General features: G+C 42.3%; 6 protein-coding genes and 1 long non-coding RNA gene across 7 annotated transcripts; 3 read left to right on the plus strand and 4 right to left on the minus strand.

Moving 5' to 3' along the window:
• Nucleotides 1-5,652: 5,652 nt before the first annotated feature.
• LOC147366806 (interferon omega-1-like) lies at nucleotides 5,653-7,212 on the minus strand. The gene is made up of 2 exons (XM_086414638.1): nucleotides 7,201-7,212; nucleotides 5,653-6,018 (listed from the first exon to the last, which is right to left on the minus strand). The coding sequence occupies exons 1-2, from the start codon at nucleotides 7,210-7,212 to the stop codon at nucleotides 5,653-5,655; spliced, it is 378 nt and encodes a 125-aa protein (XP_086270764.1).
• A 1,006-nt stretch (nucleotides 7,213-8,218) lies between these two features.
• LOC147366807 (interferon alpha-2-like) lies at nucleotides 8,219-11,772 on the plus strand. Its single transcript, XM_086414639.1, has 2 exons — nucleotides 8,219-8,228; nucleotides 11,135-11,772. The coding sequence occupies exons 1-2, from the start codon at nucleotides 8,219-8,221 to the stop codon at nucleotides 11,770-11,772; spliced, it is 648 nt and encodes a 215-aa protein (XP_086270765.1).
• Nucleotides 11,773-25,909: 14,137 nt separating this feature from the next.
• Nucleotides 25,910-27,898, minus strand: LOC147366808 (interferon tau-like). The gene is made up of 2 exons (XM_086414640.1): nucleotides 27,588-27,898; nucleotides 25,910-26,027 (listed from the first exon to the last, which is right to left on the minus strand). The coding sequence occupies exons 1-2, from the start codon at nucleotides 27,896-27,898 to the stop codon at nucleotides 25,910-25,912; spliced, it is 429 nt and encodes a 142-aa protein (XP_086270766.1).
• Nucleotides 27,899-31,191: 3,293 nt separating this feature from the next.
• On the plus strand, nucleotides 31,192-32,467 carry LOC147366809 (interferon alpha-14-like). Its single transcript, XM_086414307.1, has one exon. It carries the CDS (start codon nucleotides 31,907-31,909, stop codon nucleotides 32,465-32,467), a length of 561 nt encoding a protein of 186 aa, XP_086270433.1. The 5' UTR covers nucleotides 31,192-31,906.
• A 187-nt stretch (nucleotides 32,468-32,654) lies between these two features.
• Nucleotides 32,655-34,688, minus strand: LOC147366810 (uncharacterized). Its single transcript, XR_015169083.1, has 2 exons — nucleotides 34,299-34,688; nucleotides 32,655-33,427 (listed from the first exon to the last, which is right to left on the minus strand). It is a non-coding gene; the product is annotated as an uncharacterized LOC147366810 (long non-coding RNA).
• Nucleotides 34,689-37,931: 3,243 nt separating this feature from the next.
• LOC147366811 (interferon beta) lies at nucleotides 37,932-45,780 on the plus strand. Its single transcript, XM_086414306.1, has one exon. The coding sequence runs from the start codon at nucleotides 38,670-38,672 to the stop codon at nucleotides 39,228-39,230; it is 561 nt and encodes a 186-aa protein (XP_086270432.1). The 5' UTR covers nucleotides 37,932-38,669; the 3' UTR covers nucleotides 39,231-45,780.
• Nucleotides 45,781-55,163: 9,383 nt separating this feature from the next.
• Nucleotides 55,164-55,617, minus strand: LOC147366812 (interferon omega-1-like). Its single transcript, XM_086414309.1, has one exon. It carries the CDS (start codon nucleotides 55,501-55,503, stop codon nucleotides 55,216-55,218), a length of 288 nt encoding a protein of 95 aa, XP_086270435.1. The 5' UTR covers nucleotides 55,504-55,617; the 3' UTR covers nucleotides 55,164-55,215.
• Between the last annotated feature and the right edge of the window lie 3,247 nt (nucleotides 55,618-58,864).

Raw genomic sequence — 58,864 nt, forward strand, 5'->3', positions numbered from 1 at the left:
TGCCAACATCCACTACATTATCGAAAAAGCAAGAGAGTTCCAGAAAAAGCAAGAGAGTTCCAGAAAAAACATCTATTTCTGTTTTATTGACTATGCCAAAGCCTCTGACTGTGTGGATCACAATAAATATGGAAATTTCTGAAAGAGATGGGAATCCCAGACCACCTGACTGCCTTTTGAGAAATCTGTATACAGGTCAGGAAGCAACAGTTAGAACTGGACATGGAACAACAGACAGGTTCCAAATCGGAAAAGGAGTACGTCAAGGCTGTATATTATCACCCTGCTTGTTTAACTTATATATAGAGTACATCATGAGAAACACTGGGCCAGATGAAGCACAAGCTGGAATCAAGATTGCAAGGAGAAATATCAATAACCTCAGATATGCAGGTAACACCACCCTTAAGGCAGAAAGTGAAGAACTAAAGAGCCTCTTGAGAAAGTGAACGAGGAGAGTGAAAAAGTTGGCTTAAACCTCAACATTCAGAAAACTAAGATCATGGCATCTGGTCTCATCACTTCATGGCACATAGATGGGGAAACAGTGGAAACAGTGGCAGACTTTTTTTGGGGGGGCTCAAAAATCATTGCAGATGGTGACAGCAGCCATGGAATAAAAAGCTTACTCCTTGGAAGGAAAGTTAAGACTGACCTAGATAGTATATTAGAAAGCAGAGACATACTTTGCCAACAATGGTCCATCTAGTCAAAGCTATGGTTTTTCCAGTAGTCATGTATGAACGTGAGAGTTGGACTATAAAGAAAGCTCAGCGCTGAAGAATTGATGCTCTTGAATTGTGGTGTTGGAAAAGATTCTTGAGAGTCCCTTGGACTGCAAGGAGTCCCAACCAGTCCATCCTAAAGGAGATCATTCCTGAATATTCATTGGAAGGACTGATATTGAAGCTGAAACTCCAATACTTAGGCCGCCTGATGCGAAGGGTTGACTCATTTGAAAAGACCTGGATGCTGGGAAAGATTTATGGAGGGAGGAAAAGGGGACAACGGAAGATGAGATGGTTGGATGGCATCACCGACTCAATGGACATGAGTTTGCGTAAACTCTGGGAGTTGGTGATGGAAGGGAAGCCTGGCGTGCTGCAGTCCATGGGGTCGCAAAGAGTAGGATTTGACTGAGCTGAGCCACTGAACTGAACTAAAGCCGGTATTTGACTACAGCCCATAGATGGAAGTGTAACTCCAGTTAATGTTTGTTCATGAATGCATCACTCAGTAGTCAACCAAGACTACAAGGCTGAGGACCTAGAACACAGAGATGGAGGTTGCCTCAGCTCTTCATTCTCTCAGTACTGTAGCTTGCTCCTTGCTCTAGTCCAACCCTGGATAACGGATCCCTGAAGAAAGGCCATCAAAGACTTCCAGGAACAGATGGAGAGCCTGGTGTGATGAAGTAACCCCTGCTGCTTAAACTCTCCTCTCAGATCTCACCTGGTTCACCTGCTTTCTTGGTTAAAGCTTGCGGGGTAGTTTTATGAGAGTCTGTGTGACACTGAACGTAGATTTCCCCGTGGTTTCCTTAGTTGTACATGTACCTGGACGCAGTCTCAAGAGAAGTTTTGAAGAACAGGTCAGGAGACATGATGTCTAATAACGGCAAGAGCATCATCATCGTTCAAAAAGATTTTGACTCCCAGGATGAGAACTGCCTTCAGAGCAAGTTTACAAGCTAGATAAAAAGATGAAACTCATTGCTGTATTCTCATATGCTTCACCTTAAAGTGAGAATTGTTTCATTCAAATTGATTAGGGCCTTAGTAACCAGAAGACTCCCAAAATTTCCAATCATCATATTTGGAATACATGGCACTCATTTTGCAAACTGTATCCAACTTTCCATCATTCTAACAGCATTCAAACTTAATGTGTTTTCATTTTCTTAAGTAAACAATGTGTTTTCCTTTAACTTTTAGACATTCCCCTGGGTTTACACTTGAACATAACTTCACATGCATCTCTAGTCCTATCAAGTCTCTTGTGAGCATTTGCTGTGTTGATTAAAAGCAACAGTCTTAGTAAGAACTACAAGTGAATAGTCACATGAGTGGAAGGTACTTTAAAGAGTTTGTTATTATTTTGGCTGTGCTACGTGGCTTAAGAGGCATTAGTTTCCTGACTGGGGATCGAACCCAGGCCCACAGCAATGAAAACATAGGGTCCTAACCACTGACAGCCAAGGAAGTCTCAATTACTTTAAATTTTGCAGTTTTTGTTCTTCAGTTTTTCATTCAAGGATTCAGAGAAAGTCTAAATTGCTTTAACATTATATATTTACTAAAATAAATGACTGTTGGAGAACTGAATGGAGTATGACAAAAGTAAAAACCATGTAAAAGTCATGTTAAAATAAAGCATAAATCCAACACATTTGAGACACAAAATGATAAAGGTTAAAATAATAAAAAATAGAATCTGCTTAAACATAAAAGATGCTATCGATTGATTTAATACACACCCTCCATTATCACTTGGAAGAGGTAGAAAAACCTAAAATCAAATAATACTAAATACTTAAACCAAAATAGGGGCAACAGAAGGCAGCCAATACAGAGCACGAAAATATAATGTAGGAAATAATTAGAGGTGGCAATGTTAACATCAATGAGATCTTTGTCATTAATATCAATATTCATACACATGAGAATTCCAGAAATAAACACATGAGAAAGAAATTATTCTTTGTTAGAAAGAAGTTCAATATACATAGGAAACACATTGAATCTATAATTAAATTTTAAAAATGCTTGAGCTAAATTTCAAATAGTATAAAACAATGAGTAAAAAATATAACATTATATAGCAATGTGAACAGAAACACCGGAGCACTGAAGTTTTACCTCAATGCTGTGCTTGCAAGCCTAGTTGCTTCAGTCGTGTCTGACTCTCTGTGACTCTGTGGACCATAGGCTGCCAGGCTCTTCTGTCCATGGGATTCTCCAGGCAAGAATACTGGAGTGGGTTGCCATGCCCTCCTCCAGGGGATCTTCCTGACCCAGGCATCAAACTGGTGTCTCCTCTTGTCTCCTGAATTGGCAGGCAGGTTCTCTACCATTAGCTCCACTAGGAAGTCCAGTACAATGCTACTAGTCTGTAAAACACCATATATAAAGTAGTAAAGAGAAGAACTGAAACTATCATTTAGAGGAGGAAATTAGCGATTAACACTCTTGGGCCCTTAACCTACAATAGGAAATATAACTTGTTTCAAATATCTATAAACCATCCATGAAAATTATCATACATTAGACTTCACAGACGGAGAAGGCAATGGCACCCCATTCTAGTATTCTTGCCTGGAAAATCCCATGGACAGAGGAGCCTGGTAGGCTGCAGTCCATGGGGTCGCTAAGAGTCGGACACGACTGAGTGACTTCACTTTCACTTTTCACTTTCATGCATTGGAGAAGGAAATGGCACCCCACTCCAGTGTTCTTGCCTGGAGAATCCCAGGGACTGTGGAGCCTGGTGGGCTGACGTCTATGGAGTCGCACAGAGTCGGACACGACTGAAGTGACTTAGCAGCAGCTTAGCAGCAGCTGACTTCACAAAAAATATCCATGATTCCTCCAGGGGAAAAATATTTGTATAAGTTGTGTGCCCAGATCAAAATGCACGCAATTAATTTTAATATTATTTAAAGCACCATTTAAAGATATAACATCATCCTGATAAATTATGTCAAGTCAAAATTAAACCATAAAATTAGCAATTTTGTAAGTAACGGAAATTAAATCGCTATTCCTCAAATTTTCAGAAGCAAAGATACACATTGAGGTGAATTCATATCCTGGAAACATGAATTGAAAATAGATTAGCCTCATTCATTAAAGTCGACAAGAATATTCATATAACATTAATAGAAATAGTATAAGAAAGTATCTGTCAAATGCGCACTTCTGAGTGACTGTGATTTGACTGTCATTCTGTGGAGTAAAGCTTGCTCTTCTCAAGAGAGTGGTAGTCTAGCTCATAACTCACATAATCATCATCCAAGTGCTTCTCCTCAGAACAATCACCAGGCATGCAGCAGACGTGCCTGTCACACAACATGCTAAAAAGACTACAATGGAGAATATTTTTAAATGTGTACTCCAAAGTTAAGATTTCGTAAAATTCATCATCTTGCTGTTTCACGAAGGATCTTCTTACGTGAAACTGTCCTTTTTTCCAACTTCAAGTATATGATACGTAAAAGCATGACAATGACTAGGCACTGAGGTGCCCCTGCTCAGATCCACACTGCAGCTCTGTAGTCTTGCCCAGCGCTGTATTTGCACCACCAGCAGAAGTTGTTACTGTGGTGGAAAAGACAGATAAGATCTTGATATCACTATAGTAATTATTTTACCTCATGAATCCCTGTAGAGTGTCCTGGGGATCTGCAGGGGCCCACAGACCACACTTTGAGAACTGCTGGTTTCCTGAATTTCCCTGCATCTGCTTTGGTCCGAGTGGCTCTGTAGCTTTAAATTCACAAGTAATTTCCTTGGTTCTTAAGATCAAATCTAACACCATTCAAAAGTCTATCACTGGGCCCTTTTCCATATCTCCAGGGTCATGCTATCCCCTACATGCATGAGTACAGTCTACCGACTCGGTCTTGTTAACGTCTTTAAAAGTACCAGGACCATTCCTGCTGCAGGGACACTCTATATGCTATGCTTTGTTTTGTATTATTAATTTTTTATTTTGGGAAATTTTGCTCTTCATGGGTTACTTCACAAATTCATAGTCATTCTTCAAGTCTCATACTTTGCATTACTTCCCTGGGGAGACTGCTGCTGCTGCTGCTGCTGCTAAGTCATTTAAAGGTAGTCTAAATGAGCTTCCCAGGATACTCACTGCCATCAGCATCTGATACTTCTGTGTAGCCCAGGGCCCAAATGTAAATACCTAATTATCTTATAACTACTTCTTTCGTGGCAATGTCCTTGCACCAGTGTGAGCTCTGTAAGGTCAGGGCCTCTGCCTCTCATACTCAAGACTCTCCACAAGGCCAGCAAATAAAGGAACGAACTGCACAACATCTTTCTGTAAAAATGTAGTTTTACAGCATTAGGCCTCGGGGCAAAGATTCAAAAGGAAGAGGAAGAAACATGTCTTCAAATACATTTCATGAGTAAATAAAAGGTACATTTTTATTAAAGAAAATTCTATATTCATAGGGAATAAACTGGAGAAGGAAATGGCAACCCACTCCAGTATTCTTGCCTCGAGAATCCTGTGGACAGAGGAGCCTGGGGGGCTGCTGTCCTTAGGGTCGCATAGAGTCAGACACGACTGAAGCGACTTAGCATGCATAGCATGCATGCATGTAATAAATAGAACATATAAATGCAAGAACCATAAAAATAAATAAATTAATATAAATAAATGAGTTACATTCATACAAAAACATGTTATTCAGTAACATTCAGCCACAGGGCATCAGATATATTTCCTCTAATTCTAAAAGCAGCTGGATATTGATATTCTCAATATTAATGCCAATATCAAATGTCACTCAAACTATTTCATAGCTGAGGCAGAAATCAGAGTTTTGGAAATGACTGAAAATGAAGAGTCTGAGCTAGGACATGAGTCACTGAGAATCAGGTTCCTTCTTACTTTCTGAGTTTTCTTAGGAACTAGTTAACACAGAAAGCGCCTCGTGATTTCCACTCTGACACTTTCCCAGGCCCAGCCACTGTATTCCTTCTCTTTCAGGTAGACATGGATGCCCTGGAAGTACCATTTCAAGGCCAGTGTGGGGCCCACCCTTCCCAGGGCAGAGTCTTCCTCTCCCGTCACCAGGCCCAGGCAGGTGTCCAGGTCGTCCAGCTGCTGATGGAGTCCAGTGTGGAGCTGCTCCAGGCGGGTAGTGTCCCAGGCAGCAGAGGCACGCTCTGTGTGGAAGAGGTTGAAGCTCTGCTGGAGCATCTCGTGGAGCACAGAGAAGGCCTGGGCCTCTGGAGCTAGCCGCCACTCACTTGCTCCTGAGGGAATCTGAAGTCTTTCCTGTACCCCAGACAGGAAAGAGAGAGGTTGTGTTTATTTGATCCAAATGTGAAGGTCTCCTGCTTTTCCAAGTCAAGGTTCTGAGGAAGTTCATGGACTCTGGAAGAGATGGGGTTAGAGACAAGCATCATCAGTGTCATCATTGAGGAGATGAAGAACCATTGGTCCATTCCACAAGGAAGCATTCCGGTTGAGATGAGCGGTTGTGAGCTTTGCTTCATCTTCATTTCATTTAAGCATCTTCTGTTGTGTGCCTCTTAAATATTAAGTGTTGGGGGCCAGAGTGAGGTACTCTACCCGTGGCAAAGGTCATGAGGAAGGAGGCTCGACATACGCAAAGGCGGGATTGAGCCTCAGGAGTCCCCCTGGAAATCCTCGAGCGTCTACCCCCATAACCACAGCCTGCCTACCTTAATACTTTGTGCTCTCACCTACACCTCTGACTTTACGGGGGGCTGTCCCCCACCACCTCTTTCAGAGAAGGAGTTAACTTAGAGCTCCAGTTAATAAAAACTCCTGGTCGTGACCAGAGTGTTTTAACCTACAAACTCCTCTGAAGATTCTCTGGCCTGCCTGACAGGCTTGTCCGGCCACATGTGATTGCTCACAGCCTCCCAACCGTGAGAGGCACGAGATGCTTTAAACCTTCTAAAAAACAGGTTCTTTAGAGAAGTTAGAAAACTATTAGTATAAGTATAATGGGCTAATTAGAAATTGTATTGGTGAAGGGTTTTTCATTTGTTGAGCCAATGTTTACTGCTAAGTCTTCACATCCCCTGCCCTTACACACATTAATGAATATATAGAAGAAATAAGTATTAACCTTTGATATTAATCATGTTAGACCTTAGGCTAAGTAAATTCTTTCCTAAAACCCACTACACCCTCACCCTATAGGAATGTAACTTTATTTGGGTGGCATCTGTTTTAAGAATAATCACCCTTGGAGAAAAAATGTTCTGGTTGACTGACCACTGTCACAAGGAGAGGGTCATCAATTGTCAGCAGACCCCCTGGCCAGAAGATGATGTAACACCCCTAAGACCTCTGTATACATTTGTATGAAGCACCTGACTTTGATAAAAGTCAGGACTGCTGACCCCGCATGACTTTTGTATAACATCTCAGTGTATAAAAGTAGACCATGGAAAATAAAGAATTGGGATCAGTTTCTCGAAATACTGGTCTCCCCATGTCGCGCTCTCTCTAACTCTGGTTGAGTCTCCCTCTGGAGCGTGGAACCCGCCATGCTTACTAATTATTCCTGGGCTTCTAAGATCCGACCGCGGAGGCCTCAGTGTCTCCTCTCCTTCGGGAGAACAGAAGGACGCCTGCGGCCTACGTAAGTGGTGCAAACTTCTTGTCTTGAAGTTTTATTGGTCTCCCGCATAAACCAAGCTACTCAGCCTCTTTTCTCCACTGAATTTTCCTACTGAGCTATCCTCATCCTATTACTCTTTATATCTTTGATGAAATATTTGAATAAATAGGTCGCCAACACCGTCCCCACTTCGAATACCCTGGATCAGCCGGGGCTGGACCCCGGCAATTAAGTCCAAAATTTTCGTATTCTGAATTTACCCAGATTCATGTACTACCTCATTTTGGGCTTGCCTTTCAGTTCAAGAGCCTGGAAATCTGTCATGAGTTTCTGCTCTTCTGTATCCTTACATTGAAGTAAAATGTATTCATTAAAAACATAGATGTTCTAATTCCATGGAATGCTTATCATGTCAGTAACTTGGAACTAATGATATATTAAGAGCTATTGGATTTTTCTTCCTGATGCTAAGATCAACTTTTAAGGAAACTTTGTCAGACTTCTTTGTCAAATCTTTTGCTGCCTCTGCATATTCCTCTTGAAAGAATTGATCAGACGTGAAAAATATCTGAGCTTTATGCATGGATATCACCTTATTCTCTTCAGCAGAACTTTTAGTTTGTCAATTTTGGTTTTATTTATTCTCCATAACTGAGGAAATTACTAAACATTTATTATGTGCCAATCAAAATGCTGAGCTTGTTACAGAGTCCAAGTTGCTCTGCTTGCAGCTGGGTAAATCAATGAATCCAAGACGAGGTGTTGGGAGCAGGAAAGGACTTTATTCGGGAACTGGCTGACTGAGAAGAGGAAAGGCTAGTGCCTCAAAATAACCATCTTGTGGGGGTCCTGGGTGTCAGACTCTTTTATGAATCAGACATGGGAGGAGGTGAGGCAACAAAGTAAAGGACGTTTAATTCCTGAAAATATCTCCCAGAACAGCCAGCAAGCCTCAGGTAGGCGGATGTGTTAGTTGCACTTCCTGATAGTCATTTCATGGGTGGTATGAAATGGAATATCTCATGTCCTGTCAACAAACAAAGATGTCATATCTATCTGTGATTCTGGCCTTCCCAAATGTGAATTTCTGGGACAAAAAGAATTGAAGTCATAGAAGCAGATCCAGTGTAAATTCAAAACCGACCATTCCTGGTTACAAACTAAGCCTATACCAAGATGATGAATCCTCCAAAGTCACCCTCATGAAAGTAAAGTGTAACCACCGCTCCTGTCCAAGTGTTCAAGTGGTTAGAATGTGCCTTTCTTAGCCCAGGCCTTTGTCCTTGCCATGTCCAAGCAGGTACTTTTATACAGTTTTCATATTGCTACCTCTTCTTTGTCACTTGTATTTCAGTTTGTAAAACCTGTGCTAATGTTCCTACAATATTTTCTATTTCCACTTTGACGTTTATGGCAAAAAAAGGAACAGAAATGTAAATGAATAGAATAGTTAATGTATTTCCTTCACGATTTTTCAAGAGATCAAAACTTTCCACTCATTGAACATTCCTAGAAAGTAAAAGGAAGCAATGAGTGAAGAAGTAACGCACAAAGGTAAAGAGAAAGTAAATGATGTAATGAAAAAACTATAGTGACGTCTCTGTCCAAATGACAAATGTCACTTAACTACACAAACAGGGATGAAGAGCTCTACGGAGTGACAGATTGCAGACCAGCTTATGTGAAATGGTTAGCTGCAGACAGAGCCTGGGGAGGGTAGCAGGCTCTTAGGCACAGTGTTACCTAAAAGGATAGTGGACGGCGTTGCTAACTCCCAGTATCTATTTATCTTTATTTGTCTGTTTACATTTCTCACTCTTCGTGGATGGTATTGGATTCTGAGGATGTAAACCTATTAACTCACCCTGAAAAGAGACTGGGGTACAGACTGGACGGTCATTTTATTCATGTGTGAGGGGTCAGCTGTTAGCTGGAAGCTACTAGATGTAGTGTTTGGACAGCACATCATGTTCACGCAAGAGATGAGATTAGACGTTATAATGCTGACCAGTCAGCTAAGCATTAAGGGAAGGGAAGCAGGTCATCTCAGGGAAATTCTATCCAGTTTCCATAGTTGGATGTGTATATTTTCTGCCTCATGGGAACAGTAAACAGATACTGAAATCTTATGTGTCCAAGCATTGTCAGAAGTACGTTACGTCCTACAATCTTCAGAAAAATCCAGAGAAACTTATATGATTATCAGTTCCATATAAGAGGAGACAACCATAGTGCCAAAGGTCACACAGGCAGCGCAGGCTGCAGCTGTGACATCAACCCAGGAGTCTTGCCCCCATGTCCACTGTCTCATGCACCGGACCGAGCTGTCTGCTCTGACAATGTGCTTCTTATTTTAGAGGAACACTTAGTAAGGTCTTCCTTTCCAGTTCCTATTCGTCATTGTCACAAAAGTGCCATTCACTCATTCCAGGGACATGACAATCATTAGATGACAGCTGAGTACACAGTTCCCTTTGCACCTGATAAGTTCCAATCCTATATTTCAAGTGGTGTCACGTTGAGATCTACAGAGGAGCCTGGCAGATTATGGCAATTAAACCACTACTCTGAGAGTCTCTGCTTCCACCTGAGATAATATTTTGAGAAATTATCCAGAAAGTTAAAAAATCCATTTAGATTTACTCTTACTCTCTTTGTTTGCAGAAGATTATCGTTTTCTGAAACAGTCTTCAAATACTAGGTCTACTCAAACTTTGGTGTGTATAGTTCTCTTAGAACTACTTCTGGGACAGAGCTGAAGCTCCAAGACTTCAGCCGCCTGATGGGAAGAGCCCACTCACTGGAAAAGACCCTGATGCTGGGAAAGATTGAGGGCAGGACGAGAAGGGGTCATCAGAGGGTGAGATGTTTCGATTGCATTGGATCGACTCAATGAACATGAATTTTAACAATCTCTGAGAGATAGAGAAGGACAGGGAAGCCTGGCGTGCTGTAGTCCATGGGATCAAAGAGAGTGGACACGCCTTAGTGACCAACAACAATGGGACAGAGACCCCTCGGTGCACTTCCTCTGGGACAGACACCTTCCTGGATTCCCCACATGTGCCATTACTGCCTTTAGGGAGCTTACAATCTATCAGGGCAGTCAAATGTTACATAATTAGAGGGATTACTTAGCTCACTTCCTAGTGAAATATTTAAGGAGATGAGATTATCTGTACTATCTCACAAAGACTGAAGCAAAGGATCCTGTGAAATATTGTAGTGGTAGAGGAGAAAGAGAAATAAACACAGGCAAACATGAATGTTTTAGGACAACCAGCACCTTAAAAAGTGACTTGTGGATTCTTGTTGCAAAATAACTCATTTTTAACAAATGATATTAGTGATAGTGTTCCCTATAATGTCTCCAGGGAGCTTAAGGCCTACTCAGGTGATATCGTAAAGCTACAATCACAACTGGAATTTTTTAAAGAAGGGAGAAAAGGGTAAATGAGGAAAACATGAGAAAAATCAAAAGCTTCTCTCATAAGCTCTTTTCGTACTGAGCATTTCTTGGTCACCTGGAAAAGCCACCTTTTGTATGAATATTTTGTCCTTCTCTGACATTGACCAGACTCTTCTCCCAGGAACAACTAAGGAGGTGTAAAAAGCATAACATACGGCTGTGTAGCTATCAACCACAGTGGCACGCATGATTTGATGTCCCCACGTAGGCACTCATGGCAAAAATTAGCACTTTTATTGATTTCATTACAAAGAGTAGAAAAAGAAAGGAAAGGGCAAACTGTGGAAAAACCCAGAAAATGAAAGTTTCTCTACTCACTCTTTAAGAGCCACCCATCACCCCAAGCCCTCAGACCTTGCCTAGATCTCCCCTGCAGGCAGTCCTGCGAGCCCCCAGCATCCCAGTGGCCCTCCCCATCTCTGTGCTGCTGGCCCTGGTGATGCTCTGCTGCAGCCCCACGTGCTCCCTGGGCTGTGAGCTGCCTGCAAGCCGCCTCGGCAATCTGGAAAGCTTCACACATTGGAGTCAGATGGAGAGACTGCCCGTTGTGTCCTGTCTGAGGGACAGGACTGACTTCAGATTTCCTCAGACCGTGGTGCACAGGACCAGGCTTGAGAAGACAGAAGCCATAGCTGTTGTGCACGGGTTGCTCCAGCAGACCTTCCAGCTCTTCGGCACCACGGGCTCTTCTGCAGGTCGGGACGAGAGCCTCCTGGACAGATTCCTCGTGGGACTTGATCAGCAGTTGGAGGACCTGGACACGTGTCTGAGAGAGGGAAGGACACCGGAACAGTCACCTCTAGGGAGTGAGAACTCCAGATTGGCTGTGAAGAGTTACTTCCAGCGAATGAGTGTGTATCTCAAAGAGAAAGAATGCAGCCACTGTGCCTGGGAGGTTGTCAGCATGGAAATCAGAAGGTGCTTGGTCTTTGCTAATGAGCTCATTGGAAAACTCAGGAAATAAAAAAAAACATTGAATGTGAAAACAGTTCATCTGGTCAACTAAATGGCTATTTTCTAAGACTCAAAATGCAACCTTTAACTCGTTTTGTGTCAGATGACATATAAGTAATAGCTAATATGTGGGATTATTTAAATGTATGTTAAATGTTTTGTTACCATAACTTTTCAAAACAGATGTAAGAATCCATTTTCCATATCTTAAAAAGTTGTAATATTCATTTATTTATTTCAATTATCGGAAATATTTACACCGTTCATAGCATTTAAACTTTATCATTCACATTTGCTTTGTTTATATTTTGTATAAGACTACTCTTGTTTTTCAGGAGAGAAAATAAAAGTAATTTGAAAACAACAAATGGACTAGCACACACCTTTGAATAAAATCTAACCCAAAGCCTGATCCTACAAGATAAACCTATACTGAAGTCACCTGAATACAAAGGGAATGGGGTTACCCACCTAGGGTCATAGAAGGAACAATGGACAATGTGAGGAGGGATGAATGTGATTCTTGAGACATAGATTAGAAGTGGGAGGGAGATGCGTGGAGAAAAGCCCAGGTCATGGACACAGTTTCCTGCTTGGGGCCTGTAAGAATCGGAGCGCCTTCAAGGATTAGTGGAGAACCATATACATCATGCGGAGAAGGCACTGGCGACCCACTCCAGGACTCTTGCCTGGAGAATCCCAGTAATGGGGGAGCCTGGTAGGTGCAGTCCATGGGGTCTCTAGGAGTTGGACACGACTGAATGACTTCACTTTCACTTTTCATTTTCATGCATTGGAGAAGGAAATGGCAACCCACTCCATTGTTCTTGCCTGAAGAATCCCAGCGACGGGGGAGCCTGGTGGCCTGCTGTGTATGGGGTCACACGAAGTCGGACATGACTGAAGCAACTTAGCAGCAGCAGCACATCCATCATGGGAGGTCAATCTGCATATGTGGAATCTAGGGTCCTGGAGTAGGATGTGGAAGGGAGAGTAAGTTTTCTATACTTGGTCACTCCTGAGAAAAGAGTCTTCCTAAATTGTTCAAATGGAGGCAAGAAGAACAAGGCAGCCTGGGGATTGCAGAGACAGCTAAGAGATGTGAGAACCAGTAGCTGCCATGTGACTCTAGAGAGGTAAAGAGGGTTTCTTAAGCTTATTTATATATATTAAACACACACGTCATCCATAAACTTTTAAATAACTCATACAAAGGAATGCCTACCCTTGGCTTCTTGGAGGATGCATCATGATCCTATACTGTTAACAATTTAATGGGTATCCTTCTAGACATTTTCATATGTAGTTAATAAATTTGTACATATGGACAGATATGGACTAATGTATATCACATAAATATCCATTTTTCATATAATTCAGTTTCTCATTTATTTATATTTCCTTGCAAATAGATCTTTGAGATTTTTCTTCATTTATACATCAAAATAGATTGCCTAGTTATAAAATCCTGCATTATGTCTTAACTGCAAAACTAAGATAATCATAAAGGCTTATCTTGAAATTGTGGTAAGATTAATTGCCTTAATTTATAGCACATGCTCACAATGGTACCAGACACTTCCTAAGTGCTCCTGACGTACTAACTCTTTGGGTTTGAATCTGGTTAGAAGATTATTTCCTGATGTTCTGGTTCTGTGCTCAGGAAGATGAGGCAGTTCCCAGAGAGCTGTTCAGAGACAGATTCCTGCAGCTCACCCACCACTCAGTGAGAGGGGAAATAGCCATTCACTGGGATGACGAGGCCAAGCCTGTTGCAACAATACCCAGAGTTCTAGACGGAAACATTCCTACCTGGCACACAGGCCAGCTGTCTACAAGGACTCACCCCCACCCTCACTGGATTCTTTTGTTTTCCCTGGAGTTTAGGAGCTCAGAGTTTCAGCCAGGAAGACACAGGCGTCTGGCAGGCAGTCAGGAGGATCCTCTGCTCTGTGCTTTCACCTCAGCCATGAGGCCAGGCCAGAGGGGATTCCCAGGCTGGATCCTGAAATCCCGTTTGGCAGCTTGCATTTAATTTCCTTTTCACTTGTTGCATCAATTTCGTTGCTGTTTTTGCCTTCTGTGGTTCATTACACAATCTCTGATGATGTAACAAAACTCAAGTCACTTGTCGGATTTGAGTATGTAGATGGCTTTGCTTTGGGCTGTTTCTCTTTAAGGAAGATTCAGAAACTGCCTCAGAGACAGGAAACTAACCCAGAACCCACACAGTGGGACTTGCTCACATGTCAGCAGAGGGGGGTCTCTGAGGCTTGTTCAGCAGCTGCAGCCAATGTGTTGTCCCTTTTAACCGTTTTCTCGACCTTGGGTTAGCCTGACTCACTGCACTCCCGACAGTGATTCTGAGGATTAAAGCCCAGCTCAGAGAACGGCCTGGGATCTGAAGTAAAAGCAGGCTTGATGCTGACGGGCACTTTTTGAAAGGGCAGGTCTGAATGTCCAGCAGCAGCGGGTCCTGGCAACAAACAGTGAAAACAAGGCCTGGGCTGCTCCTGCCTGTTCCTGGGCCATCGATCCTCTGATGGGCGAATTCTGAGAGTGACAGGGTAGCACAGTGTGGGATCCTCTGGTTGGGTATGTTCTGGAGGAGTTAGAAGAGCTAGGCAGAGAAGCTTTCAGCCGAGTACCTAGTTCCAGCTGCATCCTGAAGTGAGCTAGAAAAAAAGTGCACAATGAGTCTATCCAAGGCCTGTGACAAGATGTGCAGGGTGTGAGAAAGGGGAAGAGAGAAGACTGCAACCAGGGGCACTTAGATCTCTCTGCATATTGTCCCTCTCCACACCAGGTGGGAGGCCTGAGGAGGGGCTCTGGGCCCATCAGCTATTGGCTGTGAGCACAGGGCAACCCCAGCCTGGGCAGAGTCAGCCTCAGGTGCTGAGAGAGGGCGAGAGCGAGGCCGCAGCTGGAAGGTGGGAAGACACTCCCTTCCCTCAAGCTGGAGACAGACTCTCCATTGTGGTCCTGAAGCTTCACAGGAGCTCTCTAGGTTGCTGAGCAAAATGTCTCCAGTTTAGGTTGGCCTATTTTTAAATTTTGTGTATTTATACAAATGGTTTGTGTTTTCTTTTGAGTTGAGTTTTTCTTACTCACTACTATGTTCGTGCATTTATTGTGCTTCTTACATCTTGTTATTAACAATCCTATTATAAGCCTAGACAAGAACTTATTTGTTTATGCCATTTTAAGGGATTTTACGTCATTTCGTGTTTGGTACTGTTATCAATAGTGCTGGTATAAGTATTCTTTACTTATATCCTGATGCATATGCACTTGATTTTTTTCCAGGGTCATTGCTGGTCATTGCTGGTCATAGATCATAGGCTATGCATATTTCAACTATGCTACAAAATGTTTTTAAAGTACAAATTTATACACCAAATAGCAGTTGCTCTATATGAACATCACCCTTGACATTTTTAATCCTTTAAAATTTTTATTTGCAGACAATATACATTCATTTAAACATTTGAAAATCCAACCAAATACTTTTAGATATAGCATTTGTAAACTTAGCCAGATTAAAAACCAAAATTATTTTGTTATGTGTTTGTGTATGAAAATGTAAGGAAAACTCAGTCCATTAAAAAGTAGAAAATGTAATGAAAAAACTGTTTCATTCATTCTTGCAACAACAGTAAATAATAAATATGTTGGAAAAAAAAAACCAGAAAGAATGTGAAAAATATATAATCAAGCCAGTAGCTAAAGTTTATTGAGAGACATTTTAAAAATAGTCCAATAAGTCGGCAGCATTTGTTTCTTTTGTTTATGAAATGGTTAAGAAACATTTGCTAAATAAATATTTGCTCACTAAATGACAGTGTCAGTCTCAGTAGGAGGTGGCCTTGACAGTCTCCTATTGTAGACTCTGTATTCCCTTCTCACTGATGCTGACCACCTCATCACATGCTTACATGTCTTTTGCTCTCTCAGAAAAGAATTAGTTGGGCAAGTTGCTTAATCCTTATTAATGATCAAGATGGAAAAAAAAGAATCTGACAGAGATTTCTAACAGAGAAAGCTATTTTTCATTAGTTTCTGGCCATCTAATTTGAATCAAATTTTAATTATAGCCTTGTACTTAGAGGCCAAAAGTGAGGGTAATTTGCCTGTCAATGCTACATTCAAAAGGATTAAAGTCTGGGACTTCCCTGGTGGGCCAGTGGTTAAGAATCCACCTGCCAATGCAGGGGACATGGGTTCCATCCCCGGCCAGGGAGGATTACCTGTGCTGTGAGGCAACTAAGCCTGTGCACCCCAATAGAGTCTGTGCTCTGCAGCAAGAGAAAGCTCCACAGTGAGAAGCCTGAGCTCCTTAACTAGAGATCAGCCCACGCTTGCTCCAACTAGAGAAAGCCCACCTGCTGCAACAAAGAGCCAGTCCAGTCATTAATTAATTAATTAAAAATTACCTAGTCTACACTTTATTAAGAACTCCTTAATGCCTCTCTCTCCCACAGAGACTCTGGTTGTAGCAGCTTTTTATTTTTTATTTTTGGTTCTCAGACTTGTGGGATCTTAGTTCTCTGACCAGGGATGGGACTCGGGCCTCCTGCCCTGAAAGCATAGAGTCCCAACCACTAGATCTCCGGGGAATTCCCAGATCTCCTTCGTTTTTTTACCTAATGTTCTTTTTCTGTTCTGGGATGTCATTTAGGATGCCCCATTACCTTTAATTAACTCCACCAGACTCCGCTTTGTGCTCAAGGTCCTCCCATCGTCCCATCTCTCACAGTCTCACCCCCACCGCCAGGTTTTCTTGGTCCACATCGCGGTGCCACCACCCCAAGACGATTGTCTCATCACCTATGCGCGCTTTCACTCTGTCCGCAAAGCCGTCCCATCAACTCGAAGCCAAAAGCCTCAGCGCTGCCACCGTGTTTCATTTTGTGCCCAACGCCTTTCCGTCTTGCCACAGCGAATAGTCTCGTCGCCACTTCCAGGTTCCCCTGTGTGGACCACACCCATCCATCCTCCGGTAGTCTCATCCCTCCGCCGGGTTTAACTCTGTCGCAAAGCTGTCAAATCGTCCCACCATCGGTAGTTTTTCGCCAGCGTCACGTTTCACTTTGTCCGCAAGGCGGACTCAGCGTCTCAAATCCAAGCAGGGCTCCCCTGTATGAGAAACGCCCTCCCATCACCCCATAGCCAATAGTCTCCTCGCTTCCGCTGTGCTTCACTTTGAGCACCAAGCCCGCCCATCGTCCGACAGCGAATAATCTCAGCCACCGCGGCATCTAAAGTGAGCGCAACGCCGCCCCCAGTGCCCCACAGCCTCTCGTCTCAACGCGACGTCCGCTTTCACTCTGTCGGCAACACATTCCAACGGTCTTATCTGCAACAGCCTCACCCACCCCCCACCCTCGCCGGATTTCACGTGGTGCAGGACTCTGTCCCAGCGTCCTCTCGCCAATATTCTCATCGCCTCCGCTGTTTTACACTTGCCCCAAGCCCTCCGACTTCTCAGCGCAAACATCGATAGTTTCATCGCCGTCTCAGGGTCCTCCTTTGTCCTGTCTCATCCCCACTGCAGGGCTGAAATGCACTCTCTTCGTAGCGCCTTCCCATCGTGCCATAGGGAATACTCTGCTAGCCACCGCCCTGTTCTCTTTTGTCTGCAATGTTCTGACAAGGTCTCATCGCCTGTTGGCATCGTCCCAAAGCCAATAGTCTCCAAGCTGTCTATCTCAACGCCAAGCTGGCTTTCGTTTTGTCCGCAACGCTATCTGTCCTCTGAAAACCAAGACTCCTTGCCACCGCCGACTTCCCCTTTTTGCCCAACGACCTCCCGTGGTCCCAGCGCCTATAGGCTCATCGGCAAAGCGGTGTTCCACTTCAACTCCAAGGACATCGCCCAAGGTCTCATCTCATCGCCCTGTTTCACTTCGTGCAGAACGCCTTCCCATCGTGCCATCGGGAATAGTCTCCTGGCTAGAGCAGGCTCCCCTTCGTGAGCAACGCCCTCGCATAGTCCCCGTAGACAAATGTCTCATAGCCGATGCTGGCTTTCACTTTGTCCGCAACGCTTTCGTCCATTCTTCTCAAAGCCACCACCAGTTTCCCCTTTATGCCCAACGTCCGCCCGTGGTCCCATCGCCTAGAGGCTCACTGCTGCCGCCGGTTTCCCCTTTGTGCACAATATCGCTGTCCTGCCTTCCCATCGCCAATAGTCCCATCTCCACCGTGGTGTTTCACTTTTCTTCAAAGCTGCCCTATACTCAGATCACCCAAGGTCTCATCCCCACCGCCGGGTATAAATTTGACCTCAACTCTTGCCATTGTCCCATAGCAAATAGTCTCATCGCCACTGCCGAGAATCGCTCCTTAGGCGAGACTGTCATTGCGGCCACTGTGTTTCATTTTGTTCCGAAGTCCCTCCCATAGTCCCACAGCGAATAGTCTTGGATCCACCGCGGGATTCGACCTTCCATCCCGGCCCCTACTTCGCTCCCCAATCGTGGTAAAGCCAATAGTCACATCGGGGCCATTGTGCTCCACTTTGTGCCGAACGCCCTCCCATTATCCCACAGCATACCGTCGTCTCCTAGCTACCGCGGGATTCGAGCGTGTGAGCAACGTCCCAGCAGGATCCCACAGCGAGTAGTCTCTGAGCCAACGCGCGCCCTGTGCGCAACGCACACTCCGCCGTGTTTCACCTGGTGCACAACGCCCTCCCATCCTACCACAGCTTATCGTCTTCAAGCCAACGCGAGATTCCAGCGTGTTCGCCACGCTCCCCCCTTCCCCGCCATCAAAGCGGCACAGCTAGTTGTCTCATCCAGGATACCGTGTGTCACTCGGTCAGCAACGGCCCATATGAGCCGGCAACCAGTAGTCTCTTGCTCACCCTCTAGTTTCATTTTGGGCACAAAGCTGTCCATCCTCGCATCGCCAAGAATCCCATCACTGCTGCCCGGTGCCTTTCTCTGAGCTGTGGCTTCCCTCGCGCCAGAAGCCAGCGCCAATCTATAAAATCAGCCTCATCTCGCTCAGAAGCCCCGCCTTGGGGGTTCTTTTCCTCAAACATGGCCAGTTCGGGTTGACATGTGGAAAGAAAGCCCACTACTCAGGCGATCTTTCCGAACATGCAATATTCTGGCTCCCTACTCAGGACAGGGGAAACCAGCCCTTTTCCATAAAAGGGCTAAAGATATGCGCACCCTTGAATCAGTGGTCCTATAAAAAGCTCTGTGGAAACTTTGCGTCCTGTCTCTCCAGCAGCCGCACGCAGTCAACTACAAACTCTTCCAAGACTGCGATTCGAAAGCAAAAAACGATCGAACCACAGCGTGAGCGCTCTCGCGGTCGCCGGGAGAAGCAGGCCGTCTGTGGTTCCATCTCAGCGCTCTTGGCTCATCGTTTCGCGGTGCTCGCGCGCCCCCTCCGGCCATCTGCAGAATCACTGACATATTTATGGCCCCCATCCACTTGCTGGTGGAAGGAGTGATGCTCTGCTGCATCCCTGCTTGCTCTCTTTGCTGGAACGTGCCTGGGATCCCGTGCCAGAAAAACAAGGAAATCTTCAAACACTTGAAATAGATGCAAAGGTACCGCTCTCAGTCGCGCCTAAAGGACAAAGCCGACTTCAGATTTCCGTGGAAAAGAGAGATGATCACTCCAATGCAGACGACTCAGGGCCCCAGCAACCACTATCTGAGGCTCCAGCAGAGCTTCCAATTCTTCACCACGGAGGACAGCCGTGCTACTCGGCAGCCCGGATCAGAGACTGTGAGAACTGGAGCAGATGCAAGGAGACAATCTGTGCTGTTCTCATTGGGACTTGCTGCCCGGTAGTATTTCCATGGCATCCGTCTCTACCTCAGGGAGCTGGAATACAGCCACTTTGCTTGAGAGGCTGTCAGAGTGGAAATTAAAAGTGCCTTTCCCTCTTGTAAGAATCCTCAAAGAAATGGCAACAATACAGATGTTTATATTTGTAACACTCGCTAATGAATTCCATTATTGTTTGCTTCCTGTTCCAAAGCAATTGCAGCTCATACTGCCTCAGGCACTGAAAACTGAAATGAAAATCGTGATTTTTCAGGAACAGGTGTGGACAGCAGAACAGAATGTCTTTTCTTGTTTAAAGATCTTTGATCATCATTTAAAAGATCTCTTGATGTCTGCGGGGCTGGTATTATCTATACTCAGGTTCAGAGTTTCTTTCTCATGGACAGGTTTTCAGGATCCTCTGTTCTTAAAGATCTTTCTCAGTTAATTCTAGGTGCTATACAGATGAAGAATAAACTGTGCGGATTTTCATCATAATAGAAACTTATCTTTCCTTCTCTGAAGAGTACCTTCTGGATCAGGTGAATCTTCTCATTTGCTCGCATTCAAAGGGTCATTCAGAGACATGGGTGCCTTCTGTTTTGTGGCTTTTTCCATCAACAATATGTGACTCCAAGGCTGTCTGTGGTACTTGGATCTAGTACAGCTGGCAGTAAAGGGATGAAGTCTGGTGGCTCACAGGGGATATTTCCAAGGGCCAGGACTATACAGGGTGAGAGCACTTCCTCTCACATTCCATGGACTGGATTTATCCTCATGGGAATCTCATTGCAAGCAAGTTGGGAAACTATTGGGTGATGAATGGATGAAGAGATAAGTTCAGGGTGCTGACTTTCAAAAATGCACAACACGAAAGTTGAAAGTTAAGTGTCTGGGGGGCAAAATGAGGACTGCAGCCCAGGAGACAGCACATCAGATAGCTCTGAGAAGCTGTTCCAAAGACACACAGAGGGATATATGTGATTTTGGTGAAGGGGGAATACATGTACTCATGTGCCTGTTTTTTGTGGAAGTTTTCTGCCAGTGTCGGGGAAGTTTCTTGGAGTCACAAGAAGCAGTCATCACCATGAAGGATGTTCATGCTTTTCTAGATATGAGGAGATAGAAGAACAATTGAGTTAAAAGGGGCTCCTGAAAATCGCTAACCTTCTGAAGATTTGTTCTGTCAGTTTTCGCTGCACACAGCATGCCTCACTTCTGCTTTCCACCTTACATTCCTTTCCAGGGGTGTTAAAAATCAGCAGATGCAAGAACACGTGATTGAATCCTTGTAGGTAGATGGCAAGTGCCAATGGCACGTGCTAGTTTGTACTTGACAGGGCATGAGACCACGTTCACGTTTGTACTATTTGTTCAAATAAAGTTCTGGTAGGGGCTGAGGGAAAGAAGTATTGTTGCTTCCACACACTTCGTTAAAATACAATCTGACCCAAATGCTTTTTCTCCAAGTTCAGCTTTGGGGAGAATGACAAGAATGCCAGTCATACTTCACAGTATCATCCACCCTTTGAAACAAATATTCAAGCTGATCCCCCAAAGGCATTGCCTACAGGAAAATATCCACAGTGTAGACACATTACAGGCTGTTTCCTTACTACCTGAGGGAGACAAGAAAAGAAGAATCAGGCAGTTCCTTGCAACTACTTGAGGATGACTGAAGAAACGTGATGAGTGAGTCTTCCATTTGGGTCCAGGCCCAAGAGCCTCATCCTGATCTTCTAAATACTGGAAATGGAAAGTTGAAGACAGTCTTCCTAAAAATGAGCTTCAAAAACTATCTCACACATGCTGTGTGGGAGGACAAGAAAAACAAAAACAAATTTTTGTATCCACAAAGAGTTAAGAGATAAAATTAATTGCAATTGATGAAACACTATATAAAATGTTTGACACATTACTATGCTTAGTCTATTAATACCACAAATAGTCACTGAATTAGTCTTGCTGTTATCCTGCTGATGAGGTAACATTTATGGTGCAGGAGAATAAATAATAGAGGATAAGATAGCAATTCAAGTAAACATTTGCTGTTCACCCTTTTATGTTAAAGTAGCAAGACACATGTGTATACTTATTTAATATATATTGTACAAGTGTGTGTATTTATATATGTGTATGTATTTTTGTTCAGTCGCTTAGTTATATCCAACTGTCTGGACCCCATGAACTGTAGCATGCCAGGCCTCCCTGTCCTTCACTATCTCCCAAGTTTGCTCAAACTCATGTCCATTGAGTCAGTGATGTCAAGCAACCATCTCATCCTCTGTCGCCCCCTTCTCCTCCTGCCCTCAATCTTCCACAGCATCAGGGTCATTTTCAAAGGGTCAGTTTCTTCTCAGCAGGTGGCCAACGTATTAGAGCTTCAGCTTCAGCACCAGTCCTTTCAACGCATATTCAGGGTTGATCTCCTTTAGGATTGACTGGTTTGATGTCCTTGCAGTCCAAGAGACTCTCAAGAATCTTCTTCAGTACCACAGTTCAAAAACATGAATTCTTCGGTGCTCAGCTTTCTTTTTGGTTCAAATCACATCCATTCATGACTACTGAAAAAACCATAACTTCGACTACAAGGACCTTTGTTGGCAACATGGTATCTCTGCTTTTTAACACACTGTCTATGTTCCTCATATAATTTCTTCCAAGGAGAAACAGTCTTTCAATTTGGTGGCTGCAGCCACCGTCAGTAGTAATTTTGGACCCCAAGAAAATGAAATCTGACAGTGTTGCCACTTTTTCCCCATCTATTTGCCATGAAGTGACGGGACTGTATGCTATGATCTTCATTTATTGAATGTTGATACAACTATATATGTATATGTATTTTTTTGGGGGGGTCTGGTTTAGCTTTGCCTCAAATTGGTTCTCTAGAAAGGTGGTTAATTTAGGTCAGGGAAACCATAGATGGTATAGAGATTCTGTTTTACATGATGGCTGAAGATTTTCAAAATTTGAATTTTTGAAATTCCTATTATAATGGAAAATTTATTTATTGCGATTGGCATATTCATTCCAAAAAATCCTCTCTGTTTTGTTTTCCATGCCTGAAAGCTGAATTGTGATACACAGAATGAAATATTCTAAATACAAAAGAAATGTTTCAACAATTAGAACATTTAAATAGAATTTGTGAGTACAACAGTTCCATGTGAAATCCTGATGCTTTTCTAAGTTAAAATTAATGAAACTCTATGTGAACTTACAATTTAACAGATGAGATGGCACTAGTGGTAAAGAATCTGCCTGCCACTGCAGGAGACAGGTGATGCGGGTTCCATCCCTAGGGTGGGAAGATCCCCTCTATAAGGAAATGACAACCCACTCCAGTATTCTTGTCAGAGGATGCTGGCAGGCTACTGTTCATGGGGACACAAAGAGTCAGAAACGACTGATGGACCAAACAACAACAACCATGCAGAAAAGTATAAAACTAGAGAAACACAAAGGAAAGTTTGTGTGTGATTTTCGATGTTATTATGGTTCACATAAGAAAACAATATACGTCTTGGAGTTTGCAAGTTATCACTGGAAGTCCTAACACTGGAATGTTTCTACATTTAGTTAAAATCTAACGATGGAAATGAATCAGTGTCTTATATGTGTAATAAAACTCAAAAAATTTATAATCCTATTTGGAAACCATGTTAGATCTGAAATACTATCAAGAACATGAGAAAAGTACTTTACCTTATTTTTTAAATTATACATCATTTGTAGCCCATCAAAAACAAATATATGAGTCAAGTATGTTTCATCAAGAAAAATAATAAAAAATAGAAAAATAATTTATTCACTTTATGGAAGTGAAAAAATGGATAGGTTTAATGTATGAAATTGATACATTGGGGAAAATGATATGGTCATAAAATGTCCATGGTTAAGGTTATAAAAATAGAGGAAAAATAGTTCATGTTTGTTCATAAATGCATCACTCACTAGTGAACCAAGACTACAAGGCTGAGGACCTAGAACACAGAGATGGAGGTTGCCTCAGCTCTTCATTCTCTCAGTATTGTAGCTTGCTCCTTGCTCCAGTCCAAGGCTGAATAATGGATCCCTGAAGAAAGGCCATCAAAGACTTCCAGGGACAGATGGAGAGCCTGGTGTGATGAAGTAACCCCTGCCCCTCTCAGATCTCACCTGGTTCATCTGTTTCTTGGTTAAAGCTTGCGGGGTAGTTTTATGAGAGAGTCTGTGTGACACTGAACGTAGATTTCCCCGTGGTTTCCTTAGTTGTACATGTACCTGGACGCAGTCTCAAGAGAAGTTTTGAAGAACAGGTCAGGAGACATGATGTCTAATGACGGCAAGAGCATCATCATCGTTCAAAAAGATTTTGACTCCCAGGATGAGAACTGCCTTCAGAGCAAGTTTACAAGCTAGATAAGAAGATGAAACTCATTGCTGTATTCTCATATGCTTCACCTTAAAGTGAGAATTGTTTCATTCAAATTGATTAGGGCCTTACTAACCACAGGACTCCAAAAATTTCCAATCGTCATATTTGGAATACATGGCACTCATTTTGCAAACTGCATCCACTTTCCATCATTCTATCAGCATTCAAACTTAATGTGTTTTCATTTTCTTAAGTAAACAATGTGTTTTCCTTTAACTTTTAGACATTCCCCTGGGTTTACACTTGACCATAGCTTCACATGCATCTCTAGTCCTATCAAATCTCTTGTGAGCATTTGCTGTGTTGATTAAAAGCAACAGTACTAGTAAGAACTAGAAGTGAATAGTCACATGAATGGAATGTACTTTAAAGAGTTTGTTATTATTTTGGCTGTGCCACGTGGCTTAAGAGGCATTAGTTTCCTGACTGGGGATCGAACCCAGGCCCACAGCAGTGAAAACATTGAGTCCTAACCACTGACGGCCAAGGAAGTCTCAATTACTTTAAATTTTGCAGTTTTGTTGTTCAGTTTTTCATTCAAGGATTCAGAGAAACTCTAAATTGCTTTAACATTATATATTAACTAAAATAAATGATTGTTGGAGAACTGAGTGAAGTATGACAAGAGTCAAAAAACATCTAAAACTCACGTTAAAAGCATAAATCCAATACATTTGAGACCCAAACTTAGAAAGGTTAAAATAATTTTAAAAAATTAATAGAATCTGCTTAAACATAAATGATGCCTTGATTGATTTAATACACAAACTCCATTATTACTTGGAAGAGGAAGAAAAACCTAAAATCAAATAATACTAAATACTTAATACCAAAACAAGGGCAAGACAGAAGGGGGCCAATTCAGAGCCCAAAAATATAATGTAGGAAATAATTAGAGGTGGCAATGTTAATATCAATGAGATCATTGTCATTAATATCAATATTCATACACTTGAGAATTCCAGAAACAAACATGTGAGAAAGAAATTATTCTTCGTGAGAAAGAAGTTCAATATACACAGGAAACACAATGAATCTATAATAACATTTTTTAAATGCTTGAGCTAAATTTCAAATGGTATGAAACAATGAGTAAAAAATATAACATTATATAGCAATGTGAACAGAAACACTGGAGCACTGAAGTTTTACCTCAATGCTGTGCTTGCGAGCTAAGTTGCTTCAGTCGTGTCTGACTCTTTGTGACGCTGTGGACCATAGGCTGCCAGGCTCTTCTGTCCATGGGATTCTCCAGGCAAGAATACTGGAGTGCATTGCCATGCCCTCCTCCAGGGGATCTTCCTGACCCAGGCATCAAACTGGTGTCTCCTCTTGTCTCCTGAATTGGCAGGCATCTCTACCATTACCTCCACCTGGGAAGCCCAGTACAATGCTACTAGTCTGTAAAAAACCATATATAAAGTAGTAAAGAGAAGAATTGAAACTACGATTTAGAGGAGGACATTAGTGATTAACACTCTTGGCCCTTAACCCAGAATAGGAAATATAACTTGTTTCAAATATCAATAAACCATCCATGATAATTATCATACATTAGACATCACAGAAAATATCCATGATTCCTCCAGGGGAAAAATATTTGTATCAGTTTGTGTGCTCAGATCACAATGCCCGCAATTAATTTTAATATTATTTTAAAGCATCATTTAAAGATGTAACATCATCCTGATAAATTATGTCAAGTCAAAGTTAAACCATAGAATTAGAAATTTTGTAAGTAATGGAAATTAAATCGCTACTCCTCAAATTTTCAGAAGCAAAGATACACATTGAGGTGAATTCATATCCTGGAAACATGAATTGAAAATAGATTGGCCTCATTCATTTAAGTCAACAAGAATATTCATATAACATTAATAGAAATAGTATAAGAAAGTGTCTGTCAAATGGGCACTTCTGAGTGACCACGATTTGACTGTCATTCTGTGGAGTAAAGCTTGATCTTCTCAAGAGAGTGGTAGTCTAGCTCATAACTCACATAATCATCATCCAAGTGCTTCTCCTCAGAACAATCACCAGGCATGCAGCAGACGTGCCTGTCACACAACATGTTAAAAAGACTACAACGGAGAATATTTTTAAATGTGTACTCCAAAGTTAAGGTTTCATAAATTTCCTCATCTTGCTGTTTCACGAAGGATCTTCTTACGTGAAACTGTCCTTTTTTCCAACTTCAAGTATATGATACGTAAAAGCATGACAATGACTAGGCACTGAGGTGCCCCTGCTCAGATCCACACTGCAGCTCTGTAGTCTTGCCCAGCACTGTATTTGCACCACCAGCAGAAGTTGTTACTGTGGTGGAAAAGACAGATAAGATCTTGATGTCACTATAGTAATTATTTTACCTCATGAATCCCTGTAGAGTGTCCTGGGGATCTGCAGGGGCCCACAGACCACACTTTGAGAACTGCTGGTTTCATGAATTTCCCTGCATCTGCTTTGGTCCGAGTGGCTCTGTAGCTTTAAATTCGCAAGTAATTTCCTTGGTTCTTAAGATAAAATCTAACATCATTCAGAAGTCTATCACTGGGCCCTTTTCCATATCTCCAGGGTCATGCCATGCTATCCTCTACATGCATGAGTACAGTCTACGGACTCGGTCTTGTTCACATCTTTAAAAGGACCAGAACCATTCCTGCTGCAGGGACACTCTATATGCTATGCTTTGTTTTATATTATTAGTTTTTTTTATTCTGGGAAATTTTGCTCTTCATGAGTTACTTAACAAATTCATACTCATTCTTCAAGTCTCATACTTTGCATTACTTCCCTGGGGAGACTGCTGCTGCTGCTGCTAAGTCATTTAAAGGTGGTCTAAATGAGCTTCCCAGGATACTCACTGTCATCAGCATTTGATACTTCTGTGTAGCCCAGGGCCCAAATGTAAATACCTAATTATCTTATAACTACTTATTTCATGGCAATGTCCTTGCTCCAGTGTGAGCTCTGTAAGGTCAGGGCCTCTGCCTCTCATACTCAAGACTCTCCACAAGGCCAGCAAATAAAGGAACGCACTGCACAACATCTTTCTATATGTAGTTTTACAGCATTAGGCCTCTGGGAAAAGATTCAAAAGGAAGAGGAAGAAACATGTCTTCAAATACATTTCATGAGTAAATAAAAGGTACATTTTTATTAAAGAAAATTCTATATTCTTATGGAATAAAATGGAGAAGTAAATGGCAACCCCCCCAGTATTCTTGCCTGGAAAATCCTGTGGACAGAGGAGCCTGAGGGCTGCTATCCTTAGGGTCGCATAGAGTCGGACATGACTGAAGCGACTCAGCATGCATAGCATGCATGCATGTAATAAATAGAACATATAAATGTGAGTACCATAAAAGTAAATAAATTAATACAAATAAATGAATTACATTCATACAAAAACATGTTATTTCATAAGATTCAGCCACACGACATCAGATTCCTCTAATTCTAAAAACAGCTGGATGTTGATATTCTCAATATTAATGCCAATATCAAATGTCACTCAAACTATTCATGGCTGAGGTAGAAATCAGAGTTTTGGAAATGACTGAAAATGAAGAGTCTGAGCTAGGACACGAGTCACTGGGAATCAGGTTCCTTCTTACTTTCTGAGTTTTCTTAGGAACTTGTTAACACAGAAAGCGCCTCGTGATCTCCATTCTGACAGTTTCCCAGCCCAGTCACTGTGTTCGTTCTCTTTCAGGTAGACATGGATGCCCTGAAAGTACCTCTTCAAAGCCAGTGTGGGGCCCGTACTTCCCAGGGCAGGGTCTTCCTCTTCCATCACCTGCCCTAGGCAGGCGTCAAGGTCGTCCAGCTGCTGATGGAGTCCAGTGCGGAGATGCTCCAGGAGGGTGGTGTCCCAGGCAGCAGAGGCGTGCTCTGTGTGGAAGAGGTTGAAGCTCTGCTGGAGCATCTCGTGGAGCACAGAGAAGGCCTGGGCCTCTGGAGCTGGCCGCCACTCACCTGCTCCTGAGGGAATCTGAAGTCTTTCCTGTAGCCCAGACAGGAAAGAGAGAGATTGTGTTTATTTGATGCAAATGTGAAGGTCTCCTGCTTTTCCAAGTCAAGGCTCTGAGGCAGTTCATGGATTCAGAGGAAGAGATGGGGTTAGAGATGAGCATCATCAGTATCATCATTGAGGAGATGAAGAACCATTGGTCAATTCCTCAAGGAAGCATTCCAGTTGAGATGAGCAATTGTGAGCATTGCTTCATCTTCATTTCATCTAAGGATCTTCTGTTGTGTGCCTCTTAAATATTAAGTCCAAAATGTTCATATTCTGAGTTTACCAAGATACATGTACTACCTCATTTTGGGCTTATTTTCACTTCAAGAGCCTGGAAATCTGTCATGAGTTTCTGCTCTTCTGTATCCTTACATTGAAGTAAAATGCATTCATTAAAAACGTAGATGTTCTAATTCAATGGAATGCTTATCATCTCAGTAACTTGGTACTAATGATAAATTAAGAGCTATTGGATCTTTCTTCCTGATGCTAAGACCAACTTTTAAGGAAACTTTGTTAGACTTCTTTTTCAAATCTTCTTTTGCTGCCTCTGCATATTCCTCTTGAAAGACTTGATTAGACGTGAAAAATATCTGAGCTTTATATGCATGGATCTCACCTTATTCTCCTCAGCAGAACTTTTAATTTGTCAATTTTGGTTTTATTTACTCTCCATAACTGAGAAAATTACTAAACATTTATGATGTGCCAATCAAAATGCTGAGCTTGTTACAGAGTCCAAGTTGCTCTGCTTGCAGCTGGGTAAATCAATGAATCCAAGACGAGGTGTTGGGAGCAGAAAAGGACTTTATTCGGAAACTGGCTGACTGAGAAGAGGAAAGGCTAGTGCCTCAAAATAACCATCTTGTGGGGGTCCTGGGTATCAGACTCTTTGATGAATCAGATATGGAGGGAGGTGAGGAAACAAAGTAAAGGACGTTTAATTCCTGAAAATATCTCCCAGAACAGCCAGCAAGCCTCAGGTAGGCGGATGTGTTAGTTGCACTTCCTGATATTCATTTCATGGGTGGTGTGAAATGGAATATCTCATGTCATGTCAACAAACAAAGATGTCATATCTATCTGTGATTCTGGCCTTCCCAAATGTGAATTTCAGACAAAAAGAATTGACGTCACAGAAGCAGATCCAGTGTAAATTCAAAACTGACCATTCCTGGTTACAAACTAAGCCTATACAAAGATGATGAATCCTCCAAAGTCACTCTCATGAACGTAAAGTGTAACCACCGCTCCTGTTCAAGTGTTCAAGTGGTTAGAATGTCCCTTTTTTATCCCAGGCCATTGTCCTTGCCATGTCCAAGCAACCCACTTTTTTATTAGCTCCTTTTATACGGTTTTCATATTGCTACCTCTTCTTTGACATTTGTATTTCAGTTTGTAAAAGCTGTGCTAATGCTCCTACAATCTTTTCTATTTCCACTTTGACATTTATGGCAAAAAAAGGAACAGAAATGTAAATGAATAGAATAGTTAATGTATTTCCTTCACGATTTTTCAAGAGATCAAAACTTTCCAGTCATTGAACATTCCTAGAATGCAAAAGGAAGCAGTGAGTGAAGAAGTAACGCACAAAGGTAAGGAGAAAGTAAACGATGTAATGAAAAACCTATAGTGACGTCTCTGTCCAAATGACAAATGTCACTTAACTGCACAAACAGGGATGAAGTGCTCTACAGAGTGACAGATTTCAGACCAGCTTATGTGAAATGGTTTAGCTGCAGACAGAGCCAGGGGAGGGTAGCAGGCTCTTAGGCACAGTGTTACCTAAAAGGATAGTGGACGGCGTTGCTAACTCCCAGTATCTACTTATTTATCTTTATTTGTCTGTTTACATTTCTCACTCTTCGTGGATGGTATTGGATTCTGAGAATGTAAACCTATTAACTCACCCTGAAAGGAGACTGGGGTACAGACTGGACGGTCATTTTATTCATGTGTGAGGGGTCAGCTGTTAGCTGGAAGCTACTAGATGTAGTGTTTGGACAGCACATCATGTTCATGCAAGAGATGAGATTAGATGTTATAATGTTGACCAGTGAGCTGAGCACTAAAGGAAGGGAAGCAGGTCATCTCAGGGAAATTCTATCCCATTTCCATAGTTGGATGTGTGAATTTTCTGCCTCGTGGGAACAGTTAACAGATACTGAAATCTTATGTGTCCAAGCATTGTCAGAAGTACGTTACGTCCTACAATCTTCAGAAAAATCCAGAGAAACTTACATGATTATCAGTTCCATATAAGAGGAGACAACCATAGTGCCAAAGGTCACACAGGCAGTGCAGGCTGCAGCTGTGACATCAACCCAGGAGTCTTGCCCCCATGTCCACTGTCTCATGCACCGGACCGAGCTGTCTGCTCTGACAATGTGCTTCCTATTTTAGAGGAACACTTAGTAAGGTCTTCCTTTCCAGTTCCTATTCGTCATTGTCACAAAAGTGCCATTCGCTCATTTCAGGGACATGACAATCATTAGATGACAGCTGAGTACACAGTTCCCTTTGCACCTGATAAGTTCCAATCCTATATTTCAAGTGGTGTTACGTTGACATCTACAGAGGAGCCTGGCAGATTATGGCAATTAAACAACAACTCTGAGAGTCTCTGCTTCCACCTGAGATAATATTTTGAGAAATTATCCAGAAAGTTAAAAAATCCATTTAAATTTACTCTTACTCTCTTTGTTTGCAGATTATCATTTTCTGAAACAGTCTTCAAATACTAGGTCTACTCAAACTTTGGTGTGTATAGTTCTCTTAGAACTACTTCTGGGACAGAGCTGAAGCTCCAAGACTTCAGCCGCCTGATGGGAAGAGCCCACTCACTGGAAAAGACCCTGATGCTGGGAAAGATTGAGGGCAGGACGAGAAGGGGTCATCAGAGGGTGAGATGCTTCGATTGCATTGGATCGACTCAATGAACATGAATTTTAACAATCTCTGAGAGATAGAGAAGGACAGGGAAGCCTGGCGTGCTGTAGTCCATGGGATCAAAGAGAGTGGACACGCCTTAGTGACCAACAACAATGGGACAGAGACCCCTCGGTGCACTTCCTCTGGGACAGACACCTTCCTGGATTCCCCACATGTGCTATTACTGCCTTTAGGGAGCTTACAATCTATCAGGGCAGTCAAATGTTACATAATTAGAGGGATTACTTAGCTCACTTCCCAGTGAAATATTTAAGGAGATGAGATTATCTGTACTATCTCACAAAGACTGAAGCAAAGGATCCTGTGAAATATTGTAGTGGTAGAGGAGAAAGAGAAATAAGCACAGGCAAACATGAATGTTTTAGGACAACCAGCACCTTAAAAAGTGACTTGTGGATTCTTGTTGCAAAATAACTCATTTTTAACAAATGATATTAGTGATAGTGTTCCCTATAATGTCTCCAGGGAGCTTAAGGCCTACTCAGGTTATATCGTAAAGGTACAATCACAACTGAAATTCTTTAAAGAAGGGAGAAAAGGGTAAATGAGGAAAACATGAGAAAAATCAAAAGCTTCTCTCATAAGCTCTTTTCGTACTGAGCATTTCTTGGTCACCTGGAAAAGCCACCTTTTGCATGAATATTTCGTCCTTCTCTGACATTGACGAGACTCTTCTACCAGGAACAACTAAGGAGGTGTAAAAAGCACAACATACGGCTGTGTAGCTATCAACCACAGTGGCACGCATGATTTGATGTCCCCACGTAGGCACTCATGGCAAAAATTAGCACTTTTATTGATTTCATTACAAAGAGTAGAAAAAGAAAGGAAAGGGCAAACTGTGGAAAAACCCAGAAAATGAAATTTTCTCTACTCACTCTTTAAGAGCCACCCATCACCCCAAGCCCTCAGACCTTGCCTAGATCTCCCCTGCAGGCAGTCCTGCGAGCCCCCAGCGTCCCAATGACCCTCCCTGTCTCTGTGCTGCTGGCCCTGGTGATGCTCTGCTCCAGCCCCACGTGCTCCCTGGGCTGTGAGCTGCCTGCGAGCCACCACAGCAATCTGGAAACCTTCACACGTTGGAGTCAGATGGAGAGACTGCCCGTTGTGTCCTGTCTGAGGGACAGGACTGACTTCAGATTTCCTCAGACCCTGGTGCACAGGACCAGGCTTGAGAAGACAGAAGCCACAGCTGTTGTGCACGAGTTGCTCCAGCAGACCTTCCAGCTCTTCAGCACCATGGGCCCTTCTGCAGGTCGGGAGGAGAGCCTCCTGGACAGATTCCTCGTGGGACTTGATCAGCAGCTGGAGGACCTGGACACGTGTCTGAGGGAGGGAAGGACACCAGAACAGTCACCTCTAGGGAGTGAGAGCTCTAGATTGGCTGTGAAGAGTTACTTCCAGCGAATCAGTGTGTATCTCAAAGAGAAAGAATACAGCCACTGTGCCTGGGAGGTTGTCAGCCTGGAAATCAGAAGGTGCTTGGTCTTTGCCAGCAAGCTCATCGGAAAACTCAGGAAATAAAGAAGGTGTTGAATGTGAAAACAGTTCATCTGGTCAACTAAATGGCTATTTTCTAAGACTCAAAGTGCAAACTTTAACTCTAATTTTGTGTCAGATGACATATAAGTAATAGCTAATATATGGGATTATTTAAATGTATGTTAAATGTTTTGTTACCATAACTTTTCAAAACAGATTTAAGAATCCATTTTCCATATCTTAAAAAGTTGTAATATTTATTTATTTATTTAAATTATCGGAAATATTTACACCGTTCATAGCATTTAAACTTTATCATTCACATTTGCTTTGTTTATATTTTGTATAAGACTACTCTTGTTTTTCAGTAGAGAAAATAAAAGTAATTTGAAAAAAACAAATGGACTAGCACACACCTTTGAATAAAATCTAACCCAAAGCCTGATCCTACAAGATAAACCTATACTGAAGTCACCTGAATACAAAGGGAATGGGGTTACCCACCTAGGGTCATAGAAGGAACAATGGACAATGTGAGGAGGGATGAATGTGATTCTTGAGACATAGATTAGAAGTGGGAGGGAGATGAGTGGAGAAAAGCCCAGGTCATGGACACAGTTTCCTGCTTGGGACCTGTAAGAATCCGATCGCCTTCAAGGATTAATGGAGAACCACATACATCATGCGGAGAAGGCACTGGCGACCCACTCCAGGACTCTTGCCTGGAGAATCCCAGTAATGGGGGAGCCTGGTAGGTGCAGTCCATGGGGTCTCTAGGAGTTGGACACGACTGAATGACTTCACTTTCACTTTTCATTTTCATGCATTGGAGAAGGAAATGGCAACCCACTCCATTGTTCTTGCCTGAAGAATCCCAGCAACGGGGGAGCCTGGTGGCCTGCCGTGTATGGGGTCACACGGAGTCGGACATGACTGAAGCAACTTAGCAGCAGCAGCACATCCATCATGGGAGGTCAATCTGCATATGTGGAATCTAGGATCCTGGAGTAGGATGTGGAAGGCAGAGTAAGTTTTCTATACTGGGTCACTCCTGAGAAAAGAGTCTTCCTAAATTGTTCAAATGGAGGCAAGAAGAACAAGGCAGCCTGGGGATTGCAGAGACAGCTAAGAGATGTGAGAACCAGTAGCTGCAATGTGACTCTAAAGAAGTAAAGAGGGTTTCTTAAGCTTATTTGTATATATTAAACACACATCATCGCTAAACTTTTAAATAACTCATACAAAGGAATGCATACCCTTGGCTTCTAGGAGGATGCACCCAAATCCAATACTGTTAACAATTTAATGTGTATCCTTCTAAACATTTTCGTATGTTGTTAATAAATCTATACATATGGACATACTAATGTATATCACATAAATATCCATTTTTAATATACTTCAGTTTCTCATTTATTTATATTCCCTTGCAAATAGATCTTTGAGATTTTTCTTCATTTATACATCAAAATAGATTGCCTAGTTATAAAATCTTGCATTATGTCTTAACTGCAAAACTAAGATAATCATAAAAGCTCCTCTTGAAAGTGTGGTAAGATTAATTGCCTTAATTTATAGCACATGCTCAGAATGTGCTACTAGACACTTTCCAAGTGCTCGTGACGTACAAACTCTTTGGGTTTGAATCTGGTTAGAAGATTATTTCCTGATGTTCTGGTTCTGTGCTCAGGAAGATGAGGCAGTTCCCAGAGAGTTGTTCAGAGACAGATTCCTGCAGCTCACCCACCACTCAGTGAGAGGAGAAATAGCCATTCACTGGGATGACGAGGCCAAGCCTGTTGCAACAATACCCAGAGTTCTAGACGGAAACATTCTTACGTGGCACAGAGGCCAGCTGTCTACAAGGACTCACCCCCACCCTCACTGGATTCTTTGTTTTCCCTGGACTTTAGGAGCTCAGAGTTTCAGCCAGGAAGACAGGCGTCTGGCAGGCAGTCAGGACGATCCTCTGCTCTGGGCACTCAACTCAGCCAGGAGGCCAGGCCAGAGGGGATTCCCAGGCTGGATCCTGAAATCCCGTTTGGCAGCTTGCATTTAGTTTCCTTTTCACTTCTTGCATCAACTTCATTGCTATTTTTGCCTTCTGGGATTCATTACGCAATCTCTGATGATGTAACAAAATTCAAGTCACTTGTCAGTTTTGAGTATACAGATGGCTTTGCTTTGCGCTGTTTCTCTTTAAGGAAGATTCAGAAACTGCCTCAGAGAAAAGGAAACTAACCCAGAACCCACATAGTGGGACTTGCTCACCTGTCAGCAGAGAGCCTCTGAGGCTTGTTCAGCAGCTGCAGCCAATGTGTTGTAATTTTAACGGTTTTCTCAATCTTGGGTTAGCCTGACTCACTGCACCCCTGACAGTGATTCTGAGGATTAAAGTCCAGCTCAGAGAATGGCCTGGGATCTGAAGTAAAAGCAGGCTTGATGCTGACGGGCACGTTCTGAAAGGGTAGGTCTGAGTGTCCAGCAGCAGTGGGTCCTGGCAGCAAACAGTGAAAACAAGGCCTGGGCTGCTCCTGCCTGTTCCTGGGCCATCGACTCTCTGATGGGCACATCCTGAGAGTGACAGGGGAGCACAGTGTGGGATCCTCTGGTTGGGTATGTTCTGGAGGAGTTAGGAGAGCTAGCCAGAGAGGCCTTCAGCCGAGTACCTAGTTCCAGCTGCATCCTGAAGTGAGCTAGAAAAAAAGTGCACAATGAGTCTATCCAAGGCCTGTGACAAGATGTGCAGGGTGTGAGAAAGGGGAAGAAAGAAGACTGCAACCAGGGGCACTTAGATCTCTCTGCATATTGTCCCTCTCCACACCAGGTGGGAGGCCTGAGCAGGGGCTCTGGGCCCATCAGCTACTGGCTGTGAGCACAGGGCAACCCCAGCCTGGGCAGAGTCAGCATCAGGTGCCGAGAGAGGGCGAGAGCAGGGCCGCAGCTGGAAGATGGGAAGACACGCTCTTCCCTCAAGCTGGAGACAGACTCTCCATTGTGGTCCTGAAGCTTCACAGGAGCTCTCTAGGTTGCCAAGCAAAATGTCTCCAGTTAGGTTGGCCCATTTTTTAAATTTGTATACACTTATACAAATGGTTGGTTTTCTTTTGAGTTGAGTTTCTCTTACTCACTACTATGTTTGTGCATTTATTGTGCTTCTTACATCTTGTTATTAACAACCCTATTATAAGCCTAGACAACAACTTATTTGTTTACGCCATTTTAAGGGATTTTACGTCATTTCGTGTTTGGTACTGTTATCAATAGTGCTGGTATAAGTATTCTTTACTTATATCCTGATGCATATGCACTTGATTTTTTTCCCAGGCTGATTGCTGCAGTTACTAGATCATAGGCTATGCATATTTCAACTATGCTACAAAATGTTTTTAAAGTACAAATTTATACACCAAATAGCAGTTGCTCTATATGAACATCACCCTTGACATTTTCAATCCTTTAAAATTTTTATTTGCAGACAATATACATTCATTTAAACATTTGAAAATCCAACCAAATACTTTTAGATATAGCATTTGTAAACTTAGCCAGATTAAAAACCAAAATTATTTTGTTATGTGTTTGTGTATGAAAATGCAAGGAAAACCCAGTCGATTAAAAAGTAGAAAATAATGAAAAAACTGTTTCATTCATTCTTGCAACAACACTAAATAATAAATATGTTAGGGGAAAAAAACACCCCAGAAAGAATGTGAAAAATATATAATCCAGGCATTAGTTAAAGTTTATTGAGAGACATTTTACAAATAGTCCAATAAGTTGGCAGCATTTGCTTCTTTTGTTTATGAAGTGGTTAAGAAACATTTCTAAATAAATATTTGCTCATTAAATGACAGTGTGAGTCTCAGTAGGAGGTGGCCTTGGCAGTCTCCTATTGTAGACTCTGTATTCCCTTCTCACTGATGTTGACTACCTCATCACATGCTTACATGTCTTTTGCTCTCTCAGAAAAGAATTAGTTGGACAAGTTGCTTAATGTTTATTGATGATCAAGATTGAAAAAATAAGACAATCTGAATGGAACAGAGAAACCTTCTATTTTTCATTAGTTTCTGGCCATCTAGTTTGAATCAAATTTCAATTATAGACTTGTACTTAGAGGCCAAAAGTGAAGGTAATTGGGCCTGTCAATGCTACATTCAAAAGGATTAAAGTCTGGGACTTCCCTGGTGGGCCAGTGGTTAAGAATCCACCTGCCAATGCAGAGGACATGGGTTCCATCCCCGGCCAGGGAGGATTACCTGTGCTGTGAGGCAACTAAGCCTGTGTACTCCAACTACTGAGCCCGTGCCCTAGAGTCTGTGCTCTGCAGCAAGAGAAAGCTCCACAGTGAGAAGCCTGAGCTCCTCAACTAGAGATCAGCCCACGCTTGCTCCAACTAGAGAAAGCCCACCTGCTGCAACAAAGAGCCAGTCCAGTCATAAATTAATTAATTAAAAATTACCTAGTCTACACTTTATTAAGAACTCCTTAATGCCTCTCCCCCATCCCCCACCCCCTCACACACACTCTGGTTGGAGCAACTTTTTATTTATTTTCTTATTTTTGGTTCTGAGACTTGTGGGATCTTAGTTCTCTGACCAGGGCTGGAACTCGGGCCTGCTGCCCTGAAAGCATAGAGTCCCAACCACTAGATCTCCGGGGAATTCCCAGATCTCCTTCGTTTTTTAACCTAATGTTCTTTTTCTGTTCTGGGATGTCATTTAGGATGCCCCATTACCTTTAATTGCCACGTCTTCTTAGGCACCTCTGGCTATGACAGTTTCTCAGTAGTAGACATTTTATGTTATTGTCAATGGTATCATTTTTAAATGTCGTTTTCCAACTTTAAGCTCATATAAAACGAAGTGGTTGAGTTTAATGTTGATCTTGTTTTCCTACTGCTCCCTCCATCTTGAGCTGTGTTGGTCACCATGGAGCCGACAACCCCATGTGGCCAACTGAGTGCTTGCCTAGTCCAGCCTGAGCTGTACCGTGACTAACAGCATGCACTGTATTTTGAAGGCACTATGAAAAAGAAGAATGTAACTGTCTCACTACTAATTTTGTATTGTTTTAGGTTGAAATGATAACATTTAGATATATTGTTAAAGAAAATATACTGTTCAAATTAACTTTTTTCTTTTTACTCTTTTGATGTGGCCTCCAGAAAAATTTAAATTGCACATTCATATAAAAAGAAGTGGTCTTTTAATTTCCTAGCTGCAGTCACCATCTGCACTGGTTTTGGAGCCCTAGCAAATAAAGTCTGTCATTGTTTCCATTGTTTCCCCATCTATTTACCATGAAGTGATAATGAGTTTGAACAAACTCCAGGAGGTACTGAAGGACAGGGAAGCCTGGCATTCTGCCTTCCACGGGGTGGCAAAAAGTCGGACACGACCTAGCAACTGAAAAACAACAATAAGGTTGATAAAGTTATGTGATGTCTTGCTCCTTATGGCTAAGGCCTCCAAAAAAATTCAGAACAACTTAGTTTAACAGCATTCTATTTTGTTTTCTATATACATTATTTTTTCTTTTATTTAAATATATTTATTTTTAGTTGAATGATAATTGCTTTACAATATTGTGTTGGTTTCTGCCATATATCAACATGAATCAGCCATAGGTATACGTATATCCCCTCCCTCTGGAACCTCCCTGCCTCCACCCCTGCCTCTAGGAACATCACTCTATTTTAGATAGAAAAAAATAGGTATCTTTTTGAAAATCACAAACTGCAAGTATTATTGTTTGGTAATAGCAGATTTCTGAATTAAACCTAAATCCTATGAAAAAGAAAAGTCTTACAAACAAGGCCCGCTCTCCCCAAATCTCATAATATGAAAAGAAAAAAAGAACAATCTTTTCAAAATGAAAGAATTCTGTAATAATCTAGTTATTTGGCTTATATTTTTCTTTAAGATTCAGCAATTCATTGAAATTTTAAAAAACATTAGATATTCTCGGTTTCTATATCCTTTTTCCCCATGGTATATATAAATTAAGATAGCAAGGAGCTTAAAGAAAAGAGTTTTAGAGGCAACTAATAATTTAAATGACATGGGAAAAATGAAAGCGAGAACTGAAAGTGGGAAATTCCTCTCAAATAGAAAGAATGGAGGGCCATGCTGTATAAGTAGCCCACACTCAAGGACGAAGGACATTCACTCTGCAAACCCTTGAAGACTCAGCTTCAGCACCTACTAGCAGAACAGGTAGCCCTGTGCCTGATTTCATCATGACCTACCGGTGCCTCCTCCAGATGGTTCTCCTGCTGTGTTTCTCCACCACAGCTCTTTCCAGGAGCTACAGCTTGCTTCGATTCCAACAACGTCAGAGCCTTAAAGAGTGTCAGAAACTCCTGGGGCAGTTACCTTCAACTTCTCAACATTGCCTCGAGGCCAGGATGGACTTCCAGATGCCTGAGGAGATGAAGCAAGAACAGCAGTTCCAGAAGGAAGATGCCATATTGGTCATGTATGAGATGCTCCAGCACATCTTCGGCATTCTCACCCGAGACTTCTCCAGCACTGGCTGGTCTGAGACCATCATCGAGGACCTCCTTAAGGAACTCTATTGGCAGATGAATCGTCTGCAGCCAATCCAGAAGGAAATAATGCAGAAGCAAAACTCCACTACGGGAGACACGATCGTTCCCCACCTAGGGAAATATTACTTCAACCTCGTGCAGTACCTGGAGTCCAAGGAGTACGACAGGTGTGCCTGGACAGTCGTGCAAGTGCAAATACTCACGAACTTTTCTTTCCTGATGAGACTAACAGGTTACATCCGTGACTGAACGTCTCCCACCTGTGGCTCTGGGAAGGGACAATGTGACTTTGAGGTGAGACTCTTCAGCCAGCAGAGGCTCTTGAAGTAACTGACAATGCAATGCACTGGATTTCAATGGACAGTTAAAGACTAAGCTATTTTTAAATTGATTTATGCATTATTTATTTATTTAAACTTTTATATGAGAAATAAATTATTTATGAAACAAAAGTCAACGTGGCAGTTTCAATCTCAACTTGATTTATGTGACAACACAGATTAAAAATTGCAGAGCACCTTGGAGACATTCATTGCAGAACAAGCCTGCAGAGTAGTAGAGTTTCTGGCCCTGCCTTTGAGGCATTTAAAATACAAGGAAGCTGTGTGGAATGTCCAAGTTATATGCATGCTCTCCATGTACCCATTCAGTCTACCTGCGCTTGTCTTGTTCACTTCTTTAAATGTACCAGATAGCTCATGCCGGAGGGCCCCTCTATATGATGTGGGGGTTATTTCCTCTCTCTTTTTTTCTTCAATTCGGGGAAAATGTAGACCATGTTACATTTGAGAGTCTTACAAAGTAAGCCTTCTTTATGCCAATAAAATTTGGGCAAATGCCACTTAATTTATAAAATTCTTACTCAAGTAAATGAAAAATTCAGACCTTCTAAATGTTCTCAGTTGCTTGTACACTCCAGCGCTTATTTCCAACAACGTAGTCCTGACAAAGAGGTTTCAGGAACATGAGTCGAATTACTTAAGACTGTCTTTGGGGGTCATTAGAAATTGTAAAAAATGCTAAGTCACTCAATTAAAAATAAGTGAAAACTCATCTTGAAAATATTAAGTTTACATCCATGAAAGATAGAAAAGTAAAATGATATTAAATACTTGTTTTAGTACACAGAAAATATAGTTTACATAAAGTTTAATAAAATGCTGTTATATACAAAATATATTTTAATATTCTATGCTTAGTATTTAAAATACTTTCTATAAATTTATTATAAAATTGGAAACGTGAGATATTTCATTTAAAATAAGTATATAATTCAATATAAAATTAATTCGAAAAAAGAAAGTGCTGTGCTTCTTAAAGTATTCCTAGTTTTCAGCTATTCAACACTTACTCCCCCTACTTCAAGGTCGAATCCTTGAAAGACCCTGAAACTTCCAGAGCATTCCAGGGGCGCACAGTTCTTTGGTCCCTGACCCAGGTGGTGGCCGCGTTCCCTCTCACCCCCAGTAAGTCCCCCAAACCGTCCCATGGTTCTTTGTCCCCTGGCCACCGCTGAGTTCTCCTCTGTCTGCAACGCACTCCCAGGGTCCCCTAGCCAGTCTCGTCGCCTTGGCTGTTTCTCACGTTGTCCAAAATGGCTCCAAGCCTGTAGTCTCACTGACTCCACCTGGCTCCGCTTTGTGCTCAAGGTCCTCCCATCGTCCCATCTCTCACAGTCTCACCCCCACCGCCGGGTTTTCTTGGTCCACACCGCGGTGCCACCACCCCAAGACGATTGTCTCATCACCTATGCGCGCTTTCACTCTGTCCGCAAAGCCGTCCCATCAACTCGAAGCCAAAAGCCTCAGCGCTGCCACCGTGTTGCATTCTGTGCCCAACGCCTTTCCGTCTTGCCACAGCGAATAGTCTCGTCGCCACTTCCAGGTTCCCCTGTGTGGACCACACCCATCTATAGTCCGGCAGTCTCATCCCTTCGCCGGGTTTAACTTTGTCGCAAAGCTGTCCAATCGTGCCACCGTCAGTAGTTTTTCGCCACCGTCACGTTTCATTGTGTCCGCGACGCGGACTCAGCATCTCAAAGCCAAGCAGGTTCCCAGTATGAGAAACGCCCTCCCATCACCGCGTAGCCAAGAGTCTCCTCGCTTCCGCTGTGCTTCACTTTGAGCACCAAGCCCGCCCATCGTCCGACAGCGAATAATCTTAGCCACCGCGGCATCTAAAGTGAGCGCAACACCGCCCCCAGTGCCCCACAGCCTCTGGTCTCGTGGCGACATCGGCTTTCACTCTGTCCGCAACACTTTGCAACCGTCTTAACCGCAACAGCCTCACCCACCCGCCACCCCCGCCGGATTTCACATGGTGCAGGACTCTGTCCCAGCGTCCTCTCGCCAATATTCTCATCGCCTGCGCTGTTTTACACTTGCCTCAAGCCCTCCGACTTCTCAGCGCCTCATCTCGCTCAGAACCCCCCGCCTTGGGGGTTCTTTTCTTCAAACATGGCCAGTTCGGGTTGACGTGTGGAAAGAAAGCCCACTACTCAGGCGATCTTTCCGAACATGCAATATTCTGGCTCCCTACTCAGGACAGCGGAAACCAGCCCTTTTCCATCAAAGGGCTAATGATATGCGCACCCTTGAATCAGTGCTCCTATAAAAAGCTCTGTGGAAACTGCGTTCTGTCTCTCCAGCACCACCACGAGAGTCATCTGCTAACGCTCAAGACTGCGATTCGAAAGCAAAAACGGTCGAACCACAGCGTGCGCGCTCTCGCGGTCGCAGGGAGAAACAGGCTGTCTGCGGTTCCATCTCAGCGCTCTTTGCTCATCGTTTCGCGGTGCTCGCGCGCCCCCTCCCGGCCATCTGCAGAATCACTGACATTCTCTATGGCCCACATCCACTTGCTGGTGGAAGGAGTGATACTCTGCTGCATCCCTGCTTGCTCTCTTCGCTGGACTGGGATCCACTGCCAAAAAGACAAGGAAATCTTCAAACACTTGAAATAGATGCAAAGGATCCGCCATCAGTCGCGCCTAAAGGACAAAGCCGACTTCAGATTTCCTTGGAAAAGAGAGATGATCACTCCAATGCAGACGACTCAGGGCCCCAGCAACCACTATCTGATGCTCCAGCAGAGCTTCCAATTCTTCACCACGGAGGACAGCCGTGCTACTCTGTAGCCCGGATCAGAACCTGAAACAACTGGAGCAGATGCAAGGAGACATTCTGTGCTGTTCTCGTTGGAACTTGGTGCCCGAGAGTATTTCCATGACATCCATCTCTACCTCAGGGAGCTGGAATACAGCCACTTTGCCTGAGACGCTGTCACAGTGGAAATTAAAAGTGCTTTTCCCTCATGTAAGAATCCTCAAAGAAATGGCAACAATGAAAGTGTTTATATTTGTAACTCTCGCTAATGAATTCCATTTCGTTTCTTCCTGTTGTAAAGCAATTGCAGCTCCTATTTCCTCAGGCACTGAAAACTGGAATGAAAATCATGATTTTTCAGAAACAGGTGTGGACAGCAGAAGAGAATGTCTTTTCTTCTATAAAGCTCTTTTGATCATCCTTTAAAAGATCTCTTGATGTCTGTGGGACTAGTATTTTCTATACTCAGAGTTCAGAGTTTCTTTCTCATGGACAGGTCTTCAGGATCCTCTGTTCTTAAAAATCTTTCTCAGTTAATTCTAGGTGCTATGGAGATAAAGAATAAACTGTGTGGATTTTCCTCATAATAGAAACTTATCTTTTCTTCCTGAAGAGCACCTTCTGGATCAGGTGAGTCTTCTGGTTTGTTCACATTCAAAGGGTGATTCAAGGATATGGGTACCTTCTGTTTTGTGGCTTTTTCCATCATCAATATGTGACTCCAAGGTTGTCTGTGGTACTTGGATCTAGTAGACTCGGCAGTAAAGGGATGAACTCTGGTGGCTCACAGGGGATGTTTCCAAGGGCCAGGACTACACAGGGTGAGAGCACTTCCTCTCATGTTCCATGGCCTGGAATTATCCTCATGGGAATCTCATTGCAAGCAAGTTGGGAAACTATTGGGTGATGAATGGATGAAGAGATAAGTTCAGGGTGCTGACTTTCAAAAATGCACAACATGATAGTTGAAAGTTAAGTGTCTGGGGGGCAAAATGAGGACTGCAGCCCAGGAGACAGCACATCAGATAGCTCTGAGAAGCTGTTCCAAAGACACACAGGAATATATGTGATTTTGGTGAAGGGACAATACATGTAATTATATGCCTGTTTTTTGTGGAAGTTTTCTGCCAGTGTCATGAAGGTTTCCTGGAGTCACAAGAACCTTTGTCACCATGAAGGATTTCCATGCTTTTCTAGATATGAGGAGATAGAAGAACAATTGAGTCCTTAAAATGGGCTCCTGAAAATCGCTAACCTTCTGAAGATTTGTTCTGTCAGTTTTCGCTGCACAGAGCATGCCTCACTTCTGCTTTCCACCTTAGATTCCTTTCCAGGGGTGTTAAAAATCAGCAGCTGCAAGAACACGTGATTGAATCCTTGTAGGTAGATGGCAAGTGCCAATGGCACGTGCTAGTTTGTACTTGACAGGGCATGAGACCACGTTCACGTTTGTACTATTTGTTCAAATGAAGTTCTGATAGGGGTCGAGTGGAAGAAGTACTGCTGTTGCTTCCACACACTTCGTTAAAATACAATCTGACCCAAATGCTTTTTCTCCAAGTTCAGCTTTGGGAAGAACGACAGGTATGCCAGTCATAGTTCACAGTATCATCGGCTGTTTGAAAGAAACATTCAAGCTGATCCCCAAAGGCATTGCCTACAGGAAAATATCCACAGTGTAGACACATTACAGGCTGTTTCCTTACTACCTGAGGGAGACAAGAAAAGAAGAATCAGGCAGTTCCTTGCAACTACTTGAGGATGACTGAAGAAAACGTGATGAGTGAGTCTTCCATTTGGGTCCAGGCCCAAGATCCTCATCCTGATCTTCTAAATATTGAAAATGGAAAGTTGAAGACAGTCTTCCTAAAAATGAGCTTCAAAAAATATCTCACATATGCTCTGTGAGAGGACAAAAAAACAAAAACAAATTTTTGTATCCACAAAGAGTTAAGAGATAAAATTAATCATAATTGATGAAACACTTTATAAAATATTTGACACGTTACTATGCTTAGTCTATTGATACCACAAACAGTCACCTAATTAGTCTTTCTGTTATCCTGCTGATGAGGTAACATTTATGGTGCAGGAAAATAAATAATAGAGGATAAGATAGCAATTCAAGTAAACATTTGCTGTTCACCCTTTTATGTTAAAGTAGCAAGACACATGTGTATACTTATTTAATATATATTGTACAAGTGTGTGTATTTATATATGTGTATGTATTTTTGTTCAGTCGCTTAGTTATATCCGACTGTCTGTGACCCCATGAACTGTAGCATGCCAGGCTTCCCTGTCCTTCACTATCTCCCAAATTTGCTCAAACTCATGTCCATTGAGTCAGTGATGCCAAGCAACCAACTCATCCTCTGTCGCCCCCTTCTCCTCCTGCCCTCAATCTTCCACAGCATCAGGGTCATTTTCAAAGGGTCGGTTTCTTCTCATCAGGTAGCCAAAGCATTAGAGCTGCAGCTTCAGCACCCGTGCTTTCAATGCATATTCAGAGTTGATCTCTTTTAGGATTGACTGGTTTGATGTCCTTGCAGTCCAAGAGACTCTCAAGAATCTTCTCCAGTACCACAGTTCAAAAACATGAATTCTTCAGCGCTCAGCTTTCTTTTTGGTCCAAATGACATCCATACATGACTACTGGAAAAACCATAACTTTGACTACGTGGACGTTTGTTGGCAACATGGTATCTCTGCTTTTTAACACAATGTCTATATTTCTCATAAAATTCTTCCAAGGAGAAAGAGTCTTTTAATTTTGTGGCTGCATTCACCGTCCGTAGTAATTTTGGACCCCAAGAAAATAAAATCTGAGAGTGTTGCCACTTTTTCCCCATCCATTTGCCATGAAGTGATGGGACTGTATGCCATGATCCTCATTTTTTGAATGTTGATACAACCATATATGTATAGGTATTTCTGGGGGGGGCGGGTCTGATTTAGCTGTACCTCAAACTGGTTCTCTAGAAAGGTGGTTAATTTAGGTCAGGGAAACCATAGATGGTATAGGGATTCTGTTTTACATGATAGCTGAAGATTTTCAAAATTTGAATTTTTGAAATTGCTCTTATGGCGGAAAATTTATGTACTGCGATTGGCATATTCATTCCAAAAAATCCTCTCTGTTTTGTTTTCCATGCGTGCAATCTGAATTGTGATACACAGAATGAAATATTCTAAATACAAAAGAAATGTTTCAACAATTAGAACATTTAAATAGAATTTGTGACTACAACAGTTCCATGTGAAATCCTGATGCTTTTCTAAGTTAAAATTAATGAAACTCTATGTGAACTTACAATTTTACAGATGAGATGGCATTAGTGGTAAAGAATCTGCCTGCCACTGCAGGAGACAGGCGATACAGTTTCCATCCCTAGGGTGGGAAGATCCCCTCTATAAGGAAATGACAACCCACTCCAGTATTCTTGTCAGAGGACCCTGGCAGGCTACTGTTCATGGGGACACAAAGAGTCAGAAGCGACTGATGGACCAAACAACAACAACCATGCGGAAAAGTATAAAACTAGAGAAACACAAAGGAAAGTTTGTGTGTGATTTTCGATGTTATTATGGTTCACATAAGAAAACAACATACCTCCTGTAGTTCCCACGTTATCACTGGAAGTCCCAATGCTGGAATGTTTCTACATTTAGTTAAAATATAATAATGAAAATGATTCAGTGTCTTATATGTGTTCAGTTCAGTTCAGTCGCTCGCTCGTGTCCGACTACAGTTCAATCACTCAGTCATGTCCGACTATACGACCATATGAACTGCCGCACACCAGGCCTCCCTGTCCATCACCAAATCCCGGAGTTCACTAAAATCACGTCCATCAAGTCAGTGATGCCATCCAGCCATCTCATCCTCTGTTGTCCCCTTCTCCCCTGGCCCCAATCTACCCTGCATCAGAGTCTTTTCCAATGAGTCAACACTTCGCATGAGGTGGCCAAAGTACTGGAGTTTCAGCTTTAGCATCATTCCCTCCAAAGAACTCCCAGGGCTGATCTCCTTCAGAATGGACTGGTTGCATCTCCCTGCAGTCCAGGGAACTCTCAGGAGTCTTCTCCAACACCACAGTTCAAAAGCATCAATTCTTCGGCGCTCAGCTTCCTTCATAATCCTACTCTCACATCCATAATGACCAATGGAAAAACCATAGCCTTGACTAGACGGACCTTTATTGACAAAGTAATGTCTCTGCTTTGGAATATGCTATCTAGGCTGGTCATAACTTTTCTTCCAAGGAGTAAGCGTCTTTTAATTTCATGGTTGCAGTCACCATCTGCAGTGATTTTGCAGCCCCAAAAAATAAAGTCTGACACTGTTTCCACTGTTTCCTCATCTGTTTGCCATGTAGTGATGGGAGCAGATGCCATGATCTTCGTTTTCTGAATGCTGAGCTTAAAGCCAACTTTTTCACTCTCCTCTTTTACTTTCATCAAGAGGCTTTTTAGCTCCTCTTCACTTTCTGTCATAAAGGTGGTGTCATCTGCATATCTGAGGTTACTGATATTTCTCCTGGCAATCTTGATTCCAGCTTGTGTTTTTCCAGCCCAGCGTTTCTCATATGTGTAATAAAATTCAAAAAATTTATAATCCTCCTTGGAAACCATGTTAGATCTGAAATACTATCAAGAACATGAGAAAAGTACCTTACCTTATTTTTTAAATTGTACATCATTTGTAGCTCATCAAAAACAAATATATGAGTCACGTATGTTTCATCAATAAAAATAATAAAACAATAGAAAAACATGTAATTCACTTTATGGAAGTGAAAAAATGGATGGGTTTAATGTATGAAATTCATACTTTGGAAAAAATGATATGGTCATAAAATGTCCATGGTAAGGGTATAAAAATAGAGGGAAAATGGCTAATGCATGTAATAATGAAAATCCATTTTTCCCCATTATTGAAAAAGAAGATGAATACGTGCGTCTAGGAACATACATTTCACATTACTAGAATCACTAGTGTGAATGGGAATTGTTTTTTCTTCACTTCTGTATTTGCTACTTTGTGTTTAAATTGGCAGGACAGCTCACTGTTCTTTGATTTCTAATTTCCTGCCTTCTTCCCAGCTGGAGTTCAGAGGAAACCAATATAGCCAATCTCTAAACTCAATATGCCAGGAAATTTGGAAAACTCAGCAGTGGCCATGGGACTGGAAAAGCTCAGTTTTCATTCCAGTCCCTAAGAAAGGCAATGCCAAAGAATGCTCAAACTACCGCACAATTGCATTCATCTTACACACTAGCAAAGGAATGCTCAAAATTCTCAAAGCCAGGCTTCAACAATACATGAACTGTGAACTTCCAGATGTTCGAGCTGGTTTTAGAAAAGACAGAGGAACCAGAGAATAAATTGCCAACATCCGCTGGATCATGGTAAAAGCAAGAGAGTTCCAGAAAAAACATCTATTTCTGCTTTATTGACTATGCCAAAGCCTTTGACTATGTGGATCACAATAAACTGTGGAAACTTCTGAAAGAGATGGGAATCCCAGACCACCTGACTGCCTCTTGAGAAATCTGTATGCAGGTCAGGAAGCAACAGTTAGAACTGGACATGGAACAACAGACAGGTTCCAAATAGGAAAAGGAGTACGCGAAGGCTGTATATTATCACCCTGCTTATTTAACTTATATATAGAGTACATCATGAGAAACACTGGGCCAGATGAAGCACAAGCTGGAATCAAGATTGCCGGGAGAAAGATCGATAACCTCAGATATGCAGATAACACCACCCTTAAGGCAGAAAGTGAAGAACAAAAGAGTCTCTTGAGAACATGAAAAAGGAAAGAGTCCGCTTAAACCTCAACTTTCAGAAAACTAAGATCATGGCATCTGGTCTCATCACTTCATGGCACATAGTGGAGAAACAGTGGAAACTGTGGCAGACTTTATTTTCTGGGGCTCCAAAACCACTCCAGATGGTGACTGCAGACATGGAATAAAAAGCTTACTCCTTGGAAGAAAAGTTATGACCAACCTAGACAGCATATTTAAAAGTAGAGACATACTTTGCCAACAATGGTCCATCTAGTCAAAGCTATGGTTTTTCCAGTAGTCATGTATGAATGTGAGGGTTGGACTATAAAGAAAGCTGAGCGCTGAAGAACTGATGTGCTTGAACTGTGGTGTTGGAGAAGATTCTTGAGAGTCCCTTGGACTGCAAGGAGATGAAACCAGTCCATCCTAAAGGAAATCAGTTGAATGTTCATTGGAAGGACTGACATTGAAGCTGAAACGCGAATACTTTGGCCACTTGATTCGAAGAGTTGACTAATTTGAAAAGACCTTGATGCTGGGAAAGATTTATGGAGGAAGGAGAAGGGGACCACAGAAGATGAGATGGTTGGATGTCATCACCGACTCAATGGACATGAGTTTGTGTAAACTCCGGGAGTTGGTGATGGACAGGGAAGCCTGGCATGCTGCAGTCCATGGGATCGCAAAGAGCAGGATACGACTGAGCTGAGCCACTGAACTGAACTGAACTGAAGCCAGTATTTGACTACAGCCCATAGATGGAAGTGTAACTCCAGTTCCTGTTTGTTCATGAATGCATCACTCACTAGTCAACCAAGACTACAAGGCTGAGGACCTAGAACACAGAGATGGAGGTTGCCTCAGCTCTTCATTCTCTCAGTACTGTAGCTTGCTCCTTGCTCTAGTCCAATGCTGGATAACGGATCCCTGAAGAAAGGCCATCAAAGACTTCCAGGGACAGATGGAGAGCCTGGTGTGATGAAGTAACCCCTGCCGCTTAAACTCTCCTCTCAGACCTCACCTGGTTCACCTGCTTTCTTGGTTAAAGCTTTCGGGGTAGTTTTATGAGAGAGTCTGTGTGACACTGAACGTAGATTTCCCCGTGGTTTCCTTAGTTGTACATGTACGGGGATGCAGTCTCTATAGACGTGTTGAAGAACAGGTCAGGAGACCTGATGTCTAATGATGGCAAGAGCATCATCATCATTCAAAAAGATTTTGACTCCCAGGATGAGAACTGCCTTCAGAGCAAGTTTACAAGCTAGATAGGAAGATGAAACTCATTGCTATATTCTCATATGCTTCACCTTAAAGTGAGAATTGTTTCATTCAAATTGATTAGGGCCTTAGTAACCACAGGACTCCGAAAATTGCCAATCATCATATTTGGAATACATGGCACTCATTTTGCAAACTGCATCCACTTTCCATCATTCTAACAGCATTCAAACTTAATGTGTTTTCATTTTCTTAAGTAAACAATGTGTTTTCCTTTAACTTTTACACATTCCCCTGGGTTTACACTTGACCATAGCTTCACATGCATCTCTATTCCTATCAAGTCTCTTGTGAGCATTTGCTGTGTTGATGAAAAGCAACAGTCCTAGTAAGAACTACAAGTGAGTAGTCACATGAGTGGAAGGTACTTTAAAGAGTTTGTTACTATTTTGGCTGTGCCACGTGGCTTAAGAGGCATTAGTTTCCTGACTGGGGATCGAACCCAGGCCCACAGCAGTGAAAACGTTGAGTCCTAACCACTGACGGCCAAGGAAGTCTCAAATTACTTTAAATTTTGCAGTTTTCGTTCTTTAGTTTTTCATTCAAGGATTCAGAGAAAGTCTAAATTGCTTTAACATTACATATTTATTAAAAATAAATGACTGTTGGAGAACTGAATGGAGTATGACAAGAGTCAAAAAACCATGTAAAAGTCATGTTAAAAGTAAAGCATAAATCCAACACATTTGAGACACAAAATGATAAAGGTTAAAATAATAAAAACTTCATAGAATCTGCTTACACATTAAAGATGCTATCGATTGATTTAATACACAAACTCCATTATTACTTGGAAGAGGAAGAAAAACCTAAAATCAAATACTCAGATCAGATCAGATCAGTCTCTCAGTCGTGTCCGACTCTTTGCGACCCCATGAATCACAGCACGCCAGGCCTCCCTGTCCATCACCAACTCCCGGAGTTCACTCAGACTCACGTCCATCGAGTCAGTGATTCCATCCAGCCATCTCATCCTCTGACTTCCTCTTCTCCTCCTGCCCCCAATCCCTCCCAGCATCAGAGTCTTTTCCAATGAGTCAACTCTTCACATGAGGTGGCCAAAGTACTGGAGTTTCAGCTTTAGCATCATTCCTTCCAAGGAAATCCCGGGGCTCATCTCCTTCAGAATGGACTGGTTGGATCTCCTTGCAGTCCAAGGGACTCTCAAGAGTCTTCTCCAACACCACAGTTCAAAAGCATCAATTCTTTGGTGCTCAGCCTTCTTCACAGTCCAACTCTCACATCCACGCATGACCACAGGAAAAACCATAGCCTTGACTAGACAAACCTTTGTTGGCAAAGTAATGTCTCTGCTTTGGAATTTGCTATCTAGGTTGGTCATATCTTTCCATCCAAGGAGTAAGCGTCTTTTAATTTCATGGCTGCAGTCACCATCTGTAGTGATTTTGGAGCCCAGAAAAATAAAGTCTGACACTGTTTCCACTGTTTCCAATCTATTTCCCAGGAAGTGGTGGGACCGGATGCCATGATCTTCGTTTTCTGAATGTTGAGCCAACTTCTTCACTCTCCACTTTCACTTTCATCAAGAGGCTTTTGAGTTCCTCTTCACTTTCTGCCATAAGGGTGGTGTCATCTGCATATCTGAGGTTATTGATATTTCTCCTGGCAATCTTGATTCCAGCTTGTTTCTTCCAGTCCAGCGTTTCTCATGATGTACTCTGCATATAAGTTAAATAAACAGGGTGACAATATACAGCCTTGACGAACTCCTTTTCCTGTTTGGAACCAGTCTGTTGTTCCATGTCCAGTTCTAACTGTTGCTTCCTGACCTGCATACAAATTTCTCAAGAGGCAGATCAGGTGGTCTGGGATTCCCATCTCTTTCAGAATTTTCCCGGTTTATTGTTATCCACACAGTCAAAGGCTTTGGCATAGTCAATAAAGCAGAAGTAGATGTTTTTCTGGAACTCTCTAGCTTTTTCCATGATCCAGCGGATGTTGGCAATTTGGTCTCTGGTTCCTCTGCCTTTTCTAAAACCAGCTTGAACATCAGAAAGTTCACGGTTCACATATTGCTAAAGCCTGGCTTGGAGAATTTTGAGCCTTACTTTACTAGCATGTGAGATGAATGCAATTGTGTGGTAGTTTGAGCATTCTTTGGCATTGCCTTTCTTTGGGATTGGAATGAAAACTGAGCTTTTCCAGTCCTGTGGCCACTGCTGAGTTTTCCAAATTTGCTGGCATATCGAGTGCAGCACTTTCACAGCATCATCTTTCAGGATTTGGAATAGCTCAACTGGAATTCCATCACCTCCACTAGGTTTGTTCGTAGTGATGCTTTCCAAGGCCTACATGACTTCACATTCCAGGATGTCTGGCTCTAGGTCAGTGATCACACCATTGTGATTATCTGGGTCGTGAAGATCTTTTTTGTACAGTTCTTCTGTGTATTCTTGCCATCTCTTCTTAATATCTTCTGCTTCTATTAGGTCCATACCATTTCTGTCCTTTATTGAGCTCATCTTTGCATGAAATGTTCCTTTGGTATCTCTGATTTTCTTGAAGAGATCCCTAGTCTTTCCCATTCTGTTGTTTTCCTCTATTTCTTTGCATTGATCACTGAAGAAGGCTTTCTAATCTCTTCTTGCTATTCTTTGAAACTCTGCATTCAGATGTTTATATCTTTCCTTTTCTGCTTTGCTTTTCACTTCTCTTCTTTTCACAGCTATTTGTAAGGCCTCCCCAGACAGCCATTTTGCTTTTTTGCATTTCTTTTCTATGGGAATGGTCTTCATCCCTGTCTCCTGTACAATGTCACGAACCTCATTCCATAGTTCATCAGGCACTCTATCTATCAGATCTAGGCTCTTAAATCTATTTCTCACTTCCACTGTATAATCATAAGGGATTTGATTTAGGTCATACCTGAATGGTCTAGTGGTTTTCCCTACTTTCTTCAATTTATGTCTGAATTTGGCAATAATACTAAATACTTAATACAAAAACAGGGGCAACACAGAAGGGGGCCAATACAGAGCCCGAAAACACAATGTGGGAAATAATTAGAGGTGGCAATGTTAACATCAATGAGATCTTTGTCATTAATATCAATATTCATACACTTGAGAATTCCAGAAACAAATACGTGAGAAAGAAATTATTCTTCGTGAGAAAGAAGTTCAATATACATAGGAAACACATTGAATCTATAATTAAATTTTAACAATGCTTGAGCTAAATTTCAAATAGTATAAAACAATGAGTAAAAATATAACGTTATATAGCAATGTGAACAGAAACACTGGAGCACTGAAGTTTTACCTCAATGCTGTGCCTGCGAGCCTAGTTGCCTCAGTCGTGTCTGACTCTCTGTGACTCTGTGGACCATAGGGTGCCAGGCTCTTCTGTCCATGGGATTCTGCAGGCAAGAATACTGGAGTGGGTTGCCATGCCCTCCTCCAGGGGATCTTCCTGACCCAGGCATCAAACTGGTGTCTCCTCTTGTCTCCTGAATTGGCAGGCAGGTTCTCTACCATTAGCTCCACCTGGGAAGCCCAGTAGAATGCTGCTGCTGCTAAGTCGCTTCAGTCGCGTCCAACTCTGTGCGACCCCATAGACGGCAGCCCACCAGGCTCCCCCGTCCCTGGGATTCTCTCGGCAAGAACACTGGAGTGGGTTGCCATTTCCTTCTCCAATGCATGAAAGGGAAAAGGGAAAGTGACACGACTCTTACTGACCCCATGGACTGCAGCCTACTAGACTCCTCCATCCATGGGATTTTCCAGGCAAGAGTACTGGAGTGGGGTGCTAGTACCTTCTTCACAGTACAATGCTACTATTCTGTAAAACACCATATATAAAGTAGTAAAGAGAAGAATGGAAACTATCATTTAGAGGAGGAAATTAGCAATTAACACTCTTGGGCCCTTAACCTACAATAGGAAATATAACTTGTTTCGAATATCTATAAACCATCCATGAAAATTATCATACATTAGACTTCACAGAAAATATCCATAATTCCTCCAGGGGAAAAATATTTTTTTAAGTTGTGTGCCCAGATCACAATGCCTACAATTAATTTTAATATTATTTTAAAGCATCATTTAAAGATGTAACATCATCCTGATAAATTATGTCAGGTCAAAATTAAACCATAGAATTAGCAATTTTGTAAGTAATGGAAATTAAATCACTACGTGTCAAATTTTCAGAAGCAAAGATACACACTGAGATGAATTCATATCCTGGAGACATGAATAGAAAATTGATTGGCCTCATTCATTAAAGTCAACAAGAATATTCATATAACATTAGTAGAAATAGTATAAGAAAGTATCTGTCAAATGCACACTTCTGAGTGACCATGATTTGACTGTCATTCTGTGGAGTAAAGCTTGATCTTCTCAAGAGAGTGGTAGTCTAGCTCATAACTCACATAATCATCATCCAAGTGCTTCTCCTCAGAACAATCACCAGGCATGCAGCAGACATGCCTGTCACACAACATGTTAAAAAGACTACAATGGAGAATATTTTTAAATGTGTACTCCAAAGTTAAGATTTCATAAAATTCCTCATCTTGCTGTTTCACAAAGGATCTTCTTACGTGAAACTGTCCTTTTTTCCAACTTCAAGTATATGATACGTAAAAGCATGACAATGACTAGGCACTGAGGTGCCCCTGCTCAGATCCACACTGCAGCTCTGTAGTCTTGCCCAGCACTGTATTTGCACCACCAGCAGAAGTTGTTACTGTGGTGGGAAAGACAGATAAGATCTTGATATCACTATAGGAATTATTTTTCCTCATGAATCCCTGTAGAGTGTCCTGGGGATCTGCAGGGGCCCACAGACCACACTTTGAGAACTGCTGGTTTCATGAATTTCCCTGCATCTGCTTTGGTCCGAGTGGCTCTGTAGCTTTAAATTCGCAAGTAATTTCCTTGGTTCTTAAGATCAAATCTAACACCATTCAAAAGTCTATCACTGGGCCTTTTTCCATATCTCCAGGGTCATGCCATGATAGCCCCTACATGCATGAGTACAGTCTACGGACTCGGTCTTGTTCACATCTTTAAAAGTACCAGAAGCATTCCTGCTGCAGGGACACTCTATATGCTATGCTTTGTTTTGTATTATTAATTTTTTTATTCTGGGAAATTTTGCTCTTCATGGGTTACTTGACAAATTCATACTCATTCTTCAAGTCTCATACTTCGGATTACTTCCCTGGGGAGACTGCTGCTGCTGCTGCTAAGTCATTTAAAGGTGGTCTAAATGAGCTTCCCAGGATACTCACTGCCATCAGCATCTGATACTTCTGTGTAGCCCAGGGCCCAAATGTAAATACCTAATTATCTTATAACTACTTCTTTCGTGGCAGTGTCCTTGCTCCAGTGTGAGCTCTGTAAGGTCAGGACCTCTGCCTCTCATACTCAAGACTCTCCACAAGGCCAGCAAATAAATAAACGAACTGCACAATATCTTTCTGTAAAAATGTAGTTTTACAGCATTAGGCCTCTGGGAAAAGATTCAAAAGGAAGAGGAAGAAACATGTCTTCAAATACATTTCATGAGTAAATAAACGGTACATTTTTATTAAAGAAAATCCTATATTCTTAGGGAATAAACTGGAGAAGGAAATGGCAACCCACTCCAGTATTCTTGCCTCGAGAATCCTGTGGACAGAGGAGCCTGGGGGGCTGCTGTCCTTAGGGTCGCATAGAGTCAGACACGACTGAAGCGACTTAGCATGCATAGCATGCATGCATATAATAAATAGAACATATAAATGCAAGAACCATAAAAATAAATAAATTAATATAAATAAATGAGTTACATTCATACAAAAACATGTTATTCATTAACATTCAGCCACAGGGCATCAGATATATTTCCTCTAATTCTAAAAGCAGCTGGATATTGATATTCTCAATATTAATGCCAATATCAAATGTCACTCAAACTATTTCATAGGTGAGGCAGAAATCAGAGTTTTGGAAATGACTCAACAATGAAGAGTCTGAGCTAGGACATGAGTCACTGAGAATCAGGTTTCTTCTTACTTTCTGAGTTTTCTTAGGAACTAGTTAACACAGAAAGCGCCTCGTGATTTCCACTCTGACACTTTCCCAGGCCCAGCCACTGTATTCCTTCTCTTTCAGGTAGACATGGATGCCCTGGAAGTACCTCTTCACGGCCAGTGTGGGGCCCGTCCTTCCCAGGGCAGAGTCTTCCTCTCCCATCACCTGTCCCAGGCAGGCGTCGAGGTCGTCCAGCTGCTGATGGAGTCCTGTGCGGAGCTGCTCCAGGTGGGTGGTGTCCCAGGCAGCAGAGGCACGCTCTGTGTGGAAGAGGTTGAAGCTCTGCTGGAGCATCTAGTGGAGCACAGAGAAGGCCTGGGCCTCTGGAGCTGGCCGCCACTCACCTGCTCCTGAGGGAATCTGAAGTCTTTCCTGTACCCCAGACAGGAAAGAGAGAGGTTGTGTTTATTTGATCCAAATGTGAAGGTCTCCTGCTTTTCTAAGTCAAGGCTCTGAGGAAGTTCATGGACTCTGGAAGAGATGGGGTTAGAGATGAGCATCATCAGTATCATCATTGAGGAGATGAAGAACCATTGGTCAATTCCTCAAGGAAGCATTCCAGTTGAGATGAGCAATTGTGAGCATTGCTTCATCTTCATTTCATCTAAGGATCTTCTGTTGTGTGCCTCTTAAATATTAAGTCCAAAATTTTCATATTCTGAATTTACCCAGATTCATGTAATACCTCATTTTGGGCTTGCCTTTCAGTTCAAGAGCCTGGAAATCTGTCATGAGTTTCTGCTCTTCTGTATCCTTACATTGAAGTAAAATGTATTCATTAAAAACGTAGATGTTCTAATTCCATGGAATGCTTACTATGTCAGTAACTTGGAACTAATGATATATTAAGAGCTATTGGATCTTTCTTCCTGATGCTAAGATCAACTTTTAAGGAAACTTTGTTAGACTTCTTTGTCAAATCTTTTGCTGCCTCTGCATATTCCTCTTGAAAGAATTGATCAGACGTGAAAAATATCTGAGCTTTATGCATGGATATCACCTTATTCTCTTCAGCAGAACTTTTAATTTGTCAATTTTGGTTGTATTTACTCTCCATAACTGAGGAAATTACTAAACATTTATTATGTGCCAATCAAAATGCTGAGCTTGTTACAGAGTCCAAGTTGCTCTGCTTGCAGCTGGGTAAATCAATGAATTCAAGACGAGGTGTTGGGAGCAGGAAAGGGCTTTATTCGGGAACTGGCTGACTGAGAAGAGGAAAGGCTAGTGCCTCAAAATAACCATCTTGTGGTCCTGGGTGTCAGACTCTTTTATGAATCAGAGATGAGGGGAGGTGAGGAAACAAAGTAAAGGACGTTTAATTCCTGAAAATATCTCCCAGAACAGCCAGCAAGCCTCAGGTAGGCGGATGTGTTAGTTGCACTTCCTGATAGTCATTTCATGGGTGGTGTGAAATGGAATATCTCATGTCATGTCAACAAACAAAAATGTCATATCTATCTGTGATTCTGGCCTTCCCAAATGTGAATTTCTGGGACAAAAACAATTGAAGTCACAGAAGCAGATCCAGTGTAAATTCAAAACTGACCGTTCCTGGTTACAAACTAAGCCTATACCAAGAAGATGAATCCTCCAAAGTCACTCTCATGAACGTAAAGTGTAACCACCGCTCCTGTCCAAGTGTTCAAGTGGTGAGAATGTGCCTTTCTTAGCCCAGGCCTTTGTCCTTGCCATGTCCAAGCAGGTACTTTTATACAGTTTTCATATTGCTACCTCTTCTTTGTCACTTGTATTTCAGTTTGTAAAAGCTGTGCTAATGTTCCTACAATATTTTCTATTTCCACTTTGACGTTTATGGCAAAAAAAGGAACAGAAATGTAAATGAATAGAATATTTAATGTATTTCCTTCACGATTTTTCAAGAGATCAAAACTTTCCACTCATTGAACATTCCTAGAAAGTAAAAGGAAGCAGTGAGTGAAGAAGTAACCCACAAAGGTAAAGAGAAAGTAAACGATGTAATGAAAAAACTACAGTGACGTCTCTGTCCAAATGACAAATGTCACTTAACTACACAAACAGGGATGAAGAGCTCTACGGAGTGACAGATTGCAGACCAGCTTATGTGGAATGGTTTAGCTGCAGACAGAGCCAGGGGAGGGTAGCAGGCTCTTAGGCACAGTGTTACCTAAAAGGATAGTCGATGGCTTTGCTAACTCCCAGTATCTATCTATCTTTATTTGTCTGTTTACATTTCTCACTCTTCGTGGATGGTATTGGATTCTGAGGATGTAAACCTATTAACTCACCCTGAAAAGAGACTGGGGTACAGACTGGACGGTCATTTTATTCATGTGTGAGGGGTCAGCTGTTAGCTGGAAGCTACTAGATGTAGTGTTTGGACAGCACATCATGTTCACGCAAGAGATGAGATTAGACCTTATAATGTTGACCAGTGAGCTGAGCATTAAGGGAAGGGAAGCAGGTCATCTCAGGGAAATTCTATCCCATTTCCATAGTTGGATGTGTGAATTTTCTGCCTCGTGGGAACAGTTAACAGATACTGAAATCTTATGTGTCCAAGCATTGTCAGAAGTACGTTATGTCCTACAATCTTCAGAAAAATCCAGAGAAACTTATATGATTATCAGTTCCATATAAGAGGAGACAACCGTAGTGCCGAAGGTCACACAGGCAGTGCAGGCTGCAGCTGTGACATCAACCCAGGAGTCTTGCCCCCATGTCCACTGTCTCATGCACCGGACCGAGCTGTCTGCTCTGACAATGTGCTTCCTATTTTAGAGGAACACTTAGTAAGGTCTTCCTTTCCAGTTCCTATTCTTCACTGTCACAAAAGTGCCATTCACTCATTCCAGGGACATGACAGTCAGTAGATGACAGCTGAGTACACAGTTCCCTTTGCACCTGATAAGTTCCAATCCTATATTTCAAGTGGTGTTACGTTGAGATCTACAGAGGAGCCTGGCAGATTATGGCAATTAAACCACAACTCTGAGAGTCTCTGCTTCCACCTGAGATAATATTTTGAGAAATTATCCAGAAAGTTAAATAATTAATTTAAATTTACTCTTACTCTCTTTGTTTGCAGAAGATTATCATTTTCTGTAACAGTCTTCAAATACTAGGTCTACTCAAACTTTGGTGTGTATAGTTCTCTTAGAACTACTTCTGGGACAGAGCTGAAGCTCCAATACTTCAGCTGCCTGATGGGAAGAGCCCACTCACTGGAAAAGACCCTGATGCTGGGAAAGATTGAGGGCAGGACGAGAAGGGGTCATCAGAGGATGAGATGCTTCGATTGCATTGGATCGACTCAATGAACATGAATTTTAACAATCTCTGAGAGATAGAGAAGGACAGGGAAGCCTGGCGTGCTGTAGTCCATGGGATCAAAGAGAGTGGACATGCCTTAGTGACGAACAACAATGGGACAGAGACCCCTCGGTGCACTTCCTCTGGGACAGACACCTTCCTGGATTCCCCACATGTGCCATTACTGCCTTTAGGGAGCTTACAATCTATCAGGGCAGTCAAATGTTACATAATTAGAGGGATTACTTAGCTCACTTCCTAGTGAAATATTTAAGGAGATGAGATTATCTGTACTATCTCACAAAGACTGAAGCAAAGGATCCTGTGAAATATTGTAGTGGTAGAGGAGAAAGAGAAATAA

This window comes from Bos grunniens, chromosome 8 (assembly GCF_055505025.1).
Source record: "Bos grunniens cultivar Pamir isolate PY7600 chromosome 8, Bosgru_T2T1.0, whole genome shotgun sequence".
NCBI lineage: Eukaryota > Metazoa > Chordata > Mammalia > Artiodactyla > Bovidae > Bos > Bos grunniens.

Coding starts and splice junctions, on each gene's coding strand:
- LOC147366812 (XM_086414309.1), bottom strand. CDS start 55,503: ATGCTCCAGCAGAGCTTCAACCTCTTCCACACAGAGCGTGCCTCTGCT.
- LOC147366811 (XM_086414306.1), top strand. CDS start 38,670: ATGACCTACCGGTGCCTCCTCCAGATGGTTCTCCTGCTGTGTTTCTCC.
- LOC147366809 (XM_086414307.1), top strand. CDS start 31,907: ATGACCCTCCCTGTCTCTGTGCTGCTGGCCCTGGTGATGCTCTGCTCC.
- LOC147366808 (XM_086414640.1), bottom strand. CDS start 27,898: ATGCTCCAGCAGAGCTTCAACCTCTTCCACACAGAGCACGCCTCTGCT. Junction 26,028..27,587: donor TTCCTAAGAAAACTCAGAAA/GTAAGAAGGAAC, acceptor GTTGTGTGACAG/GCACGTCTGCTGCATGCCTG.